The sequence below is a fragment of the Crocuta crocuta genome, unplaced genomic scaffold (genome assembly GCF_008692635.1).
Source record: "Crocuta crocuta isolate KB4526 unplaced genomic scaffold, BGI_CrCroc_1.0 scaffold36, whole genome shotgun sequence".
In the NCBI taxonomy this organism is placed as follows: Eukaryota; Metazoa; Chordata; class Mammalia; order Carnivora; family Hyaenidae; genus Crocuta; species Crocuta crocuta.
Window position 1 is genome coordinate 20,171,417 of NW_027532203.1, and position 72,089 is coordinate 20,243,505.

Genomic DNA, 72,089 nt, shown 5'->3' on the forward strand with positions numbered 1-72,089 from the left:
TTCTGGGACGCTCATATTCAAAAATTAACCCTCTGCTTCACAGGACATGTTTATAAGCTACTTGGTTGAGTAGGAATATTTCCCCATTAGCAAAGATGTCCTGTTGGGAATTTTAGTCTTTTATTCTCCCTTATGCTTGGAGAAACAGAGTTATAAGGATTATGCCTTCAGATTCTGAAATGTGGCAGACTGAAATTTTAAGCTTTTTCACCTTTGCCAAGTTTATGGGTTTGCACTAGATTTTGAGCTCTTTTTTTTTTTTTTTGGCCTCTGATTCATAATGTAGGGAAAATATTAGCTTTTAACTTTAGGATTATTGTGAAATAATATGTGTAAGATATTTTGTACAGAGTTTGGCACATAATGAACACTCAATTTTATGTTTGTTATTCTTATGTAATAATGTATGACAAATTAATTTCCTCTTAACATCTATTTTCTAAGTTTACCTAAGCACATTTTTCCAGCTTACCTTGCAAATGTGTGGCAACATAACTACATTTGCTTAATGAAATGAAAATGGACATTTTTGTGTAGTTTCTGGAGGAGGAATACTATTCTTTACCCCCTTTTCCATCTTGCTTCGTAAAATGCGTGTATGATGGATGAAGCCCAGCAGTCATTTAAGTCCATTAAGACAAGGCTGTTCTCCTAGGGAGGTTTAGATGAAACATATTGATAATTTTGTTGATTTCCATAGTTCTGAATTGCCCCATATTTGGTGAATGATATATTATTTTTAAGCTACTTTAAAAATATTGGATTTTATTCTATGAAGTTTAGTCTAGTTGTAACTGATGAATTTAACTTATTCTAATTCCTGCGTCCCCCACAGTTGCCCTGCACGCTAATCTGTTTCTGGCCTTATTCATTTTTGTTGATCAATTTCTATGTCCCTATATCCTGTGGTATTTATTTTGGCTCTTTCCAACAGGAAAACTTTTAGTGTCAGGATATTAGTGTTTTTTCTGTTGACCATCTTTTTCTTACCCGATTTATCCTGACTTCCAGGATTTTGTCATTTTTACTTACGTACTTGGTTTTGATCCATGTCCTTTTCTGCCTGTAAAGTATGTTACAAAGTAATACATATACCTTTGACCCTTGGGTATTGGTGGTTTATTTGAGATACTCCATTGATGTTTCTTCTTTTTATTTTTAATGTTTGTTTATTTTTGAGAGAGAGAGAGAGACAAAGCATGGGTGCGGGAGGGGCAGATAGAGGGAGATACAGAATCTGAAGCAGGCTCCAGGCTCTGAGCTGTCAGCACAGCCTGATGTGGGGTGTGAACTCATGAACCATGAGATCGTGACCTGAGCCGAAGTCGGACACGTAACTGACTGAGTCACCCAGGAACCCCTCCATTGATATTTCTTATATGTAACTTCTAGCATTTAGTTTTGTTTTGTTTTTTTTTTTTTTGATTTTAGGGTTGTCTCTCCCACATTTAATTTTCCTTTTTAAAATTCATCATTTCTTTCTGTCTCCTTTTATGCCTCCCTCTTGCTATTAATATTTTTTCCTGTCACTGTGTCCTATGCTCTATGCCTTGTTATATATTCAAAATAAAACACTGAACATTTTCATTTACATCTGTCATACAATGTAACTTATACCTGACAGTTTCACCTTCCTCAATACTTCTGGTTAATGCCCTTTATTTTTTTAAAGTTTGTTTATTTTTGAGAGAGATAGACAGAGCATGAGTGGGGAAAGGGCAGAAAGAGAGAGATAGCACACAGAATCTGAAGCAGGCTACAGGCTCTGAGCCAACAGCACAAAGCCCAATATGGGGCTCGGTCTCACAAACTGTGAGATCATGACCTAAGCCAAAGTCTGACGCTTAACCAACTAAGCCACCCAAGTGTCCCTGGTGAATGCCCTTTAGAATTAGAAAATTTCCATCTAATTATAGTAGTTTACATTTGCAAATATTATTAGACTTAATAATCATGCTTCCTTAGAATAATGAACACCCTCATGTATTTTAAGAAAATCATAAGTCTTGTGATTAAGTTACTGTCATGAGTCATTTACTGTAAAACAATTATTGTTATTAGACATCTAAATGGCAGCTTAGCCATTTCTTAAGCAGATATTTCTGTGTTTAAGATGTGGCCATAAATCATAAGGTAGAGATCAATTCTGGGACATTTAAAGAAAATAATCACTAAACCAATGTTTTTTTGAATTCTTGGCAATTGTCTCTTTGGCTTAAATTTCACACCTTAATACTATGAGCTTATTTACACTGAAATTAATTGTTAATATTGAATAGGAATAAGAAAAGTGGAATATCATCCATGAAATGTATAGGGTCAGGTTTAGATGAGTAAGCAAAACAACTAAAGTGAGGAAAGACTTCAGTATACCACTTGGCTTGATGAAACAACTTAGTTCTCAATGCCCTCTACAGGGCTAGATAGAAAGCTAGCCATATTAAACAGACGAATGGTGGTTAGGAGGAACCTGACTTTAGCCCTCACACTAAAGAAAATCTAATAAATACAAGAACAATAAAAGTTGACTTCTCCAAGAAGAATTTCAAAAGTGAACTGTTCAGTGTGAATTGGACTCTTTAATGATACGTTATATTTATAGTGTATGTTAGAGTTGAAATAGTTATTCCACAAATGTTCTCAATATAATCCATGCAGAAACCTAGGGAAACATATAGTTCATCTACCTTTATCTCCATTATACAGACTTAGATATGGAGGCCCAGAGAGACAAGTAATTTCAAAACTGATACCAGATAATTGGCCCAAGGTTTCCAGACTGAACCATAGTGCTACATTACCCCTTCACTGAGCAGTCAACTGAAGGAGTCAGTATGCCTGGGCAGAGGCTATCATTTGAAGGGTTGATGGGAGTCAATTCATTCTGTATTGCTCTGGAAAACAGGACAAGGATCATTGGGTGAAAATTACAGGGAGGTTGATTTTGCTGCAATTTGAGGAAGAACTTTCCAACAATTAAAGCTGTCTAACCAAGGAACAATCTACCTTGTCAAATAAATGAGCAGCTTGCTGCTTAAAGGCATTTAAGCTGAAAGCTGAAGACCACGTCTCAGGAATGTTGGAGGAAAGTTCACTGCATGGGTGGCATGAATGACACCCAAGACTTTATCCAACTTAGATTCTGTGGATGAGGCAGAATGACATTGGGGAGATGATCCATATCCTTAGAAGTCATAGTATTCAGGGTCAAATTTGAGCAACTCTGATGTGCTATGAAACCATGCAATTATAGTGCAAGCCTGGTATTTCTTGCAGAAGTTCCTTTTTAACAGATTTTTGGTTCAATTGGCACATCAGAGTGGTTAAACATGATGGCCTGGAGCTCTGCCTTCTAAAATGTTTAAGATTTCCTACATTGATGCTCCAAAAATAGTCACTTGTAGAACCATTAGATGTGGATATTTCCTGTACTGAAATAGCACCTCAAATTGTTCTTTTTCATTTATTTTAAAGGCTTAAGAGTTCTCAGTATATACACTTAAATAGCTTATATAGAGTTGTGTGTGGGGGGGTGGGAATTGGGCAATTACTTTAAGCTAAAATCAAATTTAAGAATTTGAGCATAGAATTATACATTGCTAAAGGGGAATCCAGATATCCATGTGCCCACACATCTATTTCTTCCCTTTCTTTTCTGCCACAGTGAAGCACAAAAATTCTCTTATTCATTTTGTGCATTTCCAAGAAAGTAATTTTTCCCCCAAGGAGAATTTTACACACTGAAGTAAATTGTATTCCATATGTAAGAGTCAAACTTTAAAGCTCTTCATAGGAGACCCCATGGTGGTATTTAAGCAACTTGTAGAGTCATCTAAAGTGCCAGTAGATTTATTCCAAACCTCAATAAAGGACAAGGTCATAAAATAGCCAGAGACCGAAGTCAACAAAAACAATTTTAGATCATTCCCAGGGACACATTTTTTATCTCATTTCCCCCTGGTTGAGGAAAGAGTGAATTACAGTTATGTCTGACTTTTGGCTGAGTACAAAGGTGTTATATAATAATGGTTAAATGACCTTAGTTTTCACGTACTATATCTAATGCCTAAAGATGCATCTTTTAGAGTAGGTATGGAATTCTTTATGTCATTAACTTAAGAAACTCTAAGCTTCCATTAATTATTTTTTTAAAAAAAGGTCCAAACTTGTAATAATAAGACATTTTCTATTATTTTAAGTAGTAGGAACTTCACTTGGAACAGCTTTTTCAAAAGAGACCTAAACTTAAAAAGATATATAGTTTATTGTCAAGTTGGTTTCCATATAACACCCAGTGCTCATCCCCACAAGTGCCCTCCTCAATACCCATCAGCCACCTTCCTCCACCCCCCCCACCCCCTTCAACCCTCAATTTGTTTTTGTTTTTGTTTTTGTTTTTTTTAAATATTTTTATTTCATTTTTAGGAGAGAGAGAGAGAGACAGCGTGAGCAGGGGAGGGTCAGAGAGAGAGGGAGATACAGACTCTGAAATAGGCTCCAGGCTCTGAGCTGGCAGTCAGCACAGAGCCCGACGCGGGTCTCGAACCCACGAACCGTGAGATCATGACCTAAGCGAAAACCGGACGCTTAACCGACTAAGCCACCCAGGCGTCCCAGCCCTCAATTTATTCTCAGCATTCAAGAGTCTCTCATGGTTTGCTTCCCTCCCTTTCCCCAACTATTTTTCCCCTTCTCTCCCATGGTCCTCCATTAAGTTCCTCCTAATCCTCCTATACGTGCAACCATATGGTATCTGTCTTCTGCCTTACTTATTTCGCTCAGCATAACACCCTCAAGGTCCATCCATGTTACTACACATGGCCAGATTTCATTCTTTCTCATTGCCATGTAGCATTCCATTGTATAGATAAACCACATCTTCTTGATCCATTCATCAGTTGATGGACATTTAGGCTCTATCCATGTTTTGGCTATTGTTGAGAGTGCTGCTATGAACATTGGGGCACATGTGCTCCTATGCATCAGCACTCCTGTATCCCTTGGGTAAATTCCTAGCAGTGCTATTGCTGGGTCATAGGGGAGTTCTAGTGTTAATTTTTTGAGGAAACTCCACGCTATTTTCCAGAGGGGCTGCACCAGTTTACATACACACCAACGGTGTAGGAGGGTGCCCGTTTCTCCACATCCTCGCCAGCATCTAGAGTTCTCTGATTTGCTCATTTTAGCCACTCTTGACTGGCATGAGGTGATATCTCAGTGTGGTTTTGATTTGTAGTTCCCTGGTGAGGAGGGATGCTGAGCATCATTTCATGTGTCTGTTGGCCATCTGGATGTCTTCTTTGGAGAAGTGTCTGTTCACATCTTCTGTCCATTTCTTCAATGGATTCTTTGTTTTTTGACTGTGGAGTTTGGTGAGTTCCTTATAGATTTTGGATACTAGGCTTTTATCTCATATGCCACTTGCAACTATCTTTTCCCATTCCGTTGGTTGCCTATTAGTTTTATGGATTGTTTCCTTTGCTGTGCAGAAGCTTTTAATCTTGATGAGGTCCCAGTAGTTCATTTTTGCTCTTGACTCCCTTGCCTTTGGGGATGTGTCAAGCAAGAAATTGCTGCGGTTGAGACTTAAACTATGAGATAGGATGCAGCTAGGCATCAGTTCAGGAGCTAGGGACTTAACTGCTGTTAGTGTGCCTCATTCCCTCTTCATGTCTTGTCATCTTCAACACTGCCAAACTGGGGCTCTTACCCTCTGCTAGACAATAGGACTTTAAAAATGATAACTCCAAATACCAGCCTTTTGTCATGTTTCCATATACTTCAAATTAAATAGGAATTTGTTATTATTGTTTTCATAGGAGAATATTAGCATAAATAGAATATTCTCAATTTAAGGTGTGTGTGGGTGGTGGTGGTGTTGTGTCATGTCTACTGTTTTCATTTGTCTAGAAAATAATTTCTTTTACTTTATTTCTCAAAGTTTCTTCTGACTATGAAATTTTAGGTTGACGTTTCATTCTCTTTTAGTGATTTGCGGTTTCCTGTATAGAGAAGGTGCTTGGCTTTCTGAATTTAATCCGATGCTGTTGGAAATAGACCTGTATTTATTTTATTTTCCAATTGTATGCTATTGTATGAAAATGACAATTGACATTTGTATATTCATCTTTTATGATGTAGCTAATAATTTATTACCTCTAATGGATCTTTTGTACACGATGTAGGATTTTCTACATTGACAATCATGCAAATAGGGAGAGTTTTACTTCTCAGTATTTTAATCTTTTACTTTCTTGATGTATTACTCATAGATTTTTAGTGAGAGTTTGGAGAATTTTATCAGGTGGTTTTTCTGTAGCTACTGAGATCAATACATATTCTTTATAAATATAAAATACAGTGATTAAAAAGTTCTGTTGAAACATAGTTGGCATACAATGTTATATTAATTTTAGGTGTACAAGGTGATTGACAATTCTATACATGACGTAATGCTCACTGTCATAACAATATTATTGACTATATTCTCTATGCTGTACTTTTCATCTCTGTGACTTATAACTGGACGTTTGCACCTCTTAATCCCCTTTACCTATTTTGCCCGTTCCATTGGCAACCACCAATTTTTTTTTTAAATGGGTCTGTTACTGTTTTTATTTCTTCATTTGTTTTTTTTCTAAATTCAAAATAAATTGTAGGTTATGTGTCTTTCTCTTATTTCATTTAACATAATGCTCTTTAGGTACATCCAGAGTGTCATGAATAGCAAGATCTTATTCTGGTTTATGGCTGAGTAATATTCTAACATATGGGTTATGTTAGAATATCATATAGGTTATATATTATATAGATTCTATATATATTATACACACATATATGTATATATGCACACAACATATACACACAAACACCCCACATCTTTTTTTATCCACTCAACTTTTGATGGACACAGGAACTTCCATATCTTGGCTATTGTAAATAATTCTGCAATAAACATAGGAATGCATATATCTTTTCAAATTATTGTTTTAACTTTTTTTTGTTAAATCCTCAGTAGTGAAGTTACTGGATCATATGGTATTTCTATTTTTAATTTCTTGAGGAACCTCCATAATGTTTTCAACAGTGATTTCACCATTTACATTTCCATTAACAGTACATAAAAGTTCCTTTTTCTCCACATCCTTAGTAATATTTGTTATTTCTGTGTTTTTGACAATAGCCATTCTGACTAGTATACATACCTAATGGTATTGGTTTGCATTTTCCTAATGATTAGTGATGTTTAGCATCATGTATCTCTTGGCCATCTGTATGTACTCTTTGGTAAAATGTCTACTCCGATCTTCTGCCCAGTTTTTAATTGGATATTTTTGGTGTTGAGTTGTCGGAGTTCTTTATATATTTTGAATAATCCCTTAGTGGATATTTATCCAAAATATTGGATAATATATTGGGATATATTATATAAAATATGTAACATATATAATATATTGGATATATATTGAATAACCTAACATATCCAAAATATTTGGATAACAATTTCTTCTTTCAATGATTGTGTTTTTGTTTTGGTGATTGTTTCCTTTGCTGTGCAAGGGCTTTTTATTTTGATGTCACTGTAGTTTATTTTGGCTTTTGTTACCCTTGTCCAAGGTGACCTATTCATAAGTGGGTTCTTAAGGCCAATGTGCAAGAAATTATTGCTTATGTTTCCTTTTAGGAGTTTTCTGATTTTAGATTTCACATTTATGTCTTTAATCCTTTTTGAGTTTATTTTTGTATATGTTTTAAGATAGTAGTCCAGTTTCATTCTTTTGCACATAGCTGTCTAGTTTTCCCAGCACCATTGAGAAGATTGTCTTTTTCTCATTGTATATTCATGTCTCTCTTGTCAGAGATTAATTGATGATATAAGTATAGGCTTATTTCTGGTTCTGTCTTGTTCCATTGATCTATTTTTGTCTATACCATGATGTTTTGATTACTAGAGCTTTGTAGTATATCTTGAAATCTGGTATTGTGATACCTCCACCTTCATTCTTTTTTCTCAAGAATACTTTGGCTATATGGGAGCTTTTGTTTTCCATACAAGTCTTAGGATTATTCTGTTCTTTGAAAAAAAATGTTATTGGTATCTTGATAGAGATTGCATTAAATCCATAGATTTCTTTGGGTAGTATGGGCATTTAAAAAAATATCAATGTATCCAATCTATGAGCATGGAATATATTTCCTTTTGCGTCATCTTCAATTTCTTTCACTTAATGTTTTACAGTTTGCATAGTATAGGTCTTTGACCACCTTGGTTAAATTTATTTCTAGGTAGTATTTTCTTTTTGGTGCTGCTTCTTACTGTTTTTCTGTTCAGATGATCTATCCATTGTGGGGTATTAAAGTCCCCTACTATTCTTGTATTGTCGTTTCTCTCTATCTGTTAATATTTGTTTTGTATATTTACATGTTCTTATGTCAGGTGTATAAACATTTACAACTGTAATTCTCTTCTTGAATTGATCCCTTTATCAATACTTAATGGCTGTCTTATAATCTTTGTTTTGAAATCTATTTTGTCTGATATAAATATTTGTATGGAATATCTTTTTCCATCCCTTCACTTTCTGTCTGCATTGGTCTTTAGATGGGATGTCAGTTTCTTATAGACAGTGTATGTAGTGATCTTTTTTCAAATTGATTCAGCCACATTGTATTTTTTGATTGGAGAAGTTAATCTATTCATATTAAAATTAAGTATCGATCGGTATGTATTTATTGTCAATTGTTTTATGGCTATTTTTGTCTGTTTTCTCTGTTCCTTTCTTCTTTTCTAGTTCTCTCCCAATGTGGTTTGATAATTTTCTTTAGTGTTATAGTTAGATCCCATTCTCTCTCTCTTAAATGTATCGTGATAGTTTTTTCAGTTTTTGATTACTATGAGGTTCGTTATAATAATATTTTTTGATAGTCATTTATGTTTTTGATGTCATTTTACGTATTTTTAAAAATTATTTATTTAGAGAGAGAGAGGGACAGTACAAGCAGGTGAAGGGTAGAGAAGAGTAGAGACAGAAACCCAAGCAGGCTTCATGCCATCAGAGCAGAACTCAATGTAAAGATCAAATTCATGAGCCAAGATAAAAAGTTGGTCAATAGGGGTGACTTGGTAGCTCAGTTGTTTAAGTGTCTGGCTCTTGGTTTCCACTGAGGAAACTCAGTTCCCTGAGTTCGAACAATGCATCGGGCTCTGTGCTAACAGTACTGAGCTTGCTTCTCTCTCTCCACTCCCCCTCACTGCCCCTCTCCTGCTCTTTCCCAAAATAAACAAACAAACTTTAAAAATTTAAAAAGAGTCAGATGTTTAACTGAGCCACCCAAGCATCCCATCATTTCACATATTTTATTTTGAGTATCCTTTACCTAATTAATGTGATTAAGTAATTACTCCACGGTGAGTAGGGACCACCCTCCTCTGTGGGGGTCAGAGGCTGGGATCCTGGGGTGAAAGCAGGGATCACCCCCTCATGGGACATGAGTTCTGGAGCCTTCTTGCCCCAGCTTACCCCCAAAGCACATTTCCCTGCCCCTATTCCCCACAAGGCAAGTAGGGGTCCTTGAAGTCCCAGCAGCGTGGCCCAGGAGCCTGGTGACCCTGGCCTCAGGGCCAGGGATGGAGAGGGTCCCAGCTGTCCCTCTGGTGACACTATGCAATTTCTGGAGAGCCTGCCAGGATCAAAGCCATGCCCCCAGGGCTGGAGGTCAGGTCCAGGTCCAGCCCTGCTGTTGGGTGTCCAGATCTCTGGCAGGCTCCCTGTCTAGGCCCCTCTTGCTCCTCCCCCACCTCAGAAGCCCAGGGAGCTGAGCAGCCACTTGGCCACCCGGCTGCCCTCCCTTGAGGCTGCCTTCAGGCCAGAGCCCTCCAGTTGCCTGCAGACATCTGAGGCCAGCTTCCTGCACCTCCTCCCTCCCTCCCCGCCAGCCTCGGTGTCCTGCAGCTCCCAGTCAGCAGCAGCCCTGGAGGGGCTTTTACCCCTGGAGAAACACCTGGAAGCACTCCACTTCCCTTCTACTCTGAGCTGTGAATGTTTTTAACCCTGTATATATGGCCAGCTCTTCTGACACAGAGACTATTTTATCAGTTGTCACTCCTCATCCCTGTAGGATGGTTCTTCACGGGTGTTTCCAGACTCAGGCTCCAATGGACCAAATAAAAATGTTTTGTTTCTTTTATATATTTTCTTATATCTATTTATAGCCTTTTCCTTTTAGCTTAAAGAAGTCCCTTTAAACGTTCTTGTAAGGCCAGGTGAGTAGTGATGATAAACTACCTGAGCCTTTGCTTATCTGAGAAACTCTTTATCTCTCCTTCAATTCTGAATAATAACCTTCTTAGAGTATTCTTGTTTGTTTTTTCCTCTTTCAGCACTTTAAATATATCCTGTCAGTGCCTTCTGGACAACAAAGTGTCTGGTATAAAATCAGCTGATAGTCTTATGGGATTTTCCTTGTGTCTGACTATAAGTTTTTCTCTTGCTGCTTTTATATTTAACTTTTGACATTATACTTATAATGTCTTGGTATAGATCTCGTTGTGTTCACTTCATTTGGGACTCTGTAATTCTTGGACTTGGATGTTTCCCAGGTTAAGTAAGTTATAGTCATTATTTCTTCAAATAAGTTCTCTGCTTTCTCTTTTCTTTTTCTGGGCCCCTATCATGTGAATGTGAGTATGCTTGATTTCTCAGAGTTTTCTTAAAATATCCTTAATTTTTTTTTTTTACAATTATTTTCTTTTTGCTGTTCTGCTTGGCTGTTTTCTATTACTCTGTCCCCCAGATAAGTGATCTGTTCTGTTGTAACATCTAAGCTCCATGTTAAAGCTCTCCAGTGTATGTTTTCATTTTATTTATTGTGTTCTTCAGTTCTATGAGTTCTGGTTATACTTTTTTGATATTTCTTCTTTGTTGAAGCTCTCACTGTATTCATCCATTTTCTCCCAAGTTTGGTGATCACCTTTATGACTATTACTTTGAACTCTATGCCAGATAAATTACTTAACTCTGTTTTTTCCCCCTGGGGCTTTATGTTGTTCCTTTACTTGGAACATACTCCTCTGTTTCCATGTATTTTCCATAACAATTATCTATGATTTAGGGGACCTAAACTTTGTTTAGGTCATAAAGTTTATTGTTTAACCTTGCTTTAATTATGAATTGTCTCTAGTACTGTCTTTTCTATGGCTTCAAACTTGTGAGTCCAAGAAACACAATTTCCTTGGCAACTTAAGCTGGGTACTCAAGGTGTGCACCCTGTGTGTGTGGGCTGAGCAGGCCCATTGATTCTTGTGGGATGGTGCAGCAGGGCTGGGTTGCTTGCTGGTTTTCCTGGGTTATTCTATGAGGATGGTGAGTGGGGGTACAAATGAAGCTTTTATTCATTTATTAATTTTTAAAATTTTCTAAATTCATTGTTTTAAGAGAACCAAATCTATAATATTATTCTCTTAAAATTGAGTTGTTCTATAATGCAGCAGATCATCTCTTAGTTAATGCTACATGTGCTCTTAAAAAATATGTAATCTGCACCTGTAGGTTGTACTGTTCCATAAATATCAATTTTGTTAAAGGAGCTGCTTCTATTATTCAGATTGTCTTGAAATGATTTTTGTTGGGTCTAGATTTTACATAAATAGCTCTGAGAGCCACATTAAAGTCTTCAGCTATGATTATGGATTTCTCTATTCTTTTATATTTGTTTTATGTATTTTGAATTTGTTATTAGATACAGACCTATTTATAACCATTATGCATTTTTGGTTGGTAGATTTTTATTTATTTTAATTTTTTAATTCCAGTATAACTAACATATAGTGATTATACTAGTTTCAGGTGTACAATATTGTGATTCAATAATTCTATACATTACTCAGTACTCATCATGGTAAGTATACTTTTAAATAAAGCCCTTCACCTATTTCACCCACCTCCCCTCTGGTAACTATCAGTGTGCTCTCTGTATCTGAGTGATATCATTTGCCTTTCTTTACCACTTTACTTAGCATTATACTCTGTAGATCCATTGGTTGATTGATTCTAACATTAAGAAATACATTTTTTTAAGTTTATTTATTTTTGAGACAGTGTGTGAGCGGGGAGAAGGGTGGAAAGAGAGAGAGAGAGAGAGAGAAGAAAGAATCCCAACCAGGCTCTGCACTGTCAGCACAGAGCCCAATGTGGGGCTCAACTCATGAACCATGAGTTCATGACCTGAGCTGAGGTCAGGGGTCAGACACTTAATTGACTGAGTCACTCACACACCACAAGAAATACTTTCATCTTTGTTCACACTGTTGCTCATATTTTAAGTTAGAAATATAGACATCCCACTGTTGTTTTTATTTGCATAGTATATAATTTGCCTGTTTTTTAAAATTATTTTAATTAATCTCCACACCCAATGTGGTGCTAAACTCACAACCCCAAGATCAAGAGCCACTTGCTCTGACTGAGCCAGTCAGCCACCGCTTAATTTGTCTGTTTTAATTTCTTTTTTGGTATTTGTCCATATATATATATTTTGCCTTCTGTGTACTATATTATACCTTTAACATTTATTCAAGTGTAACATGCAAAGAGAAAATATAATTCTCCGAATTGAACAAATTCATAAAAACTAGCTCCCCGATTAACAAAGAAAATAGTACCAGTATCCTACAAGTTCTCTTGCTCAGTGTAACCAATATCCTGACTTCTTATACCAGAAATTAATTTTTCTATTTGCTGTATTTCATGTAAAATGAATTGTACCATACATACTATTTGTCCTGAGAGTCCTTTGTTAAACATTATGTTTGTGAGATTCATCTATGTAGTTCTATGTATATGTACATATTTATTTATTCTAGGATATTATTAGTTTGTATATATATGCCAAAATAGACATATCCATTTTGCAGCTGAAGGGCATTTGGTAGTTTATAGTTTTTGTTGTTGTTATAAATAGCACTGCTATGTACATTATTGTGCATATCTTTTATTAAGCAAATGTTCATTGTTCTGTTGAAAATATAACCAGGAGTTAAATTGTACTGTTATAGAAAATGTGTGTATTTAGATGCTATCAATGAGTTTTCTAAAGTGGGTATACCAATTTACCCTCTCACTAGCAGTGCATGAGATTTCTGGGGCTCCTTATCTTCAATACAGAGAATTGCCTTTTTTACTTTAATTATTCTGTGCATGTGTCAGGGGTATTTCATTGTACTTTTGATCTGCATTTTCCGAAGACTAATGGAGTTCAGCAACTTTGTAATTTGTTGTTGGACATTTAAATGTCCTCTTTTATGAAGAATCTATTTTAAAATGTATTCCCCACTATTTATTTGGTTGTTCTTTTTCTTCCTGAGAAGTAGAATCCCTTTATGTACTCTAACTTCAAATCTTTTGTTGAATATACATTTTAATAAAGCACAATTAATCTTTATTTTCCATTAATGAGTACATACTATGCGCTCTTTAAGGAAAACTTCTGAATCTAACAATAAAATGTTTTCCTAACAATAAAATGTTTTCCTATGTTTTATTCTAAAAAATTTCTTGATTTAACTCTTATAATTTGATATTGAACTACAAGGAATTTTTGAGTATAGGTAGAGATCAGAATACATTTTTTACCTTATACTCAATTAAACCAACACCAATACTACCTTGTTGAAGTTAGTTTTATAACACATCTTGATATGTTGGTATTTAATTCACCCAGTTTTGTTCTTTAAGATTGCTTCACCAATTATTGGGCGCTGCATTTCCATATGAATTTTCAAAACTTGTTATGTCACTCCAAGTTTTCTTTCTTTTTTTATTGAGATTGTTCTAAAGCTATAAATTGGCTGAGACTGACAACTTTATCATTTTGAGTTATCTAAGAAGTGAAAATGGTATTAATATAAGTCTTCTTTGACTTGCTCATTATTATAATATAGTTTTCAGAATAGGGATGTTGATTTTTCTGTAATTATAAATTGTATTATTGTTTTTAATTTGGTTTTCTTTTTGTTGATATTGAGGAGTACAATTCTTTGAATTTATCAAAGCTGCTAGATAAATCAGTAATTCTAATAGTATTTTGTAGATTCTCGAATATTTTACATATGCAGTTACCTTGTCCAAATTGTTGACACTTCTCTTTCCAATCATCATGACTTTCATTTGTTGTTGTTTTATCACTTTGTTAGAAAGTCTTAACATATTGAGAAGGGATAATTTGTGTTCATATCTTATTTCCAATCTCAGGAGGAAAGCTATCAATATTTTATCATTAAATAGGTCTACCATAAATTTTTGTGTCCTTTATCAGTTAATTATATTCCCTCTCTTTGGTAAAGTTTTTAAAATCACAAATAGATATTTTAACTAAAGGTCTTCTTTATGAGTCTACAGAGATAATCATGCAAGTATTCTCTTTTCATATTAGTGTCTGAATTACCTTAATTTTGAATTTAAAACACCCTTACAAGTCTTTTTATTTTTTTTAATGTTTGTTTATTTTGAGAGAGAGAGAATCCCAAGGAGACTTGGGCTTGAACTCGGAAAATGCAAGATCATGACCTAACCTAAAATCAAGAATTAGATGCTTCTGACTGAGCCACCCAGGCACCCACATCTATACCCTTAAAATTCTAAAATGAAGCTTAATTGATGATGTGTTATATATTTATTATAGTTCTGAATTGTTTGTGTTTATATTATTTTTAGGATATTTGAATCTATGATTATAATTATGATTATAAGAGACAGTTATATAATTTGCTTTTCTTTTACTGTTTGTCTAGTTTTGATATCTAGGTTATGCTTATATCATAAAAAGTTATGATGTAGTCCCCTATGCTGTGGAAGAAATTATGTAATACAAGTGTTTTTTTCCCCCTAAAATATTTAATATTCACCTTTAAAGTTATCTGAGCCTAGGATTTTTTGGAAATTTTAAATAACGGTTTTAGTTTCTTTGATGGATATTGGGCTATTTAGATCTTCTGTTTTTTTCTTCTGTGATCATTAAGTGTGATCACTTAATTGGGAAATGTATTCCTTTTATCCAAATTATCAAATGTATTAGTAAATGCTATTCATCATAACCTCTTATTTAAGGTACGTAGAATTAGTTATATTTTTTATTTGTATATAATCTGAAATTTTTCTTGATCACTCCTAAGAGCAGGTTTTCAATTTTATCAATCATTTCAAAGAACCAATATTTGACTCTTGATTCTCATTATTATAACCTATTGAAATAGAAATATATTCTATTTCATTATCAGTTTGATTCCTTCCCATTTTCCTTCTAATTTTATTTTTAATTAGCTGCTAATTCACATTGACATTCAGCCTTCTTTATTTTCCAATATTTGCATTTAAAACTGGGTTTCTCAAACCTGGTATTATTACTCTTCTGTTGATTAACCCAAAATTTAAAATACATACTTTTAACTTTTTTTGCCTAATACAGTATTTACTTTTACTGCCTTTTAAGTAATGTATAATATATAAAAATTTAATCTCACATGTTCACCTCCTTTAGCTTTATATTGTCATGAATTTTAGTTCCACCTATATTTATTTAATTTGGTTTTATGCAGTTAATATTTTTACCTGTGTATTTAATTTTGTGTTCTCCATTTTGTACATCCATCTTTCTGCCTGGGATCCTTTCTGTTTGACAAACTTATTTTAGTGTTACCATTATTTCTGGTCCACTATTAAAATTTTTCATTTGTTTATTATTTTAATTATATTTTCCTTAAATATAGAAGTGTAAGTTAGCAGGTTTTATTCCTTCTTAGTCTTTTAAAGATGCTAATCAACTGTCTTATACTTTCAATGATTCTTTTAATAAAGTAACCCTCTTATTGTGGCTTAACAGACTTATTACATTCTCATGAAAACGAGTGCCTTTTGTTTGACCTCTAGATGCTGTTTTATTTTCCTTTGGGTTTCATCAGTTTTACTAAGGAGTGTGTGTATGTGTACACCTGCTGATTTTCTTTATATTCTTTTGCGGGGGGAGGTTCAATAAGACTCAAGATTATACTTAATCAACATTGAAAAATTCTGTCATTTTCCATTTTGCTTACTACTTCTGCATATTCTTGTTCACTTTTAGTACTCCAATTTCATATACGATTTAAATTTTGAATGTGTTTAATGCCTCCATTTGTTTCTTTTTCTCCTTTTATGTTTTCCTATCTGCAATTCACTTTAGATGTTTTTAATTAAACTAACTTTCAAATGCCTACTGTGTCCAATATGCCATGAGATCAATTTGTAGGGTTTTTATCTTATATATGATAGTCTTCACTTATAAAATACATATCTTATTCCTATAGATATTAGTTACTATTGAAATGTAGTTTCTTTTAATCCATTTGTTTATTTTTGTCTTTATTTTGAACATATTAAAGTCCTTTTCTGCTAATAAGCATTAAGGTTTGGTGCTGGTTTGCTAACCTAGGCTGTCTTGACTATTACACACATCATCATATCCTTACACACTTAGTAAATTTCGTTAGGGGACATTTTTGCTTTTGTAACAGATTGCTTGCCTCAAGTTAATTCATAGAGTTTTTGTTTTTAATATTTAATAAATTTTATATTTTATATTTTAAGTTTATACTAATAAGCTGTATATCTTAGAATAGTTTTAGGTTTGCAGAAAAGTTGCAAGAATATTGCAGAGAGTTTCCATTTACTCCACAGCCAGCCCAATATTTAAAATGTTTGAAGATGAAATGATTCTATTGAGGTCTGTGAGAAAAGATATTTATGACATCTACATCAATAAATATTTATCATAGTAATAAGTGAAATGCAGATCGTGCTCAAATATTATAAGGCCTTTGATGCAGTTAAAGTAAGATGTTTGTAACAAATTCTGTAGGCAATGAGAAGCTATCCATTTAAGGATAAGTCAATACCCTGAAGAAAAGTATAATTAAAAATAATTAAAAATGAGGTTATTCATATTTATCTTGGAAAATAACAAAAATAAGCTCAAAAATTCAATACTGAGTTCATGTCCTGAGACTTTAAAATAACAAAAATTCTACTTCTCAGGTTCATGAATCAATGTCATAATGTCTGTAATCATAGATGTCAAATAGGGAAGAAATGTAATTTGAATTTATTTTCTATTGGTGAGAATAGTTTGGATTTAATATATTTCCTCCAGTTTGTTTTCAGGTAATTAATGAAGTGGCCATTCTAAATTTGTGTTGGTCTTCCTAGCCATCAAATCTCCTCCCAACCAGTGTATTAAGTTACACCAAGGGTGTGGTTTTCATAAAGGTAAGAAACTTATCCTATGATTACTTGTCCACATTTTAGGTACTGACCTAGTTACTGGGTGGAAAAAAATTTTGTGGGGCCTATTGATAGTGAGTTGTTTAGGTCCTGTATCAGGTCTGGCTAACTATGGAAACAGGAAGCAGGAACCCTGCTTCTAATAGCCAGATTATATTAGGCTCCCCTTTGCTGGGGAAAAAAAAATGAGATTGACTAGTTGCCAGAACTATTTTCCTTCATGGTCCCCAAGAAAGATATGCACAAAGAAGAAAAGGCTAGGCAAATCCTGTACCATTTGTTACTATAAGGATATCCCCCCAGTCAATGTAGGCTCCTGGTGAGAGGTGCTTGGCCATGTGGAACTTGCAAGACTTTTTCTAATGAGACTAAGGCACTTCCTTTCCCATGGGAGTTGGCCTGGTTTCTGATGACAGTGGCTCTCTACATCTTCCTAGAAGTTAAGCATTAATGCCAGCACAAAGCAGGTCAGGCAGCCTCTTTGGTTACAGACCTATCTAATCAAACAACTCTATGGAAGAATAAAAAGGAAAATCCTAAAAGAGAAATTTTCCATCCAATATCCTATCCCTAGTACCATGGCCCAAATATAATTCACCAGTGTTTGTCCTCTACCTACATAGACCTCCAGTAAATTCCTCTCACTGCCCCTCCTATTAATGACATTCTAATGTTTTATGTAATACTGGCTCTTTTGCTTTCATGTTCAATCAGGCACAATTTCTCCAACATTTAATTAATCTAACTCTTGCTCTTTATTTACATAACAATCATGTTAGTCTGTTATTCGATGTAATAGCTTCCTAACCCTATCATTTCAAAGTATCCCTGGAGCCTTGGGGCGCCTGGGTGGCTTAGTCGGTTAAGCGTCCAACTTTCACTTAGGTCATGATCTCGCAGTTCGTGGGTTCGAGCCCCGCGTCGGGCTCTGTGCTGACTGCCAGCTCAGAGCCTGGAGCCTGTTTCAGAGTCTGTGACTCCCTCTCTCTCTGACCCTCCCCTGCTCACGCTGTCTCTCTCTCTCCTAGAAATAAATAAAACATTTAAAACAAAACAAAACAAAACAAAAAAACAAAGTATCCCTGGAGCCTAGAATAGCACCTTACATATAGGATGTTCCCAATTAATATTTATTGCATGACTGAATGAATGGATATCCCAATCAAGATTTTTCCCCTGTCTGTATAATATACTAAAAGCATAGCTGTGATCCTCCAAACTCAGAAACATTTTATTTCTCATCCTATTTCTTCTCCATTAATCACATATTTGAAATTAAATCTCATTACATTTTCCCAAACATCCTAATTCCACTATATTGACAAGCCCTAAATTCTTCTGCTCTTGTTTTTCCTTCTGATTACTATCTTCTATACCAATCTCTTCCTGTGAAAATTCTTCTACATTTAAGACATGCATCTGCATTAAACATAGAGGAAAATATGTTTTATTGTTACTTGTATTCCTCTTAACACATAGCATAGTGTCTTACACATTTATTAGTCACATAGTAAATACTGTATAGTAAATCTATTCATTTAATCAATGTTTATTTTTTTTATTTTTTTTAAATTTTTTAAAAATGTTTTTTATTTATTTCTGAGAGAGAGAAGTAGATACAGAATCTGAAACAGGCTCCAGGCTCTGAGCTGGCTGTCAGCACAGAGCCTACGCGGGGCTTGAACCCACGAACCGTGAGATCATGACCTGAGCCCAAGTCGGATGCTTAACCTACTGAGCCACCCAGGCGCCCCAATCAATGTTTATTTTAAATACCTCAATAGAAATCTTTGTTCACACATAGAATAATTAAGGGCAAATCAAGGCATTTTCAAGGATTTACAGGGGCTGACAGAAAAGACTGACATTGATAGGGACTGATGTCACACATGAGTCTCCTGGAAGAGGTGGTTCTTGACATGATCCTTGAAGGTAATATTCTAAGTAATATACCAAATAATATTTTATCACTAGTGTGTCTCATATGTGAGTATATTTGTACAGCATATGAGGATTAAACATGGAGAAGATCCATGGGTATTTTTGAGACTATGGGAGGAAAATAGAGGAGAGAAGTCAGAACTATAACAAAGTTCAGGTAGGTAGAATTCCAGGTGCCCACAGAGAGAGAGTCCTGGACAGGAATTTGAGACTGTGCCACCTCCATTAAATCACACCGTGAAATGAGCTTTGCTTTTCTCATCCGTACACCAAACCCATTTACTACACTATCCTTATGTCTTTCAGCTATAAAATTGTTGGGATTTCCTGATGCCAACATAGGAAAATAGAGAGCTTAAGAGAAAACCAACCAAGGTTTCCTCAACAAGGGCCAATTAGAGACAAATCATTGGAGTTGTAGAAAGTCTTTCACCCCTTTTTGAAGTACTCTGAACATTTCCACACTCTTGAGACTCTTGATGTATACAGTATGGAAGTGAGTGAAGGTTTAAACCGTTATTTGCTGTTAACACATACTGCCTAAGAAATAAAACGATCCCTAAGTATGATTTCTGTGTATAAACTCCTTGTAGCTATTATTGAGCTGGCAATAGGCTCACCAAACTTCTATTAAAATATCAATAGTATTTTTCAGAGCTTAAATTGAGCAGTGATTTTATTTCAGGCTGATCCTATAAACCACTTTTCTTCGAAGATTCTCTTGTTGTTGCTAAAAATGAAAGCCATTCAAACGAGCAGTGATTGAAACAGTGAGAAAGGAGGGGAAAAATCAATATCACATTTTCCAGGGCACTATCTCTGCTTTTGAAAAGAGACCATTAATAACGTGCTTACAGGAGAGGCAGCCAGTTGCTCAAAGTGCATTCAGGGGTGAGCTGAACGGATGGATTTCTGGGAAGCCTCTCAAGAGAGAGATTGCTGAGAAGTCAAAGCTCACTGGTGGAATCTGCAGCAAGCTGACTCAAGGCTCTCTCAGGGCCTAGAGTTAAATGGATTGCTTTGCAGCCTTGAAGGAATTCTCCTCTATACCTTGTCTGAGCTATGAGACAGAATTCCATGGGGGCAAAGAGAGAAGAATAACATTCAGTTCCTAGTGATTCATGGGCTTGTTGTGTTTCCCAATCTGGTCCATTAAATCAAAACCAAACTGATCAGCAGAGAATCCAAATTTTAGTGATGGGGTAATGGCTTTGTCTACATTTAACTTCTATTACTCAGCAGTGTTCTACCTCTGCTTCATGTGTTTTCCTAGGCACAAGAAAGTTCTAATGCAAAAAATGTCTACAGCAATGCTTGAAATCTCAGAGGTTTAGGAATAAAACACGTTTTGTAACTACCACTGATATCTCCCCTCAAGTGAAGACATTTGAGAGCTATTTTTTAAATATTCTGGCTTATTAAGAAGCCAGAAGAATTCTAATATATAAAAGAAGATGCCAAATAAGAATGCAAAACAGGAATATTTTGAGAGAGGGAGATTACAGTCAAGATCAAAAAGAAAGAAACCCCATCATGAGAGAATGAGTAGTACAGATTCATAGTCATAGGAGGTGTAAAACAGATCTGAAGCTGAAGAGAATGCAGCTGTTCTTATTCTAAAGAATAATAGAATTTAACGATGTCAAAGAAAACCAGTTATTTTTACTACCCAGAAGGAGGAGATATACAAAAAATATGGTCATTTCCTCCTCAGATTTAGAAATGCTTCTGACATGGGTAACTGAGATATAAGTGTACTATCAAACCCACTGATGACTATATAGTTAAACTGTTTTAATTGTAAGGAACCTGAAATGTATCCTAGTTGACTGTAATAAATAGTAGTAATTATTATGGGCAGGTAATTTCATCAGCTCTTTATCTGTGCTTGAGAAATGTCCATGAGTTCAGATCCCAGTTCAGCACTTGTTTAGTCAAATGGGTGACCACATAGTCAATTTTGTGACCAACTTAGGTCTTAGTTTTTCCAAATGCAGAATGGGTATAATATTAGTACCCATCTTGTTAAGTTGTTAAGGGGAATAAGTGAAATAATATAGGATCATATGTGCAGTCACCAATTAACACGTTTATAAATTGTGCTCCTAGGGTATTGTCCAAGATGTCAGCACAGAAAACCCTGAAATCTCCTGTCATGGACACAATGAATCTACACCTATATAGAGAGCAATTTCTTCTGAAGAACTGAGGGGTGAGTAGATAGCTTTAGTACAACAAATGAAAGAGGGACCATATAGAAAAGTGTAGGAAAGACAAAGACACAGAGATGATAGGAACACCCCCAAGGATGTGACAACTTGCCCATCCAGGTGCAAACCCAGAAAAAAAAGTAGTTTAAATAGTGAAAACTATAAACAAAGGAAATCCATCCACCAATCAGGTAGGAAACTAGTACAACTCTTTCTGAGGTCAAAGCCACAGATAAAGGCCTTTTTATTACATTTACTTTCCTCCTCCACTTTGATAATGTGGATAGGAGCAGGACCCAAGTGCTATAGCTAGACTGCTAGGGCCATCCAAGTGAAACCTCAGTCTGTAGATCATACCACTCTTGCCAGCCTTCTGGAGCCACCATAGTACCATGGGACAGCTCATACTGATTCCAGGTCCAACAGTCCAGCCAAATATTTCAGACACACACATTCTAAACAGGATTCTCCTAAGTCCATTTCTTAAAGGTTAGGAAAGATAGATGTTCTGCCTAATTGATGGAAATAGAGAAATTCAAATAAAATGAGGGTACAAATGAATATGCTCAAAATGAAAGAATAAGATAAAACCACAGGGAGGAAAAAGATAATGTACCTAATAAAAAGTTTAAAGTAATGATTAAACTATACCATAAAACTTTAAAAATTTAAGAAAACAGGCAGTGATTTCTCTTACATCAGCCATAGCAGCATTATGCTAGATATATCTCTTAATCATGGGAAACAAAAACAAAAATAAACATATTTGGGATACATCAAAATAGAAAACTTCTGCACAGCAAAGGAAACCATCAACAAAAAAAAGTCCAACCTACTAAATGAGAAAAGATATATGCAAAAGATATACCCAATAATGGGTTAATACCCAAAATATATAAAGAACTAATACAACCTAACACCAAAAAACTCCAACCAGAAAATGGGCCGAAAACCTGAATAGATGTTTTATCAAAGAAGGCATACTGATGGAACCCTCATACACTGTTGGTAGGAGTACAAATTGGTACTGTCATTGTGGAAAACAGTAAGGTGTTTCCTCAAAAAATTAAGAACATAAATACCATCTGATACAGTAATTCTTCTATTGGGTATTTATCAGGAAAAAATAAAAACACTAACTCAAAAAGATATATGCACCTCTATGTTTATTGCAGAATTATTTACAATAACTAAGAAATGAAAGCAACTTAGTTGTCCATCAATAGATGGATGAATAAAGAAAATGTATAAAGAATAAAGAAATTATGTACACATATACAATGGAATATTACACACCTATAAAGAGGGTGGCCTCATGCCATTTGAGACAATGTGGAATGGACCTAGAGGGTATTATGCTAAGTAAAATAATTCTGAGAAAGACAAATACCATATGATTCCACTCATGAATGGGATCTTAAAAAATTAATAAACAAAAAGCAGAATCAGAACTATAAATACAGAGAACTGAAAGTTACCAGTTGGGAAGGTGGGGGGAGTGGGCAAATGAATCAAGGGGAGGAGATACAGGGATCCATTTGTGAAGAAGTCATGAGAATAAAAAACAGAGCATAAAAAATAGAGACAAGGATACTGTAATAATGATGTAATGAGACAGATGGTAGCTATATTTTGGGGGAGCATAGCATAATGTATTAACTTGTCAAATTACTAAGTTGTACACCTGAAACTAACATAGTGTGTCAATTATACCAAATATTTTAAATGTATTATAAAGACGCTTATTGAACTTGGAAGAAAAATGGATAAAGCCTCTGAGAACTTCAACAAAGAATTTAAAAATATAAGAACCAATCAGAGTTTAAAAATACAATAAATGAAGTAAAAATACATTTGAGGCAATCAAGAATGATAAAAAGATGTAATATAAGACATCAAAAACATAGAATATATTAGGGAGAGTAAAAATGTAGTGCTTTTAGAATGTGACCAAACGTAAGCAACTATCAGCTTAAAACAAACTGCCACATATAAAGGTCAATATATATGAACCTAATGATAACCACACCCAAAACTTCAATACATAAAAAATAAAGAAACACATCAAATCATAAGGGAAGAATCCAAGAGAAGAAAGGACCAAAGAAGAACTACATAAACAACTGGAAAACAAAACAGAAAAATGTCTATAAGTACACACTTGTTAAAAATTACTTGAATTGTAAATGGACTAAATGTTCCCATCAAAAAACACAGAGTTGCTAAGTGAATAAAAAAACAAGAACCATTCATATGATATCTAAAAGATACTTCAGATTTAAAAAAACAACTGAAAGTGAAAAGATAGAAAAATGTATTCCATGCAAATTGAAACAGAAAGCTAAAAATACTTATATAAGAAAAAATAGACTATAAAACAGGGATTATAATAAAAGACAAGGAAATTACATAATAAAAAAGAGATCAAAGAAGATGGTAAATGTGTAAATATTAATGCACCCAAAATAGAACCTAATTACATAGAACAAAGATTAATAAAGGGAGAAATAGATGTTAAGACAATAATATAGGGACTCACTATAATACTCCACTTAAATCAATGGGATAAATCATTCACACCCAAAACACTGAGGACACTGTAGCCTTAAATACACATTAGACCAGATAGATTTATTATACAGAACTTTTCATCTCCAATCTCCATAATATACATTTTTTGCAATGCATATGGAACATTCTGCCTGATAGATGATGTTTGCACAAAAAACAAGTGTCAATAAATTCAAGAAGACTGAAATAATATCAAGCATCTTTTCAAACAACAGTATGAAACAATCACAAGAAGAAACTCGAAAAAACAAAAACATGGTCTATAAATAACATATTACTGAAAAACCAATAGTTCAATGAGGAAATCAAAGAAGTAAATTAAAAACTACCTTGAGACAAATTAAAATGGAAACATAATCTGTGGAATGCAGCAAAAACAGTTCTAAGAAGGAACTTCACAGCAATGCAAGCCTGACTGAAGAAATAAGAAAAATCTGGGGAAGAGAATTCCAGCTTTACACCTAACGGAACCAGAAAAAGACAAAGGCTAAAATAAGTAGAAGTAAGGAAATAAAAAGATTGGAGCAGAAATAAATAAAATACAGATTTAAATAACAATAGAAAACATCCAAGAAACTAAAAGATGATTGTTTGAAGAAAATTGATAACTTTTAGCCAGGCTCATTAAGAAAGAAAACAAGAGGTCCCAAATGAATAAAATCTTAAATGAAAGAAACTTCAATTGATAGTATAGAAATACAAAGGATCATAAGAAACTACTACAAATGTTTGCTAACAAATTGGAAAATCTAGCAGAAATGGACAAATTTCTAGAAACAGTCTTCCAAGACTGAATTACAAAACAAAACAAAAAAGAATAAATTAAAATTAATGAATTAAATCAGTAATTTAAAAGCTTCCTCCAAGATAAAAGTCCCAATTGAAATCATATCAAGGACCTTTTTGACCACAATGGTAGGAAACTAGAAATAAATTACAATTTATAAATCTGGAAATAACACAAATACATGCAAACTAGCAACATGCTACTAAGTAATGAAAGGGTCAACCAAGAAATCAAAGAGAAAATTGTTCCAAAATCTGCAGGATGCAGCAAAAGCAGTTCCAAGAGAAACATTTATAGCAATACTGGCCTGCCTCAAAAGGCAAGAAAATTTTGAGATAAACAACCTAACCTTCCACTTAAAAGAGCTAGGGGGAAAAAGAATAAATAAAGCCTAAAGCTAGTTGAAGGAAAACATTTTTAAAAAATTAGAGAAGAAATAAATGAAAAAGACAAAAAAAAAAAAAGTTCAGTGAACCCAGGAGCTAGTTCTTTGAGTAGATCACTAAAATTGATAAGCCTTTAGCCAGACTCAAGAAAACAGGATGACCCAAATCAAATCAGAAGGAGGAATAAAAACTAATGCCACAGAAATACTAAGGATTATAAGAGCATATTATGAAAATCTATATGCTGACAAATCAGAAAGCCTAGAATAAGTGGATAAATTCATAGAAACATAACCTACCAAAACTGAAGTAGAAAAAGAAAATTTGAACAGAGCAATTGCTAGCAATGAAGTTTAAGTAGTAATCAAAAATCTCCCAACAAAATTCCAGAACCAGATGCCTTCAAAGATGAATTCTACTACACATTTAAAGAAGAGTTAATACCTATTATTCTCAAATTATTCCTCTCAAATTATTCCAAAAACTAGAAGAGGAAAGAAAGCTTTCAAATTCATTCTATAAAGCCAGCATTACTCTGATACCAAAACTAGAAGACACTACGAAAAAGAAGACTGCCAGTCCAAATCTCTGACAAACATACATACAAAAATCTTCAATAAACTATTAGCAAACTGAATGCAACAATAAATTAAAAAAATAATTCACCATAATCAAGTGGGATATATTCCTGGGATGCAAGGATAGCTTAATATTTGCAAATCAAGCAACAGGATACATCACATTAACAATATAAAAGATAAAAACAAAAAGCCCATGATCATCTCAATAGGTGCAGAAAAGAGCATTTGATAAAGCCCAATACCCATTCATGATAAAAATTCTCAACAAAGTAGGTATAGAAGGAAAATACCTAAGCCATATATGAAAAATCCACAACTAACATCACACTCAATGGTGAAAAACAGTTTTTTTCTCCCAGATGAAGAACAAGACAAGGTCCACTCTCACTACTCTTCTTCAACATAATATTGGATGTCCTGGCCACAGCAATCAGACAAGAAAAATTAAAATTATCCAAATTAGTAAAGAAGAGGTAAAGCTGGCACTATCAGCGAATGACGTGATACTATATATAGAAAACCCTAGATACCACCAAAAAGTTATTATAATTGATAAGTGAATTCAGTAAAGCTGCAGGAGACAAAATCAATGTACAGAAACCTGTTGTCTTTCTATACACAAATAATGAAGCAGGAGAAAGAGAAATTAAAAAGAAAAACATTTTCAATTGCACCAAAAACAATAGCTGAGAACAAACTTAATCTAGAAGGTGAAAGACCGGTGCTGAGAAAATAGTAAGACATTTTGAAAGAAATTAAAGATGACACAAACAAATGGAAAGCTATACTGTGATCGTGGATTCGAATTCATATAATAAACATTCATACTACCAAAAGCAATCTACAGACTCAGTGCAGCAGAATTGGAACAAATAATCCTAAAATTTATATAGAAACATAAAATTCCCAAGATGAGTGTATCAGTCTTAAGAAAAAAGCTAAAGTTGCCAAGTTTCCTGATTTCGCATTATTCTACAAACCTATAGTAATCAAAACAGTATGATTCTGGCATGAAATCCAACACAAAGATAAACAGAACTGAATAAAAAGCCTAGGAATAAACCAATACATATATGATCAATCAACCTTTGACAAGTCAGGCAAGAATATACAAGGGGGAAAAGACAATCTCTTTATTAAATGATATTGGTAAAATTAGATGGCTACATGTAGAAGAATGTGAGTGAATCACTGTCTTATACCATATATTAAAATAAATTCAAAATTATTTAAACACCTAAATGTAAGACTTGAAACCATGAAGGTAAAATCTAAAATAAACAAATGGGATTACATTAAATTAATGTACAGTGAAGGAAACCATCAACAAAATAAAAAGGTAACATACTGAGTGGGTGGAAGATATTTACAAATCATATATCAGATAAGGGTTTAATTTTCAAAATAAAGAACTTACACAACTTAATATAAAAAACGGATTAAAAGTGGGCAGAGGATTTGAATAGACATTTTTCCAAAGAAGACCTACAGATGTCCAACAGGCATATAAAAAGATGCTCAACATCACTAATCAGAAAAATGCAAAAAAACCATAATGAGATGTTACCTCACCCATACATATCATATTGGCTTTTATCAAAAAGGCAAAATTAGCTGTTGGCTAGGATGTGGAGAAAAGAAAAACTTTATGCGCTGTTGGTGGGAATGTAAATTGGCGCAGCCACTTTGGAAAACAATGCAGAGATTCTTCTCAGAGTTAAAAATAGAACTACTATACAATCCAGCAATCCCATTTCTGGGTCTTTATTTGAAGAAAACAAAAACACCTATTCAAAGAGATATGTGCACACTTTTGTTCATTGCAGCCTTGTTTACAATAGTTAAGTACTATTGATTATAGAATAAAGAAGATGTATTGAGAGGAGTTAACATGGTGGAGTAGTATGGGGACCCTGAGCTTCTCTAATCCCTGAAACACACCTCCATCAACATTAAACCGTTTTGAACATCCAGGAAATTGATTTGAGGATTAATGCAACCATCTGTGTAATTTGAATGAGAGATCTTGGTAGGTACATGGTGTGGAGAGGTGCACTGACGGAGAGAAAAGCCACAGTGGCAAGGAAGATAGGGAGCCATTTTGTGAGGGAGAGGGGAGAAAGAAAGGGGGAGAGAGTGAAGCATGTTGGGATCATGCAAGAAAAGTACTCCTCCAGAAAGTAGCTAGAGAGAGTGAAACACTTGCAGGGCACCGGATAAGATATCTGCAAACCCAAAACCACTAACAGAGAAAAAGGGGAGTGTTTCAGTACCACCAGTATTTAATAAACAGTGAGGCACAGAGTCTGAAATTTCAGGGCTCCATATGAGGTGGTGCTCTGGTGAGGAAGCAGGGTGAATGCTTACAAACAGGCAGTAGGGTCTCCCTGTGCTGCACAGGGAGAAGCAGTTTCCCTCCTTGAGTGAATTTGGTTAGAGATGATGCTGCCTATCTGCCGGCAAAGTCCGGGTTGGCTCCAAAGAGCTGCCATTTTTACCAGTATAGGAACAAAGACACCAGCTGAGAACAGCAAACCCTGGCATCATTTGTGTTGTGATTTAACATAAACTCTGAGCCTCTGCTGTTTTGTGGTCACATGAACATTTTCTGGGACAAAAAATTGGAACATTTTCGGTACCCGGCCATTGCTTGACAAGAGCCTCCCACAGAGGATCAGCATGGGTCTATGTCACAGGGTCTCTGAAGTGTGGAACTTTGAAACACAGTCCCATCTGAGATAGAACTCTGGAGGGAGGTTTTTCTTGGCAGGTGGACAGCTTGGACACAGACAGGGTAAAGGCAGGGAGCAGACAGAAGCCTGAGACAAAGGAGGGATGATTGATGGCATGTCTGTGAGGCACTAAATTCCCTCTCTAGAGACTAGAGTGTGGTGAGGCAATTTTCACCTCTAGCCCACCCGCATCAATTGATCCCAGTAAGCTAAGCAGTGCCACCAAGTGGACAATGAGCCTACACCAAGCCCTGCCCACCTGTGACCTCTAGACACTTCTCCAATAGAGCAAGTTGACCTAAGACCCAGTGCGACAGGCTCCTCCCACAGAAGACCCATATAAATACCTTCTACCCGCTTAATCTATGGATTATACTGTGCTACAAGGTTTCATTTCTAGGGGAAACTGGATCTACTTTAATTTGGGATTTTATTTTTTTTAAGGTTTATGAGAGAGAGAGAGAGAGAGAGATTGAAATTGAGTGTGGGAGAATCAGAGGAAGAGCCAGAATCCCAACCAGGCACCATACTGTCAGCTCAGAGTCCAACACAGGCTCAAACTCGGGAACTGTGAGATCATGACCTGAGCAAATATCAAGAGTCAGACTCTAAAGTGACTGAAAAACCCAAGTGCCCCCATTTGTTTTTTTGTCTGTTCATTCATTTTGCTTCTGTTTTTATGTGTTTTTTTTTCCCCTTTCTTGGATACAGAAAGAGCAAAGTTTTTATATTTAATTCTTATTAAAGTTTTAAAAAATTGTTTTAAAATTTCTTTTTTTTTCTTTCAAGCTTCTCTTAACAAGCAGACTGAAACACAACTAGGATCTAGCTTCCATTATTTTTGTTTTGTTTTCCTTTTAACTTAAACTTTTAATTTAATTTTATTATCTTTTTTCTTTCCTCCAAAATGACAAGGAAGAGGAATTCACTCAAAAAGAAATAACGGAGAAATGATGGCCAGGGCTTTAATCAAAACAGATATAAGTAAGATGTCTCAACTAAAATATAAAACCATGATTATAAGAATTTTAGCTGGAGTTTAAAAAAAAATAGAAGACACCAGAGAATCACTTTCTGCAGAGATAAATAAAGTCTAGTTAGGGTGAAATTAAAAACGCTAAAACCCAGATACAACCTTGAATGGATGCCATGATGGCAAGGATGGATGAAGCACAGCAGCAAATCAGTGATATGGAATAAAAACTTATCAGAAATAATGAAGTTGAAAAGAAGTGGGAAACAAAGGCAAAAAATTACAATACAAAACTTAGGGAGAACTCAGTGACCTATTAAAGAGAAATAATATTTGTATTGCAGGAGTCCCAGAAGATGAAGAGAGGGGGGAAAGAAGGGGGGGGGGCGGTCAGAAGGTTTATGTGAGGAAATTATAGCTGAAAAATTCCCTACTCCGGGGAAGGACACAGATATCAAAATCCAGGAAGCATGGAGAACTCCTATATTCAACAAAATTCGACCATCACTAAGGCATATTATAGTCAAATTCACAAAATACATGACAAGGAAAGAATCATGAAAGAAGCAAGGGGTAAAAAAAAAAAATCCTTAAACTACAAGGGAAGACAGATAAGATTTGCAGAAGATCAGTCCACAGAAATTTGGCAGGCCAGAAAGCAGTGGCAGGATATATTCAGTGTGTTGAATGAGAAAAATATAAAGCCAAGAATTCTTTATCCAGCAAGCCTGTCATTCAGAATAGAAGAGAGAGAAAGAGTTTCCCAGACAGACAAAAACTAAGAGGTTGTGACCACTAAACCAGCCCCGCAAGAAATTTTAAGGGGGACTCTTTGAATACAGAAACAAAACAAAACAAAACAGACCAAAAGCAACAAAGACTACGTAGGACCAGAGAACATCACCAGAAACTCCAACTCTACAGGCAACATATGGCACTAAATGCATATCTTTCAATCATCACTCTGAACATAAATGGACTAAACTTTCCAATCGAAAGACAAGGGTATCAGTGGATTTAAAAAAAAAAAAAAAGTACATCTATATGCTGCCTACAAGAGACTCATTTTAAACATAAAGACAGTTGTAGATTAAAAGTGAAGGGATAGAGAAGCATCTCTCATGCTAATGGACATCAAAAGAAAGCTGGAGTAACCATACTTATATCAGAGAAACTATTTTAAACCAGAGTGTAAGAATAGATAAAGAAGGGCATTGTATCATAATTAAGGGGTCTATCCATCAAGAAGATCTAACAATTGTAAATACTATGTCCCGAACTTGGAAGAATATATAAATCAATTAATAAACATAAAGATGCACATTGATAACAAATACAACAATAGGGCATTTTAATACTCCAGTTACAGCAATGGAAAGATCATCTAAGCAGAAAATCAACAAGGAAATAAAGGCTTTAAATGCACTTAACAGATATATTCAGAACATTTCATTCTAAAGTAGAATATACATTCTTCTCAAGTGCACATGGAATATTCTCCAGAATAGATCACTGGGTAACAAAACATCCCTCAATAAGTAAAAAAAGATGATGATCATACCATGCATAATTTCAGACCACAACACTATATACATTTGGAATAAACCCCAAGAAAAATTTTGGAAAGGTCACAAATGCTTGGAGGTTAAAGAATATCCTACTAATGAATGAATGGGTTAACCAAGATATTAAAGAGGAAATAAAAAGTACATTGAAGCCAATGAAAATGAAAACAAGACAGTCCAAACCTTTGGAATGTGAAAGAGCTACCATAAGAGAGAAGTATATAACAATTTAGGTCTTCCTAAAGAAGGAAGAAATGTCTCAATTACACAACCTAATTTTATACCTAACGGAGTTAGAAAATGAATAGCAGATAAAGTGTAAAGCCAGCAGCAGAAGGGAAACACTAAAGATTAGAGCAAAAATAAATAAATAAATAAATAAATTTATACATATATATATGTGTGTATATATATGTGTGAGTGTGTGTGTGTGTGTATATATATATATATATATATATATATATATATATAATAACAACAACAAAAAAAAAACGGATCAATGAAACCAGGAGCAGATTGTTATAATTAAAAAATTTATAAACCTCTAGCTAAACTCAAAAAGAAAAAGGAAAGGACTCAAATAAATAAAATCAGAATGAAAGAAGAAAGATCACAACCAACACTGCAAACAGTAGTAAAAGATTATTATGAGCAATTATATGCTAACAAATTCTGTATTCTGAAAGAAATGGATAAATTCCTAAACTATATAAACTAGAAGACCCAAAATTTCAAATCCAAAATTGAAACTGGAAGAAAGTGAAAATTTGAACAGACCATAACCAGTAAACAAATTGAATCAATAATCAAAATCTCTTAACAAAAAGAGTCCAGGGCCTGTGACTTCACAGGGGATTTCTAAAGAGGAGTTAATATCTATTCTCAAACTGTTCCAAAAAATAGAAATGTAAGGAATACTCTCAAACTCCTTCTATGAGGCCAGCATTACCTTGATTCTAAAACTAGACCCAAATACCCCACTATAAAGGAGAATTACACACCAATTTCCCTGATTAACATGGATGCAACAATTCTCAATAAGATCCTAGTAAATCAAATCTAACAATACATTAAAAGAATTATTCACCATGATCAAGTAGGATTTATTCCTAGGCTGCAGGAGTGGTTCAATAGCCCCAAATCAATCAATGTTATACACTGCATTAATAAAAGAAAGGATAAGAACCACACAACCCCTCTTAATAGATGCAGAAAAAAGCATTTGACAAAATACAGTATCCATTCTTGATAAAAAACCTTTATGAAAGTAGGGATAGAAGGAACATACTTCAACATTATAAATGCCATATATGAAAGACACACAGCTACTATCATCCTCAATGAGAAAAAACAGAGCTTTTTCCCTAATGTCAGGAATACAACAGGGGTATCCACTCTCACCACTATTCAACATAGTACTGTTGTCAGCAATCAGACAACAAAAAGAAACAAAAGGCACACAAATTATCAAGGAAGAAGTCAAACTTTCACTCTTTGCAGATGACATGATACTCTAAGTGGAAAATGTGAAAGACTCCAAGAAAAATTTGTTAGAAGTGATACATCAATTCAGCAAAGTCGCAGGATATAAAATCAATGTACAGAAATCTGTTGGATAAATACACACCAAAGATGAAGCAGCAGAAGGAGAAATCAAGAAATTGATCCCATTTATAATTGCACTGAAAATCATAAAATACCTAGAAATAAACCTGACCAAATAGGTAAAAGATCTGTACCATGAAAACTATAGAATGCTTTGAAGGAAACGAAAGAAGACAAAAAGATGGAAAATCATTACATCCTCATGGATTAGAAGAGTAAATATTGTTAAAATGTCTATACTACCCAAAGCAATCTACACATTCAATGCAATCCTTATCAATTACTACCAGCATTCTTCATAGAACTAGAACAAGTAATTCTAAAACTTGTATGGAACCAGAAAAGACCCCACATTGCCAAAGTAATGTTGAAAAAGAAAACCAAGGCTGGAAGTATCACAATTCTGGACTTCAAACTGTATTACAATGCTGTAGTTATCAAGACAGTTTGGTACTGTCAAGAAAACAGCTACATAGATCATGGTCTCTGAAAGAGAAAGCAAATGGCTACCAATATAAGGGCATGAAAGGGGAAATTTTAATTTAATAATTAGTGTACTGTATAATACATAAGGAGTGCCCTGGTGGCTCAATATGTTAAGCATCTGACTTTGGCTCAAATCATGATCTCATGGTTCATGGGTTTGAGCACTGCATTGGGCTCTTTGCTAACAGCTCAGAGCCTAGAGCTTGCTTGCTTCAGATTCTGTGTCTGGCTCTTTCTCGGCTACACCCCCCACTCATGCTCTGTCTCTCTCTCAAAAATAGACATTAAAAAATTTTTTAAACTACATAAACTATTCTTATAAAGTATGTATACATTATATATTATGCACACTACATGTTGTATTAGTAGAGTATACAATGCTTTATATGTAGATTGAGATACATATATATATATATATGTATATGATGAAGTAATTGAGTAATTGATTCTAAAAGAAATTAAGGACCAAATCAAGGTCATTGGGTAACAAAGCCAAGACTCATAACTATACCTCTTGCTCTTGAAAAAGCTATTTTCTTTTTATAAACACTATTGCCTCTCACATACAATTTTATGATCATCTAGAGATATCTTAGAAAGAAAAGCAACATATATGTAAGACACAAAAAAAGAATGACATAAAATGGTAGTAAATTGTCATGAAGACAAAAAAAAAAAGAAATGAATTTGGGCTTCTGAAAATAATAAGTGTAATTTTTTAAAAACCACTCAAATTTCTTTTTCCCCATTATGTTTATTTATAAGTTATATGTGTTTACCACAGTGCTAATGTATTATGTGCATTTTATTTTTTTTTTGATTTAGAGGAGTTTTATTGTCACAGAATAATTTAGTGGAAATTCCAGAGTTCCCAAATACACCAACCCTCTTTGCCATCTTGTTTTTCCCATCATTCAACTCTAGTATGAGTGTGGTCACTTGTTATAAACCATGAACCAACACTGACAAGTCATTGTCACCCAAAGTCCATACTAAAGTATGGACAACAGCAAGACTCACTCTTGACATTGATCATTCAACAGGTTTAAGAAATACACAATGATATGTGTTCATTTTAGAATCACACAGAACACTTCCACTGCCATATAAAACCTCTGTGCTCCAGCTGACCATCCCTCCATATGCTTGGCCCCTTGCAACCACTGATTCTTTTATTCTCTAAGTAGATTTGCCTTTTTTTGGAGAATGTTACATCCTTAGAGTCACACAGTGTGCAGCCATTACAGGTTGGCTTCTTTCATTTAGCAACATGCAACAAAATGTCCTCCATGTTTTTTTAAGTCTTGGTGCCTCATATCTTTTTAGCTCTGATCAATATTCTATTGTTGGGATTTATTTATCTATCACCTCCTGAAAGGCATTTTGATTGGCTGATCCTGAAACCCACTCAAATTTCTAAGTAGAATAAATGAAAGGACACATAAAAGATAAAGTCTACTATTTAGCAATAGATGGTACCATGTTAATAAATACCAGAATAAGAATCATCTTTCAAGTTTATCTTCTGTACTCTCACTCATGGAAGAGGCTCCTTTAATTAGATAAAATAAATATGATAACTACTGACTTAAGAATCAAACAGAGAGTAAGTGGTTATTTAGTAACTTCAAGTAAGTTTGGTTTCCAGAACAAATTAGTTAAATGTTAGACAAAAAATTTTGCAACTGCAATTATAAAAATATGACCAAAGATCCCTCATTAATTATAGAAATTAAAATTGGTATCAGGAAACTGATATAGGGGCCAAAATACCCATATACCAAAAAATGTGGGCAGAACAAGTTACTGGATTTTGTAAAGTACAAACTGTTAGGACAAGAAGGAAGCACAATAAGTAAAACTCCTGGCATAACCTTGGGTTAAATTGCTGAACAGATTCATATAGCTAGATAGGAAAGAGGGGGTGATTAGTATTAGTTTCCTAGGTTCTGGAAAAACATGATTATTCCCAACTTGTTTCATTACTGGCTAAAATAGTTGGATAGGATACCTGGGTGGCTCAATCAGTTAAATGTCTGACTCTTGATTTCAGCTCAGGTCACAATCTCATGGCTCCTAAGATGGAGTCCTACATTGGGGTCTGCACTAACAGTGTGGAGCTTTCTTGGGATTCTAACTCTCCCTCTCTCTTTCTGCCCATTCCTCATTTACACATGTATGCTCTCACTTTCTCCCAAAATAAATGATTAGACATAAAAAATAGTTGGATAGAAATTTTGATTGGTAGATCAGGAAAGACTATAATGGTATGACTCCAAATTTCTGGACATTTGATAGGGGTGGGAAAAAATCTCATACACACAGATGGAGAGAGAGAGAGGGATGATAAATTATAAATTGATCAAATGATAAAAAATTAATTTCTTTAAACATCTATATAAATGATTCTCCTAGACCATCCCATTTAATGTGTGTACAATGAGTTCATTTTTCCTTAATCATATTCTCAGCTTTTGGAGTTCTTCCTTATCGTACTCTCAACTTTTATTCAGCAACTTTTTGAGATGCCTGAAGGTTATCTTATATTCACATGGAAACAGACTTTTTAAAGATTACTTTAAAATTATTTACTTAGTATATTTAGTAATATACTAATTATATTATTTACTTTGTAATTATTAAAAACTAAAGTATATACAGTAATTTTTCAAAGTGTAAGTGTACAATTCAATGATTTTCAAAAATTATGCACATTTATAAAACCAGAAAAACAATCAAGAAATATATTACCAGACACCGGAAGCATTCTTCATGTCCTTTCACAGTCACTTCCTTTCCCCAGAAAAATAATATCCTGAGAGTTAACAGTATAAATTAGTGTTGACAGTTTTAAACTTAATATAAATAGAAGAGTACAGATATACTATTTTGTTTGCCTTTTGTTCATTGCTATGTTTGGGATATTCGGGCATGTATCTTCTATGACAATGGTATATTCTATTAAATAGTATCCCTTCATATGATTATTCCACAATTTATATATCCATTCTAGTAGTGATTGATATTTGAGTTATCTTTAGTTTTGGACTATTACAAACTGCTCAACTATAAAAATGTTCATATAAATAAGCAATGCTCACTGAAGATGAAATATATAACCTCAACAATCTGATCTCTGATGAACATATACATAAAAATCCTCAATAATATATTAATAAATGAATCCAATAATATGTTAAAAGGATCATTCACCGTGAGCAAGTGGTATTTGTTCTGGGGATGTAAGGATAGTTTAATATTTGAAAAATCAATCAATGGTGTGATACATCATATTAACAGATGGAAGGATAAAAATTATATGGTCACCTCTATAGATGCAGAAAAAAAAATCTTACAAAATTCAAACTTTGTTCATCATAAACACTTTCAACAGAGTGGGTTTAGAAAGAATATACTTCAACATAGTAAAAGCCGTATGTGAAAAACTCACAGCTAACATCATACTCAATGGTGAAAAACTGAAAGCTTTTTGTCTAAAATCAGGAACAAGATAAGGATGTCAAATCTCAACACTTGCATTCATCTAGAACTTCCACTATCTAGCCACAGAAATTAGACATGAAAAAGAAATAAAGTTCATCCATGTTAGTAAGGAAAAACAAAACTGTCACTATTTCTAGATAATATACTATACATATAAAACCCCCCAAACCCCACAAAAAATGTTAGAATTCAGTAAAGTTGGAGTTTACAAAATCAGTACACATAGAAGTTGACTGTGTACCATACATTAACAATAAAGTAGCAGAAAGAGAAATTAAGAAAAACAATACCAATTATGGAGTGTCTAGGTGGCTCAGTTGGTTAAGCATATAGCTCTGGGTTTTGGCTCAGGTCATGATCTCATGGTTTGAGAGTTTGAGCCCCATATTGGGCTCTGTGCTGACAGCAGGAACCCTACTTGAGATTCTCTCTCTCTCTCTCTCTCTCTTTCAGAAAAAACTTTAAAAATTTGAAAAATGAAAAACAATCCCACTTACAATTGCACCAAAAAGAATAAAATACCTAGGAATGAACTTAATCAAGGAGATTAAAGACCTACATGCTGAAATCTATGAAATATTGATGAAAAGAAAGTGAAGACAATGCAAATGGAAGGATATTATATGTTCATGGATTAGATAAATTAATATGTATGTTTTAAATCTCCAGTACTACTCAAAGCAGTCTATATAGTCAATGCAATTCCTATCAAAATGCAATATCACTTTTCACAGAACTGGAAGAAATCTTAAAATTTGTATGTAATCAAAATAGCCAAGGCAATCTTTAGAAAGAACAAAACTAGAGGTATCACAAATCCAGACTTCAAGTTATACTACTGAAACAAAAATAGACACATAAGATCAGTAGAACAGGAGGGCCCAGAAATAAACTCATGCGTATGTGGTCAATTAATCTATGACAAAGGAGGCAAGAATATACAATGGGGAAAAGACCATATTTTCAAGAAATGCGATAAGAAAACAGCTTTATGCAAAAGAATGAAATTGGACCACTTTCTTACATTGTACACAAAATAAACTCAAAATGGATTGAAGACCTAAAATTGAGACCTAAAATCATAAACTCATAAAAGAAAACATAGACAGTATTTTTTTGTTTTACTTCAGTCTTAGCAACATTTTTTAAGATATATCTCCTCAGGCAACGAAAACAAAAGCAAAAAGTAATTATTGGGACTACAGCAAAACAAAAACGCTTTTGCAAAGTAAAGGAAACCAACAATAAAATGAAAAGGCAACTTACTGAATGGGAGAAGATATTTGCAAATGATATATCCAATAAGAGGTTAATACACAAAATATATAAAGAATTTATACAACTCAACACCAAAAACATAAATAATTTAAAGAAAAACCATGGGAAGAGGACTTGTATAGGCATTTTTTCTGAAGATGACATACAGATGACCAATGCACACATGAAAAGATATTCAAAATCACCAATCCTTAGGGGAATGCAAGTCAAAATCACAGTAAGATTTCACTTGACACCAGTTAAATAGCTAGAATTGAGACAAGGAGTAACAAACGTTGGCATGGATGTGGAGAAAAAGGAACACTCATGCACTGTAGGTGGAAACATAAATTGGTGCAGCCAGTGTGGAAATTAGTATGAGGGGTATACCTGAAACTAGAATAAACTGTATGTTAGCTAACTGTAATATAAATAAAAACTTTTATTTATTTATTATATTTTTTTAACATTTATTTATTTTTGAGAGATGGAGAGAGACAGAGTGTGAGAGGGGGAAGGAGACCCAGAATCTGAAACAGGCTCCAGGCTCTGAGCTGTCAGCACAGAGCCTGATGGGGCTTGAAGCCACAGACTGTGAGATCATGACCTGAGCTGAAGTCAGACGCTTAACTAGCTGAGCCACCCAGGTACCCCAAACAAAAACTTTTAAAAGTTAAAAATTGGGCACCTGGGTGGCTGTTGGTTAACTATCCAACTTTGGCTCAGATCATGATCTCACAGTTTGTGATCCTGAGCCCTGCATCAGGCTCTGTGCTGAAGCTCAGAGCCAGAAGCCTACTTTGGATTCTGTGTCTCCTTCTCTCTCTCTCTGCCCTTTCCTCTGCTCATGCTCTGCCTCTCTCTTTCTCTCTCTCTCTTTTTCTCTCTCTCTCTCTCTTCCCCCTCTTCCTCCCTCTCATTCTCTCTCTCTCTCTCAAAAACAAACATTTAAAAAATTAAAAATTAAAATAGCATATTATTCAGTAACTCCAATATTGGGTATTTACCCAAGGAAAATGAAAACACTAATCTGAGAGGATAAATGCTCCCATATGTTTATTGCAGCATTATTTATAATAGCCAAGATATGAAAGAAACCCAAATGTCCACTAATAGATATATATATGCAATAGAATATTACTCAGCCATAATAAGAATGAGATCTTGCCACTTAATAACAACATGGATGGACCTAGAGAATATTATGCTATGTGAAATAAATCAGAGAAACACAAATACCATATGATTTCACTTATGTGGGATCTAAAAATATTTTTAAAAATTGCAGGATGAGAACCATAAATACAGAGAATACACTGGTGGCTGTCAGAGGGGTGGGGGTGAGGACATGGGAGGAATGCGTTCAGGTGAGTGAGAGATACTGGATTCCAGTTGTGGAATGCATAAGTCATGGGGATACAGGGCACAGCATAGGAAATATAGTGAATAGTATCATAATAGCAACATATGGTGACAGATGGTAGCTACACTCATGGTGAGCAGAGTATAACCTATAAACTTCTTGAATCACTTGAACTAAGGTAACATTGTATGTCAGCTATTCAATTTAGAGAGAGGGAGAGAAGAAGAAGAGGAGGAGGAATAAAAGAGGTGGAGGAGGAGGAAGTGGAGGAGGAGAAGAATTGAACACTCAAGGTTTCAGATGACTTTACTGGTAAATTCAACTAGATATTTAAAGATGAAACAATACTAATTCTACAAAAACTCTTCCACAAATATTCTTTGAGATCACAGACACCAAGATCTTCAACTTGATAATAAGATATTTTATAAATTATTCAATACTTAAAAGTAAAAATATATAACTCAGTGGGAATTTACCTGAGAAAGTAAGGTTGAATTGACATTTAAAAATTAATTCATCATATGGACATGGAGGAAGACACTTGTTGGAATGAGCACTGGGTGTTATATGGAAATCAACTTGACAATAAAATATTTAAGAAAAAAATTAATTTATCATATCAATAAACTCAACACTACACGATTATCTCAAAACTATTCATCAGAAAAACTCTCAGAATACTAGAAATTGAAAGATTCTGAAGTGGATAGGGGTCATCCATCAAAAATTACAGCTAATTTCAAACTTGACAAGGAAGGACTGAACATATTCCCACTAAGTCTGGATAAAGGACAAGGCATTTTTACCCTCACTACTCCTATTGAGAATTGCACTAGAAATCTTAGCCAATGTAATAAAACAATATCAAAGGCATACATATTACAAAGGAAGTAATAAAATTATATGTACAGATTAATAAGAAATCTGAAAATGAATAAAGAAAACTACATTTAAAATGGAGTCAGAAAGCCCTGAAGGAAGAGCTCTCATACAATACCATGCACCTCCATTTACAGAGTTTAGCAAGAAGATTACCTTGCATTTCCCAACAGGAAGAAACTTTTTTTTTAAACCCCAGCAGCAAGAGGGAAGATTATCTCCTTGCCCAGCAACAACCGAAGCAATGAGAACTGTCACAACACACCCAATGAGAAGTTGCTACAACCCATAACTGTCACTCTCTTTCAATGGACTTTCATTCCAAAACGCCCCTTTCAACTTCCTCCTTTCCTCTACAGAAACAAGTCCCCTCCTCCCTTTTGTACTCTAAAGGACACTATGGTTCACTATTTGCATGTCCTGAATTGCAATCTCTTTATTGTTCCTAAATAAAATCATTTTGTTGGTGAGCTAACTGGCTATTTTTAAGCTTGATATTACATGGTGTCAGAAATGGGATCTAAGGGCAATAAATCCCTGAGAACCTAGCCACTTTTGGAATCATGTGAGTTACCCACTTGAGCCCTGATTGTAGCCTCTGCTTCTGTGAATTGTCTTTTCCCTTTCACTTTCATAAGTCTCCTCTCAGATTCAACCTCACTTCCTTTGGTTGAACTCTTTATTTGGGGTATGTTTTTATTTTTCATGAAGGCATCATCCTTTTGACAAGTAGTCATTTGATTTCCTGAGCTATAAACTAAGATTATAGGCTCCAAATCCTCTAAATTCTATCAGGAGTACCCTCCTTCCAGAATTCTGGCAAGTTTTGTTTTTTAAAAACTATGTTCCCTCCTCATGAAATTTTATAACTAAATGGACCATCCTAACAAAAAAGTAATTTAGAACTCCAGTTGTCATTATGGGGAACTTTTGACCTTCACTTGTCTTTCTCAGAACTAAATTAGAAAGCTGAAGCTCTAAACTTGTTTAATTCTAAAGTTGTATCTTTACAAAATGCCATTTCTAAATTAAATAATTGAAAGAAAATAAGAAAGCTTCTAAGGCCCTGTCCTTCTCTCCTCTATCCTCTTTGTCTCGGGTGCCATCTTGTCTTTTCTGTCTGCTTTGTCTCCACTGTCTCCAGGTGTGTGGCAACCATTTTGTGCCAAGGCTTCACCACTGGCACCATTTTCCCTTTTGCCTTTTGTGCTGACCCACTTCCTCTATAACCTCTGCATCCTCATTCTAATCCTCATTAAATTCCCCATTTTCTCTGAATTTCTCCCTACTTTCTCCTCCCTGAGCCTCTTAAAGTCTGCCTCTTTAAAAATCAGACTCTTTGAGGATCCAAATGTTAAGCCCCTAATTTCTTATATATCCTGGACTAGAGCTGGACCAGGAGCTATAAGTAAATATTTTCCCAAATAATCAAAGAGTCCATACAGATTTGCTGAGGAATTTAATATAGTCATTCAAAGTTAACCTGGTTTCTCTGACATATCAGAGCTAGTTCATATATTTCAGTGAAGATCAGGTCCAGCACTGAATGAAGGCTGTCAATTGGGATAATCTTAAAAAGTCTCTAGAGCTATGTTTAGACACAGATAGGCTTAATGACATCTTAAACTTCCCCAAACCCAAAACTAAATGTCAGTTGTAAAGTTTTTTCAGACCAGCAGCTAGTGCTGAAATTAGATTCCAGACTTCTCTTATGGCCTAATCCCTATATGGTTTACTTAAAAAACTGACTTTATATTTGGGAAGATCAGGATGACTCAGCCTTTAAGGACTTAAAAGAAAGCTAAAGAAATCTCTCTGCCCTTGGAAATCTCAATAATGAACTTCCCATTTTCCTTTTTCTATATGAAAAAGGAAATGTCCTTGGAGTACTCATCTAAAAACTTGGGAACTGTCATCACCTCCATAGCATATTCTAGCCAACAGCTAGACCCTGTGCTACAAGGATACCTCCCTTGCCTCAGAACCATTCTTTCCACTGTCCTTTTGTCCCATGAGTAGTCATGGAATCTCTCTTAACAACCTTTGTTCCCCATACTGAAGCCCTACTGAATTCTTATCATACTCAACCTCTTTTAGATAGTCACCTAACCTCCTATGAAATCCTTCTGCTAACTGTCCTTCGTATAACTCTTTCTCACTGTGATAATCTTAACCCTGCCACACTTCTTCCTTCCTTTATGGATGACACACCTCCTGCCTGTTGACTTTGACAGTTCACCTTTTGACTGACTCCCCATGATGACTTATAAGAAACTCACTTGGATAATACTGACTTCACATGGCTTATTAATGGTTCTTATTTAAGGGGTGAGAGTGGTAAATATTGTGCCAGGTATGCTATTGTAACTCCTTATGACATTTTTGAAGTTTCACCTTTGCCTTTGGCTACCTCAGTCCAACATGCTGTTATGTGCTCTCACTCAGCTTATACTCTAAGGACAAAATCACATTTATACTGATAGTAAGACTTTGAAGTAGCTCATGACTTGAGAATGATATGTAAATATCAAGGCTTTTTACTTCCAGTCAGGGGAAAAAAAACTAAAAATGGTTCTCACGTCCAAAATTTATTAGATGTCATACTCTTACCAGCCATTTTGGCTATTTTTAAGGCTCCTCAGCATTCCATTTAGCTTGACTCCCTAAAGATTGAAGGTAACAAAACTTACTGATATTTTTGCCAAGAATGATGCTTTGAAAGAAACCAAGACCAAATTTATGTCATGGTCCAAAGGGATGTTTCCCCAAATGATAATCTAGAAAAACTGACTAGAGATGCCCAACAATTGGTCACAGAAGATGAAAAACATTAAAAATCTAATAATTGTCAGTATGATCAAAAGAGAGAACTCTGGTTTGGGCCAAATAACAATCCTGTACTGCCAGAGATTTTGAAATTCCCATTAATGATCACTGTATATGCATCAAATCACTGGCCTATTCATAAAATAAGCTTTATTAATCATTACTGGTGAGGAAATATCAATAGGACCACAAAAAGTATCTACTTTGCTCTATCTGCCTAAAATAAAATTCAGTAAAACTTGTCGGTACTCTTCCAAATAACTTTAAACTGCCCAGTGGAACATTTGAGTTTTGAGAAATGGATTCCATACAGATATCCCCATCTCATACATATAAACATGTTTTGGTGATGGTTTGCATGTTTCTTCATTGGACTGGAGCTTTCCCTTGTAGGCTAGGTGCTGTTTCTTCTGTGGCCAAAAGTCTATTAGAAAAAATTATCCCTACCTGGGGAAATGCCTTTAAACCTCATAGTGACTGGGAAACTCATTTCACTAGTCATGTGCTTTGACATATATGTGTTGTTTGTTGATTCTACAACACTTTCATTATGCTTAGCACTGTCAATTCTCAGGGCTGGTCAAATTCGTTAACAATATCATTAAGATTCAATTGGTGGGAATGCAAACTGGCGCAGTCACTCTGGAAAACAGCATGGAGTTTCCTCAATTAAAAATAGAGCTACCATATGACCCAGCAATTGCACTACAAGATATTCATCCAAAGGATACAAAGATGCTGATTCAAAGGGACACACACACCCCAATGTTTATAGCAGTACAGTCAACAATGGCCCAAATATGAAAAAAAGCCCAAATGTCCATTTTCTGATGAATATACAAGGAAGATGTGGTATATACATACAATGGAATATTACTCAGAGATAAGAGGAATGAAATCTTGCCATTTGCAACAGTGTGGATGGAACTAGAGTGAATTATACTAAGAGAAATAAGTCAGTCAGGGAAAGACAACTATCATGATTTCAGTCATGTGGAATATAAGAAACAAAACAGATGAAGATAGGAAAAAGGAAGGAAAAATAATATAAAAACAGAGTGAGAAAAACCGTAAGAGACTCTTAAAGACAGAGCAAACTGAGGGTTGCTGGGATGGGCTAAATGGGTGATGAGCACTAAGAAGGACACTTGGGACGGGCACCAGATGTTATATGTGAGTGATGAATTACTAAGGTCTGAAACCAATACTACACTGTGTGTCAACTAACTTGAATTTAGATAAATAAATTTAAAGTAAAAAGAAAAAAAAAGATTCAATTGTCAAAATTTGTAGAATTTCTTGTACAAAATCTTCAAATATTTTGGCCCAAACCACTGCCCCTTTTAAGATGCATAAAGTCTCAGTCTTTGAACGAATTACTGGATGCCTGATGCATCTAGCCGCTGCTTCATTTGATTCACAGCTGGTAAAAGGAGATAAACTTCAAATTACAAAGGTCTAATAATGTATATTAAAAATCACCATGCTTTAGTAGAGTAATCTTTCCACAGTCTGCTCTTGAGAGATGAAGACCTTAAGCCTCATTCCTTGCAACCCAGAGATACCAACTACTGGGAAAGATATCCCAAAAGGATTTTCTTCAACCTCACTGAAAAGGCCCCTATCAGATAGCCAATGCTTGTGCTGCCCAAATCTACAGACTAGACTCGGATTTCATGTATTTCATCTAAAGAAAGCACCAAACCCTGACTGGACCTGCATACCAGCTTGTAGCCTGAAAGTAAACATTTCCAGGAGTTGAAGCAGACAAGAGCTGGAAGAGTATGCCTTTTTCTTGCTGTTATTTCTTAACTTATTTTCTCCCTCTTCTTCATGGAAAGACAATGCTCTTAACAACATTTTGCAATTTATTGCACACAGAGGAAACCTTTCTGACTGCTGGGCCTGTCACCAGAAACTGATCTGTTCACAGTGTTGAAGACCTCTTGGTTCTACTTGTAACCAATTCTTCCGAATCCCAAATGCCACTATTGATTACACCTGTGTTTATGGATGTTACCTACTGTGTTAGGATATTATGGTCAGATGTCCTCCTACCTTGTTTTAACCTTTCCCCAATCATAACCATACCAACTCAGCTAAATATTTCCAACTCTGCTAATCATACAATTTTTACTCCCTTATGATTCTTCTATAAGTGTGATTGATCTCTTTGCACTCAAGGAAAATACAAATGGGTTAACTCCTCTCTGTAAGACTTTTAGACAAGATCTCTTTAGAATAAGATGGTCTCTCACAAAATGACTGATTCCTCGCTTGAAAGGATCATTTGGGAAATTCCAGCTTATCGATCTATCAATAATCACAACTTAGCTGGAGTACTCTGCTCTCCATCTGGTTTAATTTTGTCTTCAGCACAAAGTATTTCCCATGGGTATATGAATACTAAAATGTTTGGTGAATTGGAAGTTAATGTTTATTGGGACATTTACTGTCCCTATTAACATCCATAACAAATTATAAGCTTCCCATCGATCCATACTATTAAACTTCCATGGCCACCTCAAATAGGAACTTTAGAGGTGTATATGCTTTTGGGTTTGCCTCCATAGAGAGAGACTTTCTCCCTTGGGTTGTTGTGAGTGCCAATATATGTATGATTAGAAATGTCTTCCAACATTAGGAAAGCTTGCTGATTCCACAGACAAGGCATTGCAACCCAACAACAATCACTTGACTCATTGACTACATTAGTTTTTGGACAATTGCTTAGCCCTTGGTTACCTATTTGTTGAGCAAGGAGGAATTTGTGCAATAGTCAATACCACCTCTTACACATGGATGATTCCTCTAGGGAAGTAGAAACCTAATTACATAAGATTAGGGAATGAGCACACTGGCTACAACAAATTTCAACTAACAATCCATGGTTCTTTCGTTACTTCAGGTGTGGGCTCTGGTTTAGAACTATTGTACAAGCTATAATTCTTATATTGCTTTTGATTCTGCTTTGCATAATTATTTTAAAGTACTGTAGCTCTTGCCTGCCAAATCTCTGCATAAGTGATGTGCCCAATAGGGTGATGCTAGCTCAGTGCTTCAAAATCTCCAATGCTTACAACTCTGATAAGATACAGACTTCAGGTGAGAAATGCCTGAGAATTATCCCTCCTACATTTCCAAAACCGAATGTGGCCTCCATGGTTTCCAATTTGTGTATTTTTCCTCTGACCTGGAACATGACAACCAGGAAAAGTCCTTCCTATATCAAGAGATGAAACCACTAAATGCAGAAAACTTGACTTTAGCTCAGCGGTACTTTTGAGTAAAGATCTTGATCAAAAGGGGGAAATATGAAGGTGAATAAAAGAAGCCTCATTTAAAATGGAGTCTGGAAGCTCTGAAGAGGGAGGTCTCACATATTTCCACCTACTGTCATTTGCAGATCCCAATAGCAAGAAGTATATCCTGTATTTCCCAATGGGAAGAAGCTTAATTTTTGTTTTGTTTTGTTTTTTACCCAGTAACAACTCAGACAATGAGAACCACTACAATTCAGGACATGAGAAGTTGCCACAACCTGAACACTTGCTCTCCTCCAATTGACTTTCATTTGCAAGTATCTCCCAATTCCCTTTCCTCTCTAAAGCAAGCCCCTCTTCTTTGTTGTCTAGTCTTGCCTATGGTTCACTGTAGTTTGCATCTCTCAAATTGCTATTCATCTGCTATTCCCAAATAAATTCATTTTGCTGATAAATGAACAGGCTATTTTATTGTGAAGGTTACAGACACTTTGAAGGTTGTGGGATACAAGGTAAATATACAAAAATCAATATTGTTTTTATGTATTAATTTGAACAATTGGAAATTGAAATCAAACAACCAGCACTACTTATAACAACACAATACCTCAAATGATTAGGTATAGATATAACAAAATATGTTCAAGTTCTCAATATTGAAAACTGAAAAACAGTGAGAAAACAAAGCAGATAAAAATAAATGGAAAGATATACCCCATTTGTGGTTTGGAAGACTCAGTATTATTAATTTCCTAGTGGTTTTTATAGATGCAATGCAATCCAGATCAGAATCTCAGCATTACTATTGTAGATATTATTAAGCTAATTTAAAACTTTATGTGGAGAAATAGAACTATAATAGCCAAAAACAATTCTGAAGAAGCAAAATGCTGGAGAAGACACAGTGCCAATTTCAATATTACTATAAATTTACAATAATTAAGACAGTATGGGATTGCTGAAAGATTAGAAATAGAAAACAATAGAAAATACAGAAATAGACCCATAGAAACTTAGTTTTTGATAAAGAAGAGGCAATTTGGGGCACCTGGGTGACTCAGTCGGTTAAGCGTCCGACTTCAGCTCAGGTCATGATCTCGTGGTTTGTGGGTTTGAGCCCCACGTCCGGCTCTGTGCTGACAGCCAGCTCAGAGCCTGGAGCCTGTTTCAGATTCTGTGTCTCCCTCTCTCTCTGACCCTCCTCTGCTCACCCTGTCTCTCTCTCTCGGAAATAAATAGAACATTTATAAAAAATTTTTTTAAAAGACGATTCAATTTAGAAATAATAGATTTCAATAAGTGGTGCTAAAACAATTGAATATCTCTATGTATAAACAAATGAAACATCTTCATAAAAATAACTGAAATTAACAGATCTAACTGTAAAATTTGTTGAAGTTTTTAATCTTAATTCCAGGATACTTAACATACAGTGTTATATTAGTTTCAGGTGTAAAATATATCAATAATTTTATACATTACTTAGTGCTCATCATAGGAAGTGTACTCTTTAAACCCCATCACCTATTTTCACTCAACCCTCCACCACTTCTCTGATAACCATCAGTTTGTTCTCTATAATTAAGAGTTTGTTTCTGGGTTTGTCTCTTTTTGTTATTCCTCTGTTCATTCATTTTGTCTTCTTATATTCCACCTATGAGTGAAATCATATGATATTTGTCTTTTTCTAACTGACTTTTTGCACTTAACATTATACTCTCTAGCTCTATCAATGTTGTTCCAAATAGGAAGATTTTATTCTTTTTTATGGCTGACTAATATTCCATTATATATATATATATAATTATGTATATGTATGTATATACATATATATGGCATCTTCTTTATATAAATATATGTATACTACACATATACATATATACTACATCTTCTTTATCCATTCATCTATCAGTGGACACTTGAGCTGCTTCCATAATTTGGCTATTGTAAATAATGCTGCTATAAACAAAGGGATACATGAGTATTCTTCACAAATACTCAGTAGTGTAATTCCTGGGTTTTAGGGTAGTTCTCTTTATAATTTTTTGGAAACTCCATACTGTCTTCCACAGTGGCTCCACCAGTTTTCATTCCCACCAAAAATGCATGAGGTTTCCTTAATTTAAAACCATAAAACTTCTAGAAGAAACTATAGGACAAATATGTATGACTTTGAGGTTGGCAATAAATTTTTAAATATGACATCAAAAACAATTGATAAAGTAAATAATAATTATTATAGATTGAATTTTTTCAGAATTAAAAAGTTATGATCTATGAAACACACTATTAGGAGAATAAAAAGACAAGCTACACACTGACAAGAATATTAAGGATTTGTCTCTCAAACATATGAGGACTAATCAATTTTAATAATAAAACAATAAAAAATGATGGAGATCTAAGCAGATACTTCAAGAAATATATATGGATGGAAAAGAAATATAAAAAGATGCTCAGTATTTAGTCATTAGGCAAATTCAAATTAAAACTACAATGAGAAACCACCATGTGTCTGGTAAAATAAACAGACAAACTGTCAATACCAAACAGTACAGATGCAGAGCAACAGGACCTCTTTTTTCATTGCTAGTATCAATAGAAATGGTGGAGCCACTTTGTAAAACCTCTTACCAGTTTCTTACAAGTTAAAGATACATAGGATTCAGTAATAATACCTCTAGATGTTTACCCAAGGGAATCAAATATGTGTGCTCTCACAAAAACTTGTATATAAATGTTTAAAGCACTTAATTTATAAACTCTCCAAACTAGAAACTGCCAAGATCTTCTTCAAAGGTGAATGGATAAACTGTGGCATGTCCATCGCATAGAATTATATTTATCAACAAAACAATTATGGATTTTAAACACACTTTGCTAACTGAAAAAGACTTAAAAGGATACATATTACATGATTCCACTGTTGTGATAATCTGGAAAGGGGGAAACCATTGACATAACAAATCAGTGGTTGCCAAATACTGGGAAAAATTGACTACAAAGAGGCTACACAGGAAACTTTTATAGTGATTAAAATAAGTTTCTATGTTAATATGATTTGAACATATGATGGTACCTTTATCAAAACCCACATACCTTCTACACCATATAGAGTGAGTTTTACTGTTAGGACAGCAGCCCCTGGAATGCTATGGGAATTCCAGGATGGATATGTACACTGTGACAAAATCTATCTTATTATCAACGGATGACATAACCCAACTGAAAAGGTAAACAAAAAGGGAGTTGATGTTTTACTAGAAACTGCCTAGAGACCAAAATTACTGTACATATGCACATTATATCCTAATTAGCAAATATGTTTCTCACTAGGATACAGATTAAAATATCTAAAGCTATATATATACTGAAGTTGAAAAACAAATTATAGATAAGGAGAGTCAGGGTTCTGTCAGAGAAAGAAGTTACAAATAAACAAAGGGTAAAAAAACAGAATGAAGTTTGCAGTGCTGGAAGACAATCAGAGACATCAGCATAAATGCATGAACACAAATACCCACACATACACACAGACAGCCACACAAACACACACACACATACATACATACAGGAAGCTAAGTGAAGAATGGAGGGAAACTGTACTATCTTTGCATTTCTTTTGTAAATCTAAGTTAGTCTGAGGAAAAAAAAAGATAAAAGAGAAACTGGTTGCAAATGACTTCAGCAAGAAAAAGATTCATACTCTCTAATATCTTTTTCCTTGGGAGAGTTTTTTAAATAAGTGCCTGTTTCTCTTTTGGTGTGCTCTTGAATCTTCAGGGTGCCGGCTCTACACTCTGGTCTCTGATAGAGTGTATATATTTGAGTGGCAGAGATATGTGTTAGAATGTCCTCTCTTAAAGTCTGTGTTCAAACTTTTTGGGTCCCTACAGTAGCCCTGCTGTGGCTATCATCCTTCTTGCCATAAGAACTCAAAGTCACTCAGACTGAGAAGAGGAACAGATACCATGTGTTCCTTGCTGTTGTCTTTATTGCTCTATCTCTCCTCCAAAAATGTCCATGCACTCAGCCCCTTCCACCTCCAGCCAATAGGGGAGGAGAAGCCTCCATTTGCTTAAACTGTACATAGGCACCAGAAGATGCCATAAAGTTCCATAACTATCCAGAATTTCATATCTATTTGAGTTTATCTAAAGCTCCTATACAAGAACAAGAACATGTAATTAGTCCATTACTTATATTATTACAGGCATGTAACCAGTTCAATATTTTAAGTTAAAAAGAACATTGCAGCATCTTGTAGCCAATCAGAAAATTATAACATAAAGAAGATAAATTTTAAAAAATTATGTTGTATTTATGTTTGAGAGAGAGAGAGAGAGACAAAGTGCAAGTGGGGGAGGGGCAGAGAGTGGGAGACACAACATCTGAAGCAGGCTCCAGGCTCTAGGCTGTCAACACAGAGCCTGACTCGGGGCTTGAACTCAGGAACCAGGAGATCATGACCTGAGACAAAGTCAAACACTCAACCAACTGAGCCACCCAGGTGCTCCTAAGAAGATAAAAATTTAAGAACAAAAGAAAGATATGTTAATTCATCTAGTGGTTTTTCACTTCTGTACGTTATCTTCTTCTTCTTCTTCTTTTTTTTTTATTTCTAGGAGAGAGAGAGAGACAGCATGAGCAGGGGAGGGTCAGAGAGAGAGAGGGAGACACAGACTCTGAAATAGGCTCCAGGCTCTGAGCTGGCAGTCAGTACAGATCCCGTCGCGGGGCTCAAAGCCACGAACCGCGCGAGATCATGACCTAAGCGAAAGTCGGACGCTTAACCGACTAAGCCACCCAGGCGCCCCTCACTTCTGTATGTTATCTTCAGGTAGAATAGATAGAAGCAAAGGTATATAGAATAAACCATTACTATGCAAACATCAAAGAATTCCAGGAGATAAAACAGTCTTTAGTAGCATGAACAGATGAAGACTGAAGAGAAGTTTGGGAATTTAATGTTGATTTCTCAGAGCAGAATAGAAACCCAAGGCTAAGACTGGGCACATCTGGAGAGGTAGGTTTTCAGTCAGCAGGGTTTCAAGAAAAATCTTAGAGGATTAGTTAGAGAGGACAGAGATATCAAGGAACTAGTTCTGAAGGAATTGTGACAATATTACAAAGCCTTCTTTGTGAACACCCATGCATTTTGCAATTACAGAGGTCCCCTTGGGGCTGGGCGGACTGTAAAATTGAGTGTGAAACATTGTTCTAAGCTTTGTATGTGTATCCAGTTATTCTATGATTATACCCTTGAGGACATGGAAGCCTTGAGAAGATATGCAACTGGTAAGTGGCAAGCCAGAATTTGAACGCAAATGGTGTTACTCAGGACCCATTCCCTAATTCTTCACATGACCTATTTTCCAAAAGATTTTTATTTTTCCCTCACAGTCATACACCCAAGGCATTTTCTATTCTGAATCAATATTGTTCATATAAGGGCCTCAGTTTTCAAATTGCTCTTTGCCTCAGTAGCCTATTGAAAAAGATGCTTTTCCTATAATAGATACTTGCTTTGTATCATAGGGTTGAGAGAATATTAAGAGAATAACATTGAGACAAGATATTTCAAAGTGCTTTGTAAATTCTAAAGTGCCAAGGATTGTTCAAATGTAATTTTGGTTTCACAAGGGAGCTACCTTGAACGCCTAGAGGGAGGGGTTCATTGAGAGTAATTAGGTTCCTGAGAACAAGCCAGTCTTTTAGAGAAGAGCAGGGACCTTTAGGCTAAAGGAATCACAATTACTTAATAAGTGAAATAAATAGGAATCCCATGGCATTGGAGGAGATTGTTCCTGATACATATTGACAGGAATTTATTCATCTGAAAAATCTAATCTACTAGGGAAAATTACTTTGCTTCTCTTACAAAAAGTAAAAGTGAAGATGTTATATAGAGAGGTTTTTATTTCTACTGCATGTGCTATTAGAAATTAGAATTCCTTTATGAGCTAGAGAAGCTTTAAAAACCTTGTATTAGTACCAACTAATTAAAATATATAACTAACCCTAAATTCTATGAGCTAAGATGAAGTGGAATCAATGTCTTTTCTGATTAATCAGAGTTGCTCAAGAACAATCGAATGAATACACTGACTGTAGAGTGCCACTAATAGCTGATTATAGTGATGATTTTGCAGTTTACCCCTCAAAGACCTGAAATCTCAATATCCATAGGGCCAATAATTTTTGTTATTTTTTAAAAAGGGTTTCTGGTTTATCTTTCTGGAGGAAACACTTTGGAGATATAAAGTTGATAGGCAAATAAATTTCGCCCATCAGCACACCTTATTAAGCCCCAAAAAGAAGGTTAAAAGCCTGTCATCATTGATGCTACATTTTGAGACAAAATAAAGAGAAATATGCCTTAAGAGATCTTTGAATTATTTTCTTAAAATCCACTTTTCCAAATGTATTAAAATGCATGAGAGCAGCTATTTTATGAATTGACCAATCAAATGAATGGGCTTTAGTTCACTAAGAGTGGATTTTCTCTCCTAAGAATCAACAACTGCTAATTTCTAACCATAGACTCTACCCTCTTCAAGTCCATTTTCACCCTTGGTTTCTATAACCAGGCAATTACTGAGCCTTATTAATTTTACTCCTGAAATAGCTCAAAAATATATTACCTTTGATTCCTCTATTACTGCCACTACTGCAGATAAAGGGCCCATCATCTCTTACCAGTCATTTATCAACATCCTGATCTCTTCACCACCTTCTGCCCTGACATTGTCCCCTCTTATGCCACCAGTCTATGCTCTACTCTAAAGCATTCAGTGACTCCCATCGCTGATAAAATACACACACTTTAGAAAGATATAAAGTACTTTGCCAAATGTGGTGCTGGCTTCTCCAGCACCAAGTAATACCACTACCCTTTTCCACACTCTGAATCCATTGCATTCCTCAACATCCTTTAATTCTCAAATATGTGGCGGTGATCCTATTTTTAAAATTTTATACCTCTGGTTCTTACTAATTGGAATTCCTTTAATCCACTTACTAAATGTTTCAGGACTCAGATTCCACAATTTCAGTTATCAGTGTTTTGATTTTCATCTTTAGCCACTCTCTAACAATGCACACCATGAGCCAACCACTGATTCCTGTGGGACAGTCACATCTATTCCATTTGTGCAACTAGAAGTGACCACTCTCTTACTCCTTCCTGTTCACATGGTTTGTATCTCATGGCACTTGATGCATCTTCTTTCTCATTATAGTAATATTTTGTACAAGTTTCACCTCAGTTGTAAAATATTAAGAGGAACTGTGGCTCATTACTTATTGAATCTATAAAGTGACCATTCATGTCTTACAAATAGAACAAGCTCTGTAAATATGCATTGAATTGAAATGACTTCAATTGAGAAAAAAGAAGGTTGTCATCCTTTTGGCATCATTCCTTATGCTATAATAAGGATTCCTTCTGTTTACACATAAAATATAAGACTTTAATCACCCCAGTAATCTTTAACTTGGTAATGAAGGCTGTAAATTAATTTTTAAACAAAATTAAAGAAGATGGGATGAAATATAAAATAAAAACATCATCAGAATCTTCCCAGGAAACAATATTCTTGACACCAAATCATGACATTATGGGGCTCAGTTGTTTATTTCTTTCTAGGTCAGCCCCTTGTTTTATGTCCCGAATAGCATTTCCCTAAATAAAACTGCATGAAACAAAATGCCATTATGATTTCTAACATTCATTTCCAGTGAAGTTCCTGTTAGGTTGCAGCTATAACTATGATGGAAGGGGTGTGAGTAAAGCCCGCTGCAGTAATAACTGTGTCTTCATACATCAAACCAAAGGATTATAGGAGAAACATCTACATAGCACAGGAAACTAACTGGAGGGGTAATACCAAGCTGGCTTTAAAATGTGACAGAAAATGATCAGAATAGGCCTGTAACTGAGGTTTGAAGAGTGAAAGGCAGAAAGCTTCCTATACGTTCTAACTTTTTTCTTCTGCATAACTACTTCTAATAGGTACAGCAGTCATCACTCTGTGTTAGCTGCTGCTGAACCCCAGGGACAGGAATTTACTCTAAAAGTATGCAAAAATCATTAGACTCTTAAACACATATAAATATTGAGGCTTAAGGGCAGGATACAAAGATGTCAGAAGAGAAATCTTTAAGGTAACTCCTAAATGGAATTCCATTGTTCACTCTCCTAACTCTTTTTATTCAATAGCTAAATAATAAAAATTCAAGTTTTTAAATGTCTCTAAAGTTAGTCCCTGATTCTTCTTCCACATTGCTTCTTCTTAAACTCATTTAATCCCTTCTAATCACTTTTCTAGATTACTGCGTTCACTTTCTAACTGAACTTTTTGTCTCTGATATTGATACATATAATACAAACATATCACTCTAATGTGTCAGAGTGCCCACAGAAGCATTTCATATCCTGTCTTAAAAATCTGTATGTGATCTCCACTGCTTAAAGAAGTCCAAATTCTTTGGCACAGCACCCAAGATTCATCAAAATCAAGACTTTCAATGATTCTTCCCTCATTGCCTTTGTCCCGTTGCCTTTGTTTTTCCACACACACCATGTTTTCTTGTATTTCCTTGCCTAATTGAACTCCCTATTAAACTTTTATCTCTGCTAAAGCCTTTACTCAGATGGACAATAAGAGAGGTCAGTTTAAATACAATGTGTAGCATGTACTTCATCTCTTTGAGTCTCACATCTTCCCATTTATCTCACCGTAGAGCCAATTATCTTGCAAAGGTCTAAGCTGTGGCCTAAGAACTTGCCCCTGGCTACTATCCTGGACCTCATCTCCAATAATTTTCCAAACATTCTCTCCTGCTTATTTGTTGTTCCTTGAAAATAATTATAGTGAGGGGGATTAGGATGACAGAGTAGGAAGATCCTAAGCTTGCCTCCTTACATAGACACACCAAAATCTACAACTACACATAAAAAAGAATTAACAACTGTCTCTGAGAATAAAGTATCAGCAGAACCAATCTTACACAACCAAGGATATAAAAAATCCACATTAAGATGATTAGGAGAGGCAAAACACAGTCTAGTCAGGACCCACATCCAACGTGTCAACCCATGGTGGGAAGATATTATGAACATGAAAGTCCTCTCTGAGGACCAAAGAGTTCAAATCCCATGTTGGGCACACCCACCCTGGGGACCTGCACTGAGAAAATAAGCCACCACACTATCTGGCTTCAAAAATCAGTGGGGCTTAACTACAGAAGGTCTAGAGTGCTATAGGAAACTGAGAGTCTGCTCTTAAAAGGCTTGCATACAAACTCACCTGCTCCGAGATTCAACAGAGATAGCAGTTCGAAACATGCCTGGGCCATACATGAAGGGGATTTATTGTCTAATTTTAGGGCATGTCCAGAGAGGCAGGGCTCTGTAGAAACTTTCTTGTGGAACAGAGATACTGGCTGGTACAATTTTTCTTCCTCTTTACCTACCTGGCTGGTGCTGGTGGGAACCATTTTTGACACACTCCATTTACCTTACTAGCACCGCTCACAACTACCAAGTGTCCTCCTGTGGATTCACCCTTCCCAACCCACCCACCCCCCNCAGCCTCAGCTAGCACCAGTACCCTCTCAAGTGGCCCCTACCATAGGGATCTAGCCTCAAACACTAGAGTACCTATAGTAGTCATAGTATACTTCACAGCCAGCCACACCAGAGGCCTGTCCCCCTCCCCAGCATGTCGATAGCTATGACAGCCAGGTCTCTCAGCCAGGCAAGTTGGGGGCCAGCCCCACTCACCAGTGCCCCCATAGCAGTCATGGCCATTCCTCATAGACAGCCACATGGGAGCAGCCCTGCATACCAGTGAGTCTGCATTAATCATGGTCCAAACATAATGGAAGGTGCAATCTTCCTACCGGGGTCCTTCAGGTGACACCCTTGAGGCACTTGGCTCAGGTTACCAGGGAAGATTGCACTAGTAGGCCCCACAGAACACCTTCTGCTTAAGCAACTTCTTCAAGATCAGGAGACATAGCTGATTTACCCAACACACAGAAACAAACAGAAAAGTTAATACATTTCCTTATCAAAATATTACCAAAAAAGGAGAGGAAGAAATGCTTCCAAACACATTTTTATGAGGCTAACATACCCTGCTACCAACACAAGAAAAGGACATCATGCACATATAAAAACTATAGCCAATATTCCTGATAAACATAGATGGAAAAATTCTCAACAAAATATTTGCAAACCGAATTCAACAATGCTTTAAATGGATCATACATCATAATCAAGTGGTATTAGTTTGGAATGCAGGAATGATTCAATACCTGGAAATCAATTAATGTGATACCAAGATGTGAAAGAAGAATAAAAATCATATGATCATCTCAATAGATGTAGAAAAAATATATGATAGAATTTAACATAAATTTATGATAAAGACAACTCTCAACAAGGTGAGTATAGAGGGGAAAAAACCTCAATATAATAAAGACCATATATAAAAAACCCACAGCTAACATTATACTCAAAGGTGAAATTCTGATAGGTTCTCCTTTCAGATCAGAAATAACATTGCCTACTCTTACCAATTTTATTCAAAATAGTATTCGATGTCACAGCCACAGCAACCAAAGAAGAAAAAAACCCAAATTGGATAAGAAGAAAAACTCTTATTATTTGCAGATACTATATGTAGAAAAACCTAAAGAATACACCAAAATATTATAATAAGTCAATTCAATAAAGGTGCAAGATATAAAATCAATACACATAAGCATGTTGCATTTTTATACAAAAATAATGAACTATCAGAAAGAGAAATTAAGACAATAATCCATTTACAATTGTATCATGGAGAATAAAATACTTAGTAATAAATTTAACCAGGAGGTAAAGACTTGTACTCTAAAAACTATAACACTAATGAAAGAAATTGAAGATGACATAAATAAATGTAAAGGTATACCTAGCTCATGGATTGAAAATATCTACATTGTTAAAATGTCTGTAGTACCCAAAATGATGTATAGATTCAATGCAATCCCTGTCAAAATACTAATAGCATTTTTCACAGAACTGGAACAAATAACCCTAAAATTTCCATATGTAAAATTTGTATGGAACCACAAAGACCCTGGCTAGCCAAAGCAATCTTAAGGAACAAAGCTTCTTGATATCAAACTATACTACAAAGCAATAGCAATAAAAACAGCATGGCACTGCTGTTTTTTTAAAAACAGACACATAGATCAATAGAAATGAGTAGAATCCAGAAATAAACCCACCCTTATATGATCAATTAATCTTCAATGTAGGAAGCAAGATTATACAATGGGGAAAATACAGTTTTTAATAAATGGTGTTAATAAAACCAGACAACTACATGCAAAAAAAAAAAAAAAGAAAAGAAAAAAAAAAGAAACTGGATTACTTTCTTACACCATCTATAAAAATAAACCCAAAATGGATGACACTTAAATGTAAGAAACCATAAAACTTATAGAAAATAGGAAGTAGGCTCTTAGTGATCAATGTTAGCAATATTTTTTTGGATGTTTCCTCAGGCAAGGGTAACACAAACAAAGGTAAACAAATAAGACTGCATGAACCTAAAAAAAAATGCTCCTTTTCATAGCAAAGGAAACCATCATGAAATGGAAAATTGTTTTCCAGAATGGGAATGGGAGAAAATATTTGCAAATGATACAACCAATAAGGAATTAGTATTCAAAATACATAAAGAATGTACACAACTCAGTATCAAAAACCAAACAATCCAATTCTTTAAAAAATGGGCAGAAAACCTGAATAAATATTTCTCCAAAGAAACATACAGATGGCCAATGGACCCATGAAAAATGCTGAACATCGCTAATCATCAGGGAAATGCAAATGAAAACTATAAAGAGATATTACCTCATACCATTTAGAATTGTTAGTGTCAAAAATACAAGAAATAACAAATGTTGACAAGGATGTGGAGAAAAAGGAATCATTGTGCACTGTTGCTGGGAACGTAAACTGGTGCAACCACTCTGGAAAGCAATGTAAAGCTCCCTCAAAAAAATTAAAAATAGAACTACCATACAATCTAATATTCCATTTCTGAGTGTTTATTTGAAGAAAACAAAATCAATAATTTGAAAAGAAATATGAATCCCTATGTTTATTGCAGCACTGTTTATAATAAACGCAATATAGAAGCATCCTAAGTGTCCCTGATAGCTGAATGTGGTGTGTATATATCAAATGTATGTGTATGTATATAGGTGCATATATATATTTTGCCTATTTGTGTAAATATATACACAAAATATATGATAAAACATTAGTCAGCCATAAAAAAATAACAAACTCTTGCCACTTATATCAACATGAATAGACCTAGAAGTTATTATGCTAAGTTGGATGGAAAAAGATAAACACCATATGATTTCACTTATGTGGAATCTAGAAAACAAAAGAACAAAGCAAAACAGAAACAGATTCATAGATACAGAAAATAATCTTGAGGTTGCTAGAAGCAAGTGGGGTGAGGAGATTTAAAAGGTACAGACTTCCAGTTAGAAAATAAGACATGGGGATGCAATGTACAGAATAGGGAATATAGTTAATAATATTGTAACAACTTTGTGTGGTGAGAGATGGTAGCTACATTTGTGGTGGTGATCACTTTATAATGTACAAAAAAGTTAAATTAGTATTTTGTACACCTGAAGCAAATATAATACTATACATAATTATACTTCAATATAAAAGAGACATTATTACTGCATTGTTGTATGTACTGGCTGTGTGCATAATTTCTAATATTGCACATAATACTGTTATTAGTAGATTCAGTTTTGATATTTTTTTCTATGCAGATAATATAATGTGTTTATTTGAACTGTTATGAAGATATAATATGCAAAGGCATTATTTACTTATATATATCACAATTATTAATTAAGTAGAAATTTTATTATTTAATCAAAATGTAATTAAATTATTTTTCTGCTGAAAACATGAATGACTGATAAGTTTACTTTTGGGCCTTTGCTCTTGCTATTCCCTCTACCTGGTTGATTCTTCTATATACCCTAGTTGGCTCACTCCCATTACCTGCTCTAAAGACATCTTTTCATAGACCTTTGCTGGCACCACTGTTATCCTTGGTGTAAAATATATTTGTGTATATTTTCTGTTTCTTTCCCACCAGAATATAGATCTCATCAGGCTAATGACCCTGTTTTGTTCACACTGTTATATCCCCAATTCAAAGGCAAGTTTCTGACATATAGCATGAACTGAATAAAATTTTGTCAAGGAACAAATGCCTTTGTGCTTGCTCTTTTCCATAATGTCTACCTTGTTACCTATTTATTCCACATAGCACAGCCTATACCTCACTCCCATGTGAAACATTCTCTAACAGTTAACTATTCTTCTCCTGTGTCTTTATATCCTTTCTAACTATATCCATACTACCTACATGTCTATGTGAATGTGCATGTGTATTGCTTTTAATTTGTTATTTGCCTTTGGGCCTCTGTTAGAAGCTGGAAATCCTTGGAGGATAGATGCTGTGCTTTATTTATCTCTTTTACCAGATACAAATCATTTAGTGTCTATTTCTATCCTTTAATCACAGAGTAATTGGTGTATATGGTTAAGCAAGAGTCAAAATATCAAAAACACCCAAGTATGTAGCTATTATGATTTCTTCCCTTTCTGTGAAACACGTGAAATCACAGAGCAAAAACGAATGTGGAAACTGTTTTCTGCCAGCAACTTGTATTCATACCATTCTTTGACTGCTATCATAAAACTCCCAACAACCCAAAATAGTGCCTCACATGGAAAGGTTAGGGACAGGGCTTTTAAGAATCTCTAAGGCACCCTAAGACCCAACAATTACATTAAATGTTTATCCAAAGGATACAAAGATGCAGATTCGAAGATGCACATGCACCCCAATGGTTATAGCAGCCCTATCAATAATAGTCAAATTATGGAAAGAGTGCAAATGTCTGTCAACTGATGAATGGATAAAGATGTGGTATATATACAATGGAATACTATTCAATGATCAAAGAGAATGAAACCTTGCCATCTGCAACAACATGGATGGAACTAGAGGGTATTATGCTGAATGAAATAAGTCAGTCAGAGAAAGACAAATATATGATTTCATTCATGTGGAATTTAAGAAACAAAACAGATGTACATGGAGAAAGGGAAGAAAATAAGATAACAACAGAGAGAGAGGCAAACCATAAGAGACTCTGAAAGACAGAGAACAAAGAGGGTTGCTGGAGTGAGGTGAGTGGGGGATGGGCTAAATGGGTGATGGGCATTAAGGAGGGAACTTGTTGGGATGAGCACTTGCAGGTTTTATATGTAAGTGATGAATCGATGGGTTCTACTCTTGAAACCAATACTACACTGTGTGTTAACTAACTTGAATTTAAATAAATACATTAAAAAAGAGAATCCCTAAGGTAAAGGCCTGCCTGCAAGGTGTTGCCCATTTACATATAAACCTAAATAAAGTATCATCGAGTCCTTAAGGTTTAAGCTTCCTCCTTCAGTGAACAGTCTTCCTCAGTAGCCTCAATTTTTGGAGAATCTAGAGGACTGAATGTCTGTGTCACATAGTTTGGTACTCAGTGATATTAGTTCATTTGTTATTTTCAATATGTACTATGTCTGCATTGAGTGACCATAATAGCATCTTATTTGTATCATATCAAAATTTAATGTATTAATGGAAGTCTTTGATTCTATTTATCACCCCTAATCACAAATCCTATATTCTCATGCACAAATGGGTTTGATTTGATTCAATTCAGACATACTCTTAGAACTCTGGTATAGAGTTATGATGATGAAGAAAGTAAAATATATAATCTTGCTTATAATCTCATTCCAGAGCTGGGACAAGTACACAATGAACAATGTAATGGGATACCGTTAGCAAACTTGATACAAGATTTAAGTAAAATAGTATTTCAGAATAACCCAAAACCAGGGGTGCCTGGGTGGCTTTCGCTTAGGTCATGATCTCGCGGTTCGTGGGTTCGAGCTCCACGTCGGGCTCTGTGCTGACTGCCAGCTCAGAGCCTGGAGCCTGTTTCAGTCTGTGACTCCCTCTCTCTCTGACTCTCCCCTGCTCACGCTGTCTCTCTCTCCTGGAAATAAATAAAACATTAAAAAAAAAATTAAAAAAAAAAAAAAAGAATAACCCAAAACCTTAATGAAGTGTGTAGTGACCAGTAGAGTCTCAGTACAAGAAACTGAAATTGTCATCAACAATGACAGATGGGGACTGGTATAGCTGGACAGTTATAAAGCTTAAGACATTAGGGAAAATGAGGAAATAAGATCTTGGGAACAAGGAGATATGAGGAAGCTCTTTAGCATTAACTGTAGATAACACAAATAAGATGATAAAAGCAATATAACTAATAAGTTACTTATAATCTTCAAAGATTATATTTTATCACTATAACTTCTGAAGTCGGTGGCAGAGACACAAATATGTGCCTGTCATGCATAGGGAACTACCATTTGATTGGATGGAACTACCATCCAATGTCATACCATTGGAACTACCAACTCCTACAAATGGAGGCAGTAAGTGGAAATGTATGATGAATTTGTCCCGCATAGGAGCCACTGTCCTTTTCATTTTTGTTTTTCCTGCCCTGAAATCTAATGACAAATAGAGGTTTTCTGATTCTCTGCCAAAAAGAACATTCTGGGAAGGAGGCAAGATAGTGGAGAAGTAGAGAGCTCTGTACATTTCACTCACCCCCATCTCTCAAATGGAGAAGGCCTAAAGACATAGGAACCTTTACAGAATCCAGGAGTTTGGGAGGAAAAGGAGACAGAGTCCACTGAGAAAACCTTATAGTGTGAGTCCAAACTGGGGAAGATAAAAACGGGCCAGGATCGGAGACATGGAGGTGGGGAGGGAGCCCTCTTTGCAGGGAGCAGTGGTGAGTTGAGGGGAAAAGAAAGAGCAAGAGCGGCTAAAACTGCTCAAGAAACTATCCTGTCCCTGGAGAAGAGAAAAACTTCAGCTGGGGACATAGAGGGATCCAGTTTCCAGGTGTCCAGCTGACCATGAGCGGGACACACTAGTCCCAGGCGATGCCAGGAGAAACCTCTCCTCTGTTTGCCAGCTCGACCTGGAGGGGAAGTGGCATGCCTGAAGCTGCTCTGCTGCTCTTCTGGCTCGGCTCGATTCCCAGTGGGGAGGCGAGAGGCTTGAAACTGCTCAGAGGGACTCAGCCTGAGGGTTTATATTTCAGGCGGTATCAATGAAGCACGTGGACTAAGATCTGGAAACCAGGCATGGCTTGGCACAAAGAGCACGGTCCAACTTGGCTATGCCCATGGCACAGGGAGATTGGACCCCAAAGAGTGAGTTGCAATGCTTGGTTCAAATGGGGACAGGAGCACTGCCATTTTTCTCCCTACAACACCAAGGTGGGACCTCAAGGAGTGGCCTGCGGGACCCAGTGGAGGCTAAAACCCACCTACACCAAAAAGACACCCATCCCTGCTAGAGAGCTGCTTTTCTTTTCTTTTCTTTTCTTTTTCTTTTTCTTTTTTCTTTTTTTTTTTTACCAGAGACCTGGGCAAGACCAACATGAATGAACTACCATGATTAATTCTAGATCAATTCTTTCTATTCAGATATTTTTTTGTTTGTCTCATTTGTATCCCCCCCCCCAACCCCCCCCTCCCCGTGGGACTGGGCACTCTGGTCACTGGTTTGCTTAAACAGTCACATTTAATCCATTCTCTAGGTGTATATTCTACACCTCCACGGCTACCTTTCTATCTCTCTCTCTCTGGAGTAATCAGACTATATAGTTTCTCTGAGTAACATTATCTTCGTTTCATTTTCCCCGCCTCTTACCATATTCTCTTCTAACTCTCTCTGAATTAAGCCTCTTAGTCTCTCTGCCTGGTCATTTCTCTTCCAATTTCACTTCCTCCACACCTCGTCATTTCTCTCTTTGTATATGCTCTTTCATCAGCACTGCATTTACTAAGCTCTTTATTTGTAACTGGGAATTCTGGTTTTATGCTTTTAGATTGTCCTTTGTCTTTTGGGGTTTTTTCTTTTCTTTTTTTCTCTTCTTTTTTATTTTTTATTTATGTTTATTTTTATTATTTGTTTTTCCTCCTTCCTCTTTTTTTCTGTTCTTTTTTTTTTCTCTCTTTTTCTTTTTCCCTTTTGGTTTGCGTGTTTGTTGGATTTGTCTGTGAGTTTATGTGCCTTTGTTCCCAGTGTGTTTGTCTGTCTGTTTTCTTTTCCAGAGATACCTCAAGAAACAAGCACAGGTACACATGATGAAGAGTCCCAAATACCACTATGAGGAGGGAAATAAAATAACCAAAGTCACAACAAGAGAGACCAAGAAATACCATTCAAAGAACACTTCCTGAACAGAAGGCCCTGGAGAGTCAAAGACCTTCTTTAATAAAGTAGTACTCACAGGTTCAGAGTGCATAACAAGCTTTTAAATCTAACAAGAGACAGAAAGCAAACCAAAATAATGAAGGACAATAACTCTTCTCTAAAGAAGTTCCAGGAAGAAATGACAGCTAAAGAACTGCTCAAAACAGATATAAGCAACATAACTGAACAAGAATTTAGAACAATAGTCATAAAATTAATTGCTGGGCTTGAAAAAGGCATGGAAAATATCAGAGAAACTTTTGCTACAAAGACTATGGAGCATAAAAATATTTGTGATGAATTAAAAAATTCTATACATAAGATGCATAATAAAGTGGAAGCATCCAATGCACAGATTGAAAACTCAGAGAGGAAAATAGGTGAATTAGAAACACAATTATAGGAAAAGACAAAGCTGAGAAAAAGAGTTAAATTGATCAAGGAATACAAAATGAGACTTCAAGAGCTGAGTGATACAATGAAATGGAAAAATATCCATATCATAGTAATTCCAGAAAAGGAAGAGAGAGGGAAAGGTGCTGAAGGAGTTCTTAAACAAATTATAGCTGAGAACTACCCCAATCTGGGGAAGAAAACAGACATTGAAATCCAAGAGGCACAGAGAACTCCCCTCAGACATAACTTGAATCGATCTTCTGCACGACATATCATAGTGAAACTGGCAAAATATAAGGACAAAGAGAATTCTGAAAGCAGCTAGGGATAAAAGGGCCCTAACATACAAAGGGAAACCTATCAGACTGGTTACAGACCTATCTACTGAAACTTGGAAGGCCAGAAAGGAATGGCAGGAAATCTTCAATGTGATGAACAGAAAAAATATGCAGCCAAGAATCCTCTATCCAGCAAGCCTGTCATTCAGAATACAAGGGGAGAGGGGCGCCTGGGTGGCTTAGTCAGTTAAGCGTCTGACTTTCGCTTAGGTCATGATCTCGTGGTTCATGGGTTCGGGCCCCGTGTCGGGCTCTGTGCTGACAGCTCGGAGCCTGGAGCCTGTTTCAGTCTGTGGCTCCCCTGCTCACGCTGTCTCTCTCTCTCTCCTAGAAAAAAGAAAAAAAAAAAGAATACGAGGAGAGATAGAAATCTCTTCAAATAAACAAAAATTGAAAGAAGTCGTCACCACTAAACCAGCCCTACAAGAAATCCTGAGGGGGACTCTATGAGGGAAATGTTACAAAGAATGCGAGGTACCAGAGACACCACCACAAGCATGAATCCTACAAAGAACACAATGAATCTATCCCCATATTTTTCAGTAATAACACTGAATGTAAATGGACTAAATGCTCCAATCAAAAGACATAGGGTAGCAGAATGAATTAAAAAACAAAATCCATCTGTTTGCTGTCTAAAAGAAAATCATTTTCGACCTGAGGACACCTTCAGATTAAAGTAAGGGGATGGAGAAATATCTATCATGCTACTGNTCCTAAATACATAAAACAATTAATCGCAAACAGAAACAATCTTATGGATAAGAATGTGCTAACAGCAGAGGACTTTATTACTCCACTTACAGCAATGGATAGATCCACTGGACAGAAAATCACTAAAGAAATAATGGACTTGAATGACACAATGGACCAGATGGACCTGACAGATATATTTAGAACTCTACATCCTGAGGCTATGGAATTCACTTTCTTCCAGTGCACATGGCACATTCTCCAAGCTAGATCACATACTGGGACATAAAGCAGCCCTCAATAAATATAAAAGCATTGAGATCAGACCATGCACACTTTCAGATCACAATGCTATGAAACTTGAAATCAACCACAGGAAGAAGTCTCGAAAACCTCCAAAAATATGGAGGTTAAAGAATACCCTACTAAGGGACGAATGGGCCAATCAGGCAATTAGAGAAGAAATTAAAAAATATATGGAGACAAATGAAAATGAAAAAACCAAAAATTCAAATTCTATGGGATGTGGCAAAGGCAGTCCTAAGAGGAAAGTACATTGCCCTCCAGGCCTATTTCAAGAAATTAGAAAAAGTGCAAGTACAAAATGAAACAGCACACCTAAAGGAACTAGAAGGAGAGCAACAAGAGCACCCCAAACCCAGTAGGATAAAATAAAATAAAATAAAATAAAATAAAATAAAATAAAATTAAATTAAAATAAAATAAAATAAAATAAAAATCAGGGCAGAAATAAACAATATAGAATCCAAAAAAAACAAAACAAAAAAACAGTTGAACACATGAATGAAACCAAGCGTTGGATTTTTGAAAATAAAACAAAATTGACAAACCTCTAGCCAGGCTTCTCAAAGAGAAAGGAGACAGCACCCAAGGAGACAAAATCATGAACAAAAATGGACTTATTACAACCAATCCCTCAGAAATACAAGCAATTATCAGGGAATACTATGAAAAATTATATGCCAACAAACTGGACGACTTATAAGAAATGGACAAATTCTAAAACACACACTACCAAAATTCACACGGGAAGAGATAAAAAATCTGAACAGACCCATGGGACACCTGGATGGCTTAGTCAGTTAAGCTTCTGACTTCAGCTCAGATCATGATCACATGGTACGTGGGTTCAACCCTGCATCAGGCTCTGTGTTGACAGCTAGCTTGGAGCCTGGAACCTGCTTCAGATTCTGTGTCTCTCTCTATCTCTCTGACCCTCCCTGCTCACACTGTCTCTCTTTCTCTCTCAGAAATAAATAAAACGTTAAAAAAAAACACTTAAAAAAATCTGAACAGACCAATAACTAGTAAAGAAATTGAATCAGTTCTCAAAAATCTCCCAATAAATAAGAGCCCTGGGCCCGATGGCTTCCCTGGGGAATTCTACCAGAGTTTTCAACCAAATCAATACCCATTCTTCTCAAGCAATTCCAAAAAATAGAAAATGAATGAAAACTTCCAGAGTCATTCCACAAAGCCAGCATCACTTTCATTCCCAAGCCAGACAGAGACCCAGAAGAGAGAGAGAGGAGAGAGAGAGAGAGAGAGAATGAACTACAGGCTAATATCCTGATGAATACAAATGCAAAACTCCTCAACAAGATACCTGCAAATCGAATTCAACAGCACATAAAAAGAATGATCCGCCATGATCAAGTGGGATTCATTCCTCGGTTACAGGGCTGGTTCAATATTCACAAATCAATCAATGTGATACATCACATTAACAACAGAAAAAGATAAAAACCAGATCATCCTGTCAATAGATGCAGAAAAAGCATTTGACAAAATACAGCATCCATTCTTATAAAGACCCTCAAGAAAGTTGAGATAGAAGGAACTTGCTTTAAACATCATAAAAACCTTCTATGAGAAGCCCTCAGCTAACATCATCCTCAATGGGGAAAACTGAGAGCTTTCCCCTGAGATCAGGAACACGACAGGGATGTCCACTCTCTCCACTGTTGTTTAACATAGTGCTGGAAGCCCTAGCATCAGCCATCAGACAACAAAAGGAAATCAAAGGCATCAGAATTGGCAAAGAAGAAGTCAAATTTCTAGATCATTTTCTCACACCATACAGAAAAATAAACTCAAAATGGATCAAGGATCTGAATGTGAGACAGGAAACCATCAAAATCCTAGAGGAGAAAGCAGGAAACAACCTCCTTGACCTCAACTGCAGCACTTTCTTACTTGACACATCCTCAAAGGCAAGGGAATCAAGAGCAAAAATGAGCTATTTAATCATCAAATTAAAAGCTTCTGCACGACAAGGGAAGCAATCAATAGAACTAATAGACAACCAACGGAATGGGAAAAGATAGTTGCAAGTGACATATCAGATAAAGGGCTAGTATCCAAAATCTATACGGAACTCACCACTTCACACCTGAAAAACAAAGAATCCAGTGAAGAAATGGGCAGAAGACACGAACAGACACTTCTCCAAAGAGGACANATCATGATTCATAGGTTCCAGCACCTTGGGCTCTGTGCTGACAGCTCAGATCCTGGAGCCTGCTTTGGGTTCTGTGTGTGTGTGTGTTCCTCCCCTGCTCATGCTCTGTCTCTCTCCCCAAAATGAATAAACATTAAAATTTTTTTAACTTTTTAAAATGTTTATTTATTTTTGAGAGAAAGACAGAGCTTGAGGCAGGGAGGGGCAGAGAGAGGGGGAGACACAGGGGCTCGAACCCATGGACCGTGAGATCATGACCTGAGCTGAAGTAGGATGGTTAACTGACTGAACCACCCAGATACCCCTAAACATTAAAAATGTTTTTTAAATTTAAAAAAAAAAATAAAAATAACATTCTGACCCCAGCCCTTTATGACCTGTTAATGCAAAGATAGACGTCTTGAGCACTGCTGCTTCCTAAATTTCGTGACTGTGTAGCATGTAGATAGTGCACACAGAAGAAAGACACCTTAGAGGCTACAGAAACCTTAAGAGTGCATGCTCAGATTCTGGAGACTGAGGCATACTTGATTATTACAAAAGCAAAGAGCTGGGCATAAGTACTCACTCCCTACATTATTCAAAGCACCAAAGTGGAGAATCTTGGGATTAAGGGCAAGAAACACATTTGAATTTTGTGTGTATGTGCACATCTGAAATATGTATGTATTTCATACATACACATATATACATATACACATGTGTATGTATACATATATATGCATATACACGTGTATATGTATACACATATGTATACACATATATACATATATATTCAGTTACATATTTAACACATACCCTGCCTTTAAATAAAAAGTACTCATTCTAAAATATATTTGGTATAAAATAGAAAATAGCTGTTCTCTCAAGCATAGGGACTTGTTTAAAAATTTAACATTATGAGAAACAGTAACATATACCTCTGACACCTTACATAGAAAATATTAAGAACATTTTAGTTTCCATTGGTAACCCAGGATTATGCTCAGAAACCTTTATGGCTATAATGAGAAGGATACTAAAGTGGCCTTTGGGGATACTGAGGTATAGATGTGTGAACACCTCTTTACTAAATGACCCATATCAAAGATACAATAGCAACAAGAGTGGCTGCTTTAAATCATCTGCCTTTCTTTCACCCAAGAGTGATGGTAAGCTGGTGGAGCAATGGAGTGAAGACTGGCTTAGAGAGAGACATTTTGAGCTCCCCTCAAAGACATGCCCATTGTCAAGTGGCTTGTGTTCTTCATTCTAACATCCACGTGAGTGGAGGCCGAGAGATTGTTTAATCACACTGACAGGAAAAGTACAAAAGGAATTCCCAGGAAGCATCAAGACTATCCCCATGCTTGGGGACAGAAGAGCTTCTCACCTCCCCTCTAGTGTGGACAAAGGAGGAATTGTTACCTTCATTTTCACAATTCCAATCATTACAAATATGTAGAGTTAGGATGCTCCTACTTTTGACTGAACTCATGTTTCTTATTGTCTTTCGGTCAGAACTTAAGAGGCAAGAAAAGAAAAAAAAATAAAACTTAAACATTAAAAAGTAATCTATCCTCATTTTTTATATCATACTGACCTCAGACAGTATCATATTTTCCCACTGTACAAACAATTCAAGGACAACCAATGAGCAGCTAATCCATTCACATACTTAAGCACTCCATTAGAAGTTTGTGCCTGGGAACAGGGCCAGCCCCTATGTTACAGGCTTTTCCCATTTTATAATATAATAAATGTATTATATTACCAAACTGAGAGAGTCATGTTAGCATTTGGGGAACCATGAAAAACAAATGGAAGATGTCTAGAAACTTTGGACTTGAAATAACTATGGACTTACACACACACACACACACACACACACACACACACACACACACACACACACACTTCAAGTGGTTGGCCTTTATGCAGCCTCTACAGAGGACTTTGCTAGGAAATAAGAAAGATTATCAATTAGCAGGTTTACCTTAGAAAAGATAGATAAGAAAGTTAGTTGTTTATATACAGAACACCCTTGCATCTATCTCTTGCGTGCTATTTTTGCAGAGATAGAGCACAGAGAAGTAACATATTTCAAAATATCTGAGTTTTAGTTGGGTAGAGGGGGACAGAAGAGAGGAAAAAGGTCTCCAAGCAAAGAAAAAAACAAGTTGCATTTACAGTAATACCCTGTTCTGTTTCATTCTTGATAAAACAAATGCTAATTTTGTTTTTAAACTGCTAGTACATAGGGAAGTGATCCACATCCTCTATACCTTTGAGAGATTTTCATCCTTTATATATTCCAATTCAACTTAAAATATTGTGCAATTGCCAAACCTCATATTTAAAATATGTGCTTATCATTCAACTCAGGGTAACATTAGCACACTGAAAACTGCAGTCTAATTAATAAATCAGAACCTTAACCACTGAAACATCATTCACACATATGAGATGGCAATAGAGAGAGCCATTAAAAATAGTAGCATGCTGTCACCCTTCCAGGAAATATGGAAATATGCCTTTTTGGGGGTTATTGGCCTACATTATTTATCAATGTTTGGCTTTAATATATGGATTTACTCAACATTGAATGAATATCATATTTCTCCTAGAAGATACAGCATTAATTTGTGATCTTGGACAAACTGTCAATTGGATAACAAGCCCACTAGGGGGGCATGCAATCAATAATTTGTATCCAGTGATTTCTTCCCTTAGGTTGTTTTAGGAAAATATTGCTTTTCCACTTTCACTCTCACTCACACACACAAAACAAACAAACACACAAATTATATTTAAAAAAACACTTTTGGTCTAGCTCTAGGAGATTTTAAAAAGCAAACTACAACTTTTACTGATGTGTTAGAACCTGGCAGTCAACTCTTGCTCTGTCTCAAAACAAACACCTAATAAAATATAAAGAGAACAAAAAAGTTGGTGCTAAGAAAGAGAAATCATTGAAAATATGAAACCAAATTTAAGCCACTATGGAATAGCAAGAAAACAAATGGTCATGTGGGCTTCATTCTTGAATCTTGCCTCTTCTCCGCAACCCTTTGCTCTCTGCACCTCTAGGCTGTCACTTAACATTTCTGCTGTCTTAAGCTTTTCAAAAACTCACGTTTATCAGGCAGCTCATGCTCTTGATATCAGGACTGAGCTGCCATCCCCTGGACACCCAGTCTGGATTTCCAATCTCCAGTCTTGTGCTACTTATATCATCTGCCTTGTGCTTGTTCATTTTTCTTTACTTGATCCTATGTGCTTGGGCTCAAGCTACCTCTCAGCATGGCTTCTTTCTAGCCTAATTCTCAATATCTGCCAGCCCAAATTCTACTAGTGCAATAGTCTGCCCACATCTCTCAGATGGGTGTTTTATTAAGATTAGTCTTTCTAGCTGTACCTAAAAGAAATTGAGACATATGCACCAGAAAAAAAGGTTACAGCAATTATAGTCTTTGTTTATAAAACCAGATTGCAGAGCATGGTTTGATCTGAGTCAACAACATGTGGACTTTCTCCCACCCACACTCCTAGTGTAGGTATTAGGAGTCACAAGAGGGACAGCTGACTTTGCAGAGTCAAGCAGCTTCTTGCTGCCCCTGCCCCTAAACATGAGCAGGATGCAAGATCCATAACCTCTGCCAACTGATGCAGAGAAATACAGAGCATTGATTATCAGCCTCCGGTTCTCATCAGCTCTGCAGTTCAAAATTATACTCTTTTATGTAAAGAAATGAGTAACAGCAGCACTTTTTCCTAGAAATTACCCCAGAGGGTAGGAAGTGTTGGAGAAATTCCCATTTTATAGGCTTAGGGCTGAATAAAGACAGAGATTAAGAATGATTTTTTTTCTCAAACCCTCCAGACAAATTTACTTGACCCTTCTGCCTTCTAACTGCCTTGACATAAATGTGTTTGTTACTACTGAATTACTTCCAACTTGAATTTGACCCCACAAAGACTGGAGAAAACAGACTCTCAAAGAGCCATCAATATTTCTTCCCAGAAGATTATAAACCTAAACAGGGTTGAGTAATAAGCTTCATAACAGCACATACCTTGCCCCCCACCACATGACACACACAGTAGGTACTTCACTTATGAATCTTTACAAAAAGAAAAAGAATTCAGCATCTTTTGGATTTTAGTCAGTTTTGGAGAAAAGCAAAAGAGACTTACTGAAGTTTATTCTAGTGAAAACTCATGTGAGATTCCCAGGAAAAGCTAAATACCTGGACTAACAAAGAGCAGGAAACACCACCCTGGAGCTACAGGAAGAGCAGGAGTTATAGCAGAACAGGATGTAGGTCTTCACTACAGAGCAATGGTTTTCAGTGTATTGTCCCAATATCAGCAGCATTAGTGTCTATCACCTGGGAATTTTTGGTCCAAATGATACTGATGCCCTGCCCACTAAGGTTTGAAAATCATTACTCTATTTTATCATGATTTTAACATGACTTGGCTATTTTCCATAATTTTC

At 35.6% G+C, this 72,089-nt stretch overlaps 1 long non-coding RNA gene across 1 annotated transcript; it reads left to right on the forward strand.

The window, feature by feature from the left end:
* Positions 1 to 17,230: 17,230 nt before the first annotated feature.
* LOC144242601 (uncharacterized) lies at positions 17,231 to 37,605 on the forward strand. The gene is made up of 3 exons (XR_013338389.1): positions 17,231 to 17,297; positions 21,363 to 21,465; positions 37,107 to 37,605. It is a non-coding gene; the product is annotated as an uncharacterized LOC144242601 (long non-coding RNA).
* The last annotated feature ends 34,484 nt before the right edge of the window (positions 37,606 to 72,089 follow it).